The sequence below is a fragment of the Homo sapiens genome, chromosome Y (assembly GCF_000001405.40).
Source record: "Homo sapiens chromosome Y, GRCh38.p14 Primary Assembly".
In the NCBI taxonomy this organism is placed as follows: domain Eukaryota; kingdom Metazoa; phylum Chordata; class Mammalia; order Primates; family Hominidae; genus Homo; species Homo sapiens.
Genome location: NC_000024.10, coordinates 26,182,034 through 26,254,122, shown reverse-complemented (window position 1 = coordinate 26,254,122; position 72,089 = coordinate 26,182,034). Strand labels below are relative to the sequence as shown.

The 72,089-nt window shown below is 38.3% G+C and overlaps 1 non-coding gene and 1 pseudogene across 2 annotated transcripts; one reads left to right on the top strand and one right to left on the bottom strand.

The window, feature by feature from the left end:
• Window positions 1–6,601: 6,601 nt before the first annotated feature.
• On the bottom strand, window positions 6,602–6,739 carry LOC124900507 (small nucleolar RNA SNORA70). The gene has a single exon (XR_007068485.1). It is a non-coding gene; the product is annotated as a small nucleolar RNA SNORA70 (small nucleolar RNA).
• Window positions 6,740–18,748: 12,009 nt separating this feature from the next.
• Window positions 18,749–60,255, top strand: REREP2Y (arginine-glutamic acid dipeptide repeats pseudogene 2 Y-linked; annotated as a pseudogene). Its single transcript, XR_938673.3, has 3 exons — window positions 18,749–19,151; window positions 45,975–46,047; window positions 55,666–60,255. The product of XR_938673.3 is annotated as an arginine-glutamic acid dipeptide repeats pseudogene 2 Y-linked (transcript).
• Window positions 60,256–72,089: the final 11,834 nt, after the last annotated feature.

Here is a 72,089-nt window from a genome sequence, read left to right as displayed (position 1 = left end):
CTGTTATTTCAAAAGTGAAAGCTACTCTGGGACTTCTAGGTCAGGGTGGCAGAGTGAATACTCCTGAATCTTATTCCTCTCATTCAAAAACAGAGAAATTATGCATAAATATTTTTAAAGTTTTTTAAAAATACATAGTTATTCTTAAAAATAAGAAAGGAAAGTGTCTTTTGGCCAGTAATAGAAAAGCCACTGTGATGGTAGGGGATCGGGGGGTGCTATGAATGGATATGGGCAATTGGGACCAGGTTTTTTTGCAATGATCCTGTCTGTGCATGAACCCAGGACCCAAGAGCACAATACAAATAGGAGCTGGGTTAATCTAACTTATCCCAGCAGTGTCACAGCCAGGAATATGCTGCTTGTTCCTGAGCGGAAGTAAAGAATAATTGGCAGTCACAAGCAAGCGCAGGAAACCACTCAAGATAGAACTTGGACCCAAAATACTTTTGGGCTAAAAATTCAGAACTGGGCTACCTAGGAGGAAAGAAGGCCCAGAGCTACCAACTTAAGGTCTGGTTCAAGGTTGGCACATTATCAGATTTAAGCTGAGGCAACTTAAAACTGCCCTGTAGATACAGGTACTTACATTTTTTAGTTATCATAAAAATTGAGCCCCCAAAACATTACAAAGAACCCAGTAAAACCTAAGATCATGAAAAAGCAGTCAAGAGAACCCAACAAATTAGAGAATTTATACCTGAGAAAAGAAGAACAATCTGATGAGAGTTTAAAAATAAGTTAAAATTATCAATATATGTTCAGAAGAAATTACATTTTACAGAATGAAGAATAGATAATGAAACAAGAAGAGAAAGCTGTGAGAAAGAAGCATTTAGACATCTTGAAGTGAAAAATATTATATTGAAATGTAAAAATACAATATTGAAGTAAAAGAACAGTTAGACTGCACATACTTTCTATAGCTTAAGAGAAAATTAGAGAATTAGGAAAAAGAACTGAGAAAATCTTTCAGAATGCAGTTTAGAGAGAGTTAGAAGAAAATGAAAGAGAAAGATGGACATGAAAGATGACCTGAGGAGCTCCAACATACATCTGCTAGGAGTTACAAAGGAGAAAAAAGAATGAATAAAAAAGTGGCAATAATAATAACAATAACTGCAGCTAAGAATTTTTTCAGAAATGAAGCTGAGTCTTCAAAATAGAAAATGCTGCCACATGTAACACAGGATAGATAAATCCACAACTACATACATGATAATAAAATCATAGGAAATTAATGATAAAGAGAAAATCTGAAATTCTGAATACAAGTATAACAAAAAATTCTGAATAATGGAATGGTAGTCAAACTGGCAGTAGGCTTTGGCAACAGTAGATACCAGAAAACTGACTAGTATCTTCAAAGTGCTGTAGACAAATAACTGTGAGCTTACAGTTTCATACAGTGGTTTATATACAGAGTGGGAGCAAAATAAACGCATCTTCAGATACACAAAGCTAAGTTTTCAACTCACAAACTCTTGGTGACAAGAGAACTAAAGGATGTTCTTCAGCAAAGACAAAAATAAATGCAGAAAGAAGTGGAATACAAAAGCAAAGAGTGTTAAAATATGAGATAAAGCTAATATGCTTCAAAAGCTAGAACTAAATCTTAGCAATAATAATATGGTATTAAAGATGTAAATGTGTGCTGAAGTCCTTGTTTTGAGTAGAAAAGATACAGATTAATGTTATAGACTTTTAAAAAATATATATTTAAATAAGTATGTTAAATATAAGGGTATCCAGTACAGTAATAGAAATATAGAAATAGAAGGTACAAGTCCTTAATCAGTAGGGGAAAGAGAAAAGATAGGTAATATTTTAAATGCTATCACTCCATTCAATAGAGGGCAGGAAAGAAGATAAAAAGAAGCAAAGGAAAAACATGGAAATAGGAAATACAAAATAAAACATGTAAGTAATCATAATATAAATTAATCTACAAAGCCAGAGAGATAGATTATCCTTCCATATGCTGTTTTAAAAGTAACACTGAAAGATAAAAAAATACAAGTATAGGACAGGAAAAATTTTCTCTTGATTACCACCTAGTGAAAGGTGGCAGCATGAACATCATTTGAAACATGAACATGTTTTTGCCTAAAAACATCAAATGACAGAAATATATGTCTCGCTTATAAATAGGTAACAATCCACGAAGATGATATAAAATGACTCTAGATACTGAAAATATACTCTCAAAATATATAAAACAAAACCGACAGAATTATCAAGAAATAGCCTATCCACAGTCAGTGTTGCAGATTTTAACACACCTCTCTTAGAAACCAGTATATCAAACAGTCAAAAATACTCAAGAACATAAAGGATTTGAACAACATAATTAACCAGCTTAATCTAACAGATATATAGCACACATAGGGCATGTGTATTGTGACCATGCTAAATGAAAAATCAACATTCACTTATTCATTCAACAAATACGTATTTGTCCAATATTTGCCAGATATTGTTCGAGGCTCTTGGAATCCTTTAGTCAACAGTATAGACAATAATCCTGACCTGTTGAAGTGTACATTCTAGCAGGGAGTAAGACGAAAAGGCAGACAATAAACAACAAACATAATAAAGTATATAATATGTTAGACACTGATGCAGTTTGGAAAAAAAACTAAAAAGGAGAATTGAATAAAGAGGATTGGATGGAGAAAGTACAGGTTGTAATACAAACAGTGGGTCTGAGTATATCTTATTGACAGGTTGAGATTTAAAGAAGCAGAAGAAGTTAGCCACAAAGATATCTGAAGGAAGAACATTTCTTCAGATGTAGTGTAGTGAGGTCCTCTAGCAAGAGGTTACAGCTAGAGCAAAGGCCATATGGTGGGAAAGTACTGACACATGAAATAAATGACAGGTGAGAGTAGCAGGAAAGAGAATCAGATCATCTGAATGTAGAGCGTCATAGGCCTTTGTCATTTACTATGCACAAAATGAGGTGCCATTGCAGGATTTTGAGTAGAGGAGTGATGTGATCTGACTTAAGTTTTTTTTTTTTTTTTTTTTGAGATGGAGTCTTGCTCTGTTGCCCAGGATGGAGTGCATTGGCACCATCTCAGCTCACTGCAAGCTCCACCTCCCAGGTTCAAGCGATTCTCCTGCCTCAGCCTCCTGAGTAGCTAGGATTACAGGTGCAGGCCACCACGCCCAGCTAATTTTTGTATTTTTAGTAGAGACGGGGTTTCACCATGTTTGTCAGGCTGGTCTCAAACTCCTGACCTTGTGATCTGCCTGCCTCGGCCTCCCAAAGTGCTGGGGTTACAGATGTGAGCTACCATGCCCATCCGATCTGACTTAAGTTTTAAAAGAATCATTCAAGCTGCTGTGTTGAGATTAGACTTCAGACAAAGGTAGCAGCTGAGCAGCTATTTCAGTAATCCAGGCAAGAAATGATGATAGGGGCTTGGATCACATGGTAGCAATACAGTTGTTGAAAGTTGGTAAGATTCTGGATATATTTGAAGGTAGAGCCAACATTTCCTGGAAGGGCTTGTGGGGTGTGACAGAAAGAGGGAGGAATTGTAGATGATTCCAAGGTTTTTGACCTAAGCAACTGATAGGATAGAGTTTCCATCAACTGACATGGGGGAGGCTACAAATGAAGCAGGTTGGGGAAGAAAACTAGGAAGCCAATCTTATTTATTTATTTATTTAATTTTTTTTTCCATAGATTTTGGGGGAACAGGTAATCTGGTTATATGAATAAGTTCTTTACTGTGATTTCTGAGATTTTGGTGCTCCCATCATCCAAGCAGTGTACACTGTACCCAATGTGTAGTCTTTTATCCCTTACCACCCTCTCATACTTTCCCCTGAGTCCCCAAAGTCCACTGTGTCATTCTTACACCTTTTCATCCTGATAGCTTAGCTCCTTCTTATGAGTGAGAACATACAATGTTTGGTTTTCAGTTCCTGAGTTACTTCACTTAGAATAATGGTCTCCAATTCCATCCAAGTCACTGCAAATGCCATTATTTCATTCCTTTTTATGGCTGAGTAGTATTCCATGGTGTATATATATATACCACAATTTCTTTATCCACTCATTGACTGATGGGCATTTGGGCTTGTTCCAAATTTTTGCAATTGCAGATTGTGCTGCTGTAAACATGCACGTGGAAGTATTTTTTTCATATAATGACTTCTTAGGAATCCAATTTTTTTTTTTTTATTTTTTGGACAGGGTCTCGCTCTCTCACCCAGGTTGGAGTGCAGTGACTCGATCTTGGCTCACTGCAACCTCTGCCTCCTGGGTTCAAAGTGATTCTCCTGCCTCTGCCTCCTGAGTAACTGGGATTACAGGTGTCTGCCACCACACCCAGCTAATTTTTGTATTTTTAGTAGAGTTGGGGTTTCACCGTGTTACCCAGGCTGGTCTAGAACTCTCCTGACCTCAAGTGATCTGCCCACCTTGGCTTCCCAAAGTGCTGGGATTACAGGTGTGAGCCACCACACGTGGCCAGAATCCAGTTTTAGATATGTTGGTTTGAGATAACTGTTAGATTTCCAACTGGAAATTTTGGCAGTTTGGTTAAACAGATCTGCCAAAATGCTGTAGAGTATTTAGATGATATTTAGAGCTATAAGACTGTATCAGATAACAGAAAGAAAATACAGAAAAGGGAAGAGGGCCCAAGAAGTATCTTGTGTCCTTTCCAGTGTGAGTGAAAAAAAAAAAATGTATCAAGAAAGAGGTAGTTGTCAACAGTGTTAAATGTTGCTGTTAGGGTCATATAAGATGAAGACTAAGAACTGACCATTGATTTTGATAACATTAAGACCTTGATAAGAGTGGTTTTGTTAGAATAGTGGGACAGAAAGCCTGACTGAAGTAATTTTAAGCCACATTGAGAAGAGAGGAGTTGAAAACATTGAGAAAAGCTATTTTTTTTTTTTTTTTTAGAGATAAGTTTTTCAGGAATGGGGGTTAGCAAGGAAATGGAGTGGCAGCTTTTGGGGAGAGTCAAGAAAAGGATGTTTTTTGTTTTGAGATGGAGTCTTGCTCTGTTGCCCAGGCTGGAGTGGTGCAGTGGTGCAATCTTGGCTTACTGCAGCCTCCGCCTCCCAGGTTCAAGTGATTCTCCTGCCTCAGCCTCCCGAGTAGCTGGGATTACAGGTGCCCGCCACCATACCTGGCTAATATTTTGTAGTTTTAGTAGAGACAGGCTTCCGCCATGTTGACCAGGCTGGTCTCAAACTCCTGGCCTCAGGTGATCCGCCTCGGCCTCCAAGAGTGCTGGCATCACAGGCATGAGCTACCACACCCAGCCAGAAAAGGGTGTTTTTTAAGCTACATGTTTGCTTGTGAGAATGATACCAATGGAGAACAACAACAACAAAAAGATGATGTGGGAGGAAGAATGGAGAACTGCTGTAATGAGGTCCTTGAGTAGGGTCTAGAGTACAAGTTGAAGGATTTGACTTCAAATAGAAGCACGTTAGGTTCATCAATGGTAACAAGTGAGAAGATGGTAAAGGGTGGTTAAATGTGGTAATAGTTTGTGGAAGTTCTTTTCTGATTGCTTCAATTTTCTTAGTGAAGTAGAAAGCAAGACCAGCAGCCAAGAAAGAACACGAGGAAGGAAGTGTTGGGTGTTTGAGTTAAAAGGGAAAGGGGTAAAGTATTTATCTAGGAAAGTAAATGGACTAGGGAAGTATCTTTGTGTGCATTAGAGTCCACTAAAGGTTCAAAGTAATGAATTTAAATTGAGACCAATGAGCATGGTTGTATGTTTTTTTCCAGCCACATTTAGTTGCACAGGTGCAGGTGTGGAGTAGGCAGAAAATTGGATTTAAACAAGGTTGTAGTTTTGCCAAGCACTATAAAGGGAGAGAGGGGAGAGTGATGATAATAATGATAAATCATGGAATGTAATCTCGATAAAGAGGAGAGTGAAGGGACATCAAGAGCATGAGAGTCAGTGGAGATTCCATGAGGTTGAACAATGCACAGTAGTTCAGGATCACCCTAGTAGAAAGAATAAGCTGGAAAAATAGGATGTGGAGATACAGAATTGAGATTATGGAGGGGTTATAGTTTTTTTGTAATGGCAACAAAAAGTTAGCTGAAGAAGAAAAGAATACTTCTGATAAACTTCCTTGTAGATACTGCATGGGTAAGGAGGTAATTATAATGAGAATTACAAAATATTTAGAGCTGAACGACAATGAAATTACTCCACATTAGATCTTGTAAAGTAGCTAAAGAGAGAAAACTATAACCTTAAATACATGTTTAAGGTTAAAAAATTAGAAAAAGTGAAAATAAATGAGTTAATCTTTCAACTCAAGAAGTTGAAAACAGAGTAAGCCCAAAGTAAGTAGAAGGAATGAAATAAAATAAAGATAAAAGCAGAAATTAATGAACAGAAAACAGAATAGCAGTAGAAATAGTGTTAATACCAGGAGCTGATTCTTTGAAAAGATAGAAAATTCAATAAGCCTTTTTATTTTCCAACGTCCACCTTGACTGCAGTGTTCTAGGACTTCTCAAAGGCATCTTACATGCTAGTCTGGGGCCTGGGATGCAAACAAAAACAGATCAGAGGCAGTTATTTTGGCAACAATAGGGAGAGGGAAGAGTCTTCAAGGTCCCTTAAAGCAACATGTACAACAAATGAGCTGCATGCATAACCAGGGCATCTACTTTTTCCAGCTGCGCACACTGAGCCCCATCAGGGAGGGTAAAATGCAGTAAACCTTTGAAAAGCTGATCTAGAGAAAAACTATAGGTGTAAACAAATAGTATTAGGAAGAGAAATAGGGACAAAATTAAGATAAACATATTTAAAATATAAGATTATTTTGAGCAACTTTATGACAATAAGCTTGAAAACTTAGTTTAAGTGGACACTTCTGGGAAAATATAAAATATCACAATGACTTAGGAAGAAATGGCAAAACAAAGAAGTCCCATAACCTTTAAAGAAATTTAATCATACTTAACCACCACCTCCCCAACCTCCTGCCAAAAACACCAGGCCTAGAGTAATTTGGGGGATGAATTCTATCAAACTGTCAAGGAACAAGTATAATAATACTTGTCTTACATAAACTGTTTCAGAAAATAAAAAGAAGGAAACCAGAATCTACACTAGATTGTTTCGCCTCCAACTTGTTTAGTAACAACAAAAAGAGGCTAAGAACTGAGGCTAAGAAAAACCAAAATAAAGTCTGAATACTTCCTACAAACAGCACTAGAAAAAGACATCTGATTATACCTAGGTGGTATAGGTTTTAAGGACTGGACCTTTGACTTCGTGCTCATCCTTCTGTGTGGACCAGCTTTGATCTTTGATTCCAGTTATTTTAATTCCAGTTGTAATGATGGGTTTTGGACACTCTCAGTCTGTATTATGACCAACAGCATGTATCCGTAAGATAGCTAGGTCACTAATAGTCTGTGGCATGGAAAAAATTTTGTTTTGTTTTAATATGGTGCTAACTAAGCATATAGAGATTGACTCTGTAACTTTAACTCCAGTAACACACTGTTATCACCACCCAAACTGACCAGCCTAGTTAGTAACATCATATACAGTATCATACAAACTACGCAGAACCATGCCTGGGACACTCATCTGTTAGCTCTTACATGCCCTTTGTGCTCAAAGAGAACAATTTGTGGTTGTTGTATGCCAGTCAATTCAGTCATCATGGAGCTTAGTTGTTTACTGTATTGCATGCTAAGCAGTAGACTCTAGGAATCCAATAAATTTGATTCTCACATTGGTCCTGTTTGCCACAAACCTTGCCATGCCTCAAGAACCTCACAAGTTGTGTTTCTTAGAACAGTGCATATGTAGTTCTCATACTCTGCAACAGTGTTTGCCTCAGCATAATTGTGTTTATGTGGGATTGCATTGGCATTGCAATGTGAGAATGACAGAGTTGACAGGACCACTAACATCTGTACCCTGGGAATTGTTTCCCCCATCCCCATAGCTGGCTGAAGAAACTTTATTTCTGAGTTATTATGTAGGGACTGAAAGGTTTTCTTTTTCGTTTTGTTTTTTTTGTTTTTGTTTTTGTTTTTTACATATATGCACAGATTGTTTTTTACCTACAATGAGCAAAAATAATCTGGACAAAAAAATAATGCTCTCCCTGTTTTTTCTTTCAAATGTATACATATATTTGAAATCTTAGGCATAGGGAAAAGCTTTTATGTCATCTTCAGAGCTACTGCCATATTTTTTAGCTAGAACCAAATCTTAAATCTCTCCTGACAGAACCTTAATGAAGGGGACAAAGTGATCTCCAGTGGAAATGTGAAAGGCATAAAAAGGAAAAGTTAGATATCTGGAGGATTCAGATGACACAAAGAAAATAAGTTGAGGATAAAGGAAATGAGAGGGTAAACCTAGTAGTACAATGGCATCTTGCATCTTCAACTATTTTAAAGTATGTTTACCTGAGAACGTGAAGATAAACTGTATATAGATGGCACATAGACAACTAATAAATGAATAAACATTTACATTGCATATGTCAGAAGTATCTGCAAAGCAAAAAGGGTGCATGCCAGTTCATTGTTGACCAGAAAGAGTCTTTCATATACTCTTCCAGGATCTATGTTATTATTGAAAAAAAAAAAAAGAAGTTAGATGTTAAGTTTGGGAGTATTTTTAGTAAACCCAGATGAACAGAGCAGGCTTTATTTCTGGATCAACTGCAAATTCACAACTATGAAGACTAGTTGAAATATTTAAATTTCTAGATGAATCATGCATAGATCACTTTTCATAGGGCCTTTTCCTTAAAACTCTGCAGTTAACTAAAAGTGGGAAATAATTATTTTTCTTAACACCTGGTGGACCATTCAGCCTCATTTATAGGCTTTAAAGAAAACTAACAAAATATTTTTAAAAATCAAGTTGATGACAATTTAAAAACTTACATAGAATTTCTGAACCTTCTTTAAGTTATAGGTTACATTTTCAAGAAACTGATCGTTATCAAACTTGTGAGCTTAAATTTAAGTGTGTTGCTACCAGGCAGTAATACGTTTGGCCTGGCATACAGATTACAAGCACAACTTAACTATCACAGATATCTTTGAGAACTAAATGGATTTATTTATTTTAAAAGTTATTCTAAAATTAATTCTGTACCTTTCTCCTCCGTACCTTTCTCCTTAAGTTTTTGAAACACCTTTCTTGACATATAATTTCTGGACTACTGCACATATTTAAATTGTAATATCTGATGAATTTGAGGAAACTATCTCCCTAATTCTCCCTAACTCTTAACTGTACTAAATACTTATAGTCTTAACAAAAATTTCAGATAAATCATATGTTTTAAAGCTACTTATTCAGTGTTTAACTGACACTATATAGAGTCCTTTTGCTAATTTTAAGCTAATCAAAAGAGATATAATATACCCTGTTAGTGCTTCTGATCAGTTCAAGCATTTTTTTTTTCTCGTCAAGGTGCTATGAGCATTTGGCAGGGTAGTTCTTCACTATGTGGGTCTGTTTCCAGAATAGCAAGCATTCAGCATCCCTGAGCCTGGCATTTGAAATGCCAATAGCACCCTCCAATCATTGTGACAATCAGTGTCCCCACATATTTTCAAAAGCTCTTGTGGTAAGTGTTGCCCCTTCCCCTCCCCGTGACAAACCTGCCCCTTATACCTTTACTGATGTTTCTAGCCTGTGTGGCCTACAAAAAAAGTGTGAATGGGGAATTGTTCACATTAAAAAGAGATAGGTTTTCATTTCTGCTTTTTGTAAGCCATTGCTAAAGTTAAATTTAATTGCAAAATACTAAACTCTTGAACCAATTCTAGGACAGGTTTGCAGAATGATTTTCTTAAAGGACCTTTATAATATCTTACCCTTAAATGAATTTCTGAGACTTAACATTCGTAACACTAGGGCATGATTATTTAAATATATGGGAGCAAGATTGGGAACATTTTGTCAGCTAGTTAAGTTATTGTGAGCTCCATGCTGTGCAACTTGTATATCCTGTCTTGCTTTGCCTCTCTGCTGCTGCCTTGTACTCCAAAATAGCACCATCTCTTCTCCCTACTCCCAGCAACCCACTAGACTATGTATAAGCCATTAGTGGATATATTTTGTTGGTCTGATTTTTAGCTTTTTTGCTTGTTCACAAAGAACACATGTCAAAGGCCCTTTATTACACTGAAAGAATTGCGTGACTCTGTTCTGCATTTTCTTACATGTGGAATTAAGGCTGACTCTTTACTCTAAAATGATTCATTTTGTGGTAAAGTCCCTAATATGTCTCCCTCACTCAGGAGCATCTGTGCAGGAGTCAACATTAAATGTGAGTTATCATTATTGATCTTCTCCATCACCCCCAAAAAGGGAGGATTTTCACATCGCATAAATTAAAACAGGATTGAGATGGAAAAATCAAAAGAGAAGAAAAAGTGACAAAGAACCTCCTATTTCCTTTAGAACTTCTTATTTCCTGCCCCCAAGTAATATTTTTGGCCCTTCTAAGTACCCAGTAATAAAACGTCACTATAAAAGCATAGAATAGTAAATGAAGCTGTTATGAATTCTAGACTATCTTCCGACTTGGCTGTGTGCTGTTGATGGTCTCCTTTAAAAACAAATTGTTTGTTTAGTATGAGATCAAAAATTATTTACGTAAAATATATGGAAGAGTAGGGCTTGATATTAATTTTTTAACATTATGGAGATCTTTGTAGTGATACAAATTTTGAGATTTCCTATAATCTCTTTGAAGACACGAATCATGTCTTACAGTACTTTGTGTATCGCTATCCCTAATAGTACCTTGCACAGAATAAGAACTTAATAGTTGTTAGTTGATGGAAGAAAAGTATCAGTTGAAAATAAAAATTAAAATATTTTCTTTGGATCTTATATTCATAAATGGACTGAAAATGACTGCCCTGTTCCAAAAGGAGGAACAGAGATCTTCAACTGTACTTCTTAACTGGTAATACTTGACTCATCACCTTCTTACCTAAATCTGAACTAAAATACTGTATATTGTACCTACCCAGAAGTTTATAAATTAACCTACCAAGAAATTTATTTGAGGAAGAGACAGAGACATTTTTGAAAGACTAGGTAATGTCCACCTAACTGTTGATCTCCTTTGGGCCTTAAAGGACCTTGTGGTTTTGTTACCAGAAAAGGAGTCCAATCTGGACCCCAAGAAAGGGTTCTTAGATCTCACTCAAGAAAGAATTCAGGGCAAGTCCATAGAGTAAAGTGAAAGCAAGTTCATTTAGAAAGTGGAGGAATAAAAGAATGACTCCATAGACAGAGCAGCCCCAAGGGCTGCTGGTTTTATGGTTACTTCTTGATTATATGCTAAACAAGGGGTGGATTATTCACGAGTTTTCCAGGAAAGAGGTGGGCAATTTCCAGAACTGAGGGTTCCTCCCCATTTTAGACCATATAGGGCAACTTCCTGATGTTGCCATGACATTTGTAAACTGTCATGTCACTGGTGGGAGTGTCTCTTAGCATGCTGATATTTTATAATTAGTGTATAATGAGTCATGAGGACAACCAGAGGTCACTCTCATTGCCGTCTTGGTTTTGGTGGGTTTTGGCTGGCTTCTTTCTCGCAACCTGTTTTATCAGCAAGGTCTTTGTGACCTGTATCTTGTGCTGACCTCCTATCTCATCCTGTGACTGAGAATGCCTTAACCTCTTGGGAATGCAGCCCAGTAGGTCTCAGCCTTATTTACCCAGCCCCTATTCAAGATAGAGTTCCTCTGGTTCAAACACCTTTGACAAAAACATACCTATACCTTAGTCTACTATGTGTAATGCATTCCAACATTTGCTATTCTGTTTATTCACTTTTTATTGATCTGGTTGTGGCCACTAAATTGATTCATAACCTAATAATGAGTCTCATTGTACCTTCAGCCCAAGTGACTGCCTGTTTCCATTAGCAAACCCAATTCTTTGGTGAACATATAATCTTAGAGTCCTCTGTAAAGAGAGACTATCTTTCAAAGTTGTCAGGAATTAAAAAAGAAAGTCACTTCCTTGTGCCCTTTTCTCACTGTAGTGAGATGAAAAAACTCTATTTTTTTAAACACTATTAAACTTACAGAAATATTTCAAGAATAAAGAATTGCTGTATATCCTTTACCTATTTATCACATTCACTTTTTTTTTTTTTTTTTGAGCTGGAGTTTCACTCATGTTGCCCAGGCTAGAGTGCAATGGTGCGATCTCGGCTCACCCCAACCTCTGCTTCCCAGGTCCAAATGATTCTCCTGCCTCAGCCTCCTGAGTAGCTGGGATTACAGGCATGTGCCACCACGCCCGGCTAATTTTGTATTTTCAGTAGACATGGGGTTTCTCCATGTTGGTCAGGCTGGTCTCGAACTCCCGACCTCAGGTGATCTGCCCACCTCAGCCTCCCAAATTGCTGGGATTACAAGTATGACACATTCACATTTTTACCAGTTGTCCTAATAAAGTCCATGGCAGCAGAAAGATCCAATCCAGGATCACTATACCGAATTTTTGTGTATCTCTAGTTAGACTTCCCTTGACTTATATGACCTTGGTTTTTTGGGGGTGTTTTGTTTTGTTTTGTTTTGTTGTTGCCCAGGCTGAAGTGCAGTAGTGTGATCTTAGCTCACTGCATCCTCTGCCTCTTGTGCTCAGAGGATCCTCCCACCTCAGCATCTTGAGTAGCTGGGACTACAGGTGGGCGCCACCATGCCTTGCTAATTTTGTTTTTGTTTTGTTTTGTTTTGTTTTGTTTTGTTGGTAGAGACGCGGTTTGGTGACATTGCCGAGGCTAATCTTGAACCCCTGGGCTCAAAAGATTTGCTCTCCTTAGCCTCCCAAAGTGCTGAGATTATGGGCATGAGCCATCACGCCTGGCTGACCTTGATATTTTTGAAGATAGCAGGCCAGTCATATATGTCCCTCAGTTTAGGTTTATTCAGTGTTTTCTCATGATTAGACCCAGTTTATGCATTTTTGGCCACAATGTCATAGAAGTGATACTGTGCTCTTCTCATTTCATGCTGTCAGTTTGTCACGTTACTAGTGGTCTCGTCTTTGATGACTGGATTGAGATGACATCTGCCAGGTTTCTCCATGGTAAAGTTAGTTTTTCCTCCTTTGTGATTAATAAATGTTGTGAGATGTGGTCCTTTGAGATTATGTAAACTCCAGTTTCTCCTCTACTTTTACCCACTACTTTGAACATCCATTAATACTTCTTTCTTGGATTGATTTTACAGTCATGGTTGCCAAATGGTAATTTTTCTAACTTTATTACCCCTTCTACATTTATTAGTAGGCATTCTATTGTAAGCAAGAAGCTGTTCTCCTCTCATTTATTTTTTTCACTCATTTACTTATATCAATGTCTACTCATGGGTTCCTAGTCAGTGGGTTATAATTCATTGCTGTCATTATTTATTATGATGCTCTTATTATCACAGGTTTGGCTTTTTAAGCAGGCTTCTGTGTCCTTGCGTCATATCATTTAAGTATTGTTTGAGGACTTTCTCACCTTCTAGTGCAAGAGAACAGGCTCATTTTCTTTCCTTACCCCAGCTCTGGAATTAGCCATTTCTCCAGGGAGCCCTGTTCCTCTTAGTAGAAAGTGGCATTCAGAAACAATGATCTGGGCACTAGGTATGCTAAATGCTGCTCTAGTGTTGCTCTTCCCAGGCCCCTTTCAGTGGACAGAGCTAGGAAAGACATACATATGGATGCATTTGCTTACATATACACATACATTTACGTCTTTATTTCTTTATCTTTCTATATTGAAAATCATAAGTTCATACCAACATGGGGTTCTTTCTAGCTTTCCCTTTTTTTTTGTATTTATGTCTGCCTTCTCTAACAATGAGAAACCTAGTTGCCATTTTCAATATGTTTACTTATTTGCTCAATCCCTTGAGTAAAGGCAATCCCCTAATTAGAACCAAGTAGACCAGGCTACTACCTCACCACTATACCCTCCTCTTATTGTCAGGGCTCTTTGCCTTCTGAGAAATAAGGAAAGCTGGGAAGAGGGAAGGAGGAAAATAGGTAGAGATAAGTTTTTTCTTAAAGCATTTGAAAAGAAGATTCTGTCATCTTTTTCAGTAACCTTTTACATAATCACAAGGAAAATAAGTGCATAGAATATAAAAACTGATATTTAAGCTCTTTGCTTCAGATTTTCATTTAGATTCTTACATATATTTTATAAATGCACATGCATGTTAACCAAGTTTTTTTTGTGATAATGACCATGTATTGAGCATGACCACATGCTAGGCACTGTGATGGATGATTGTGTGTGTGTGTGTGTGTGTGTGTGTGTGTGTGTGTGTGTATCCTAAACCATATAACAACTCTGTAAATAAGCATCCTCATCACTATTTTGGGTGATGAACCAAATAAGATTCAATGAGGCTGAAGAACTTGATCATATCAGTCAGTTAAGCAGGGGTTAGAATTTCAACCCAGGATATCTGACCTCAAATACACAACCTTCCCAAACCATGTGTACAGCACCATGGTATATTGCTAGCATTGGAAATCATCACTGGGGAGCATTTTATCAAACATCACCCTTAAACCATGCCATTTGGGTTTTTTTAATTTAAAAAAATAAAAAGAGGAAAAAGTAGAAATTACTCAACTGGTTCATTAATTTATTCCTTTACTAACTTTTGGGAGAGTTGAGTCAATGACAGTCGATGATTAGTATTCACATCATGGAGACATTTTATTGGTTTATTCACACATTAGATATGTCCCATCTCAAAAACAAACTTATGCAGTTCCTCTATTTGATAGTTCTTATATTTGTTGGAAACTCTGTTGAGCTGACTACCTGGTGCTCTTAATTCCATTATAGCAACGCCCTAAAGTTTATAGACTTTTTTCTTCCCTCTTTTTTACCTACAAGAAATAAAATAGATGAACTCAGCATTCCTATCCTGCTTATCTGGAATGAGTTATTTTCTAAACAAGTGGCTGTTTGCAAAGCTCATCCTGTAGAAGTCTGTGGTCAAGAATATTTCCATTCAGTTCTTATTTTTACAGGGGAATTAATATCTTTACAGTCAGAAAGGAACAATAAATGCTTGTTGGCTGGGTTGAAAAAAATTAAATCTACAAAAAGACAAGTGAAGAAAGAAAGAGCTTACATTCAACTTTCTGGAGAATTTTTCTCTGTTTCTCTGTATATCTGATGTGTTCCTGCAAGTGTCTCAAATACCCAGGATTTTACTGAAGGATTTGAATTGGTAGATCTTTTCAGATCTGTTTTTACTTTACTTTAATCAACCAAAGTTTATTCTTCAGGCAGTTGTATTTTGTTCCCCTTTTACTGGCTGTGTGTCTTTGGCCAAGACACTTAACCTTTCAGAACTTCGCTTTCTTCATCTGTAAGATAGTAATATGGTCACGAGTCCCTTAACGACAGGGACACATTCTAAGAAATGAGTTGTTAGGCAATTTCGTCCCTGAGCAAACATCACAGAGTGAATTTAACACAAACCTAGATGGTACAGCCTACTACACACCTAGGCTATGTGGTATAGCCTATTACTCCTAGGATACAAACCTGTACAGCATGTTACTATTTTGAATATTGTAGAGCTGGAACATGATAAACATTTGTGTGTCTAAACATAGAAAAGGCATTGTAAAAATACTGAGTAAAAGAATAAAAATGATATACCTGTATAGGGCACTTACCATGAATGAATGCACCTTACAGGACTAGAAGTTGCTTTGGGTGAGTCAGTGAGCAAGTGGTGAGTGAAGGCCTAGGACATTACCGTACACTACTATAGACTATTAACACTGTGCACTTAGGCTACCCTAAAGTTATAAAAAAGTTTTTTCTTTCTTCAGTAATAAATAACCTTAGTTTACTATAATTTTTTTACTTTATACATTTTTAAAATTTAACGTTTTGACACTTTTGCAGTAATACTTAGCTTAAAACACAAACACATAACGCTGTACAAAAATATTTCTCTATATTCTTAATCTATAAGCTTTTATCTGTTTTTTTTTTTTTAACTTTAAAACTTTCTTATTAAAAACTAAGACACACACACATTAGCTTAGGCCTACACAGGGTCAGAATCATCAGTATCACTGTCTTTCACTTCCACATCTTATCCCATTGGAAGGTCTTCCTGCATGGAGCTGTCACTTCCTATCATAACAATGCCTTCTTCAGAATATCTCCTGAAGAACCTGCCTGAGGCAGTTTTACAGTTAACTTTTTTATATATAAGTAGAAGGAGAAGTACACTCTAAAATAATGATTAAAAATATAGTATAGTAAATACCAGGTTAGGCCGGGCATAGTGGCTCATGCGTGTAATCCCAGCACTTTGGGAGGCCAAGTCAGGCCAATCACAAGGTCAGAAGATCAAGACCATCCTGGCTAACATGGTGAAACCCTGTCTCTACTAAAAATACAAAAAAAGAAAATTAGCCGGGCATGGTGGCAGGCGCTTGTAGTCCCAGCTACTTGGGAGGCCGAGGCAGGAGAATGGCGTGAACCCAGGAGGCAGAGCTTTCAGTGAGCCAAGATCACGCCACTGCACTCCAGCCTGGGCGACAGACTGAGACTCTGTCTCAAAAAAAAAAAAAAAAAAAAAAGTAAATACCAGGTGATAAGAATTTTTCACTTCCATTATAGTCTTATGCGACCACCATTGTATGTGTGGTTTGTTGACAGAAACATCAGTTATGCAGGTCATGACTGTACAGTAGTATACATTTTCAGTGTGGTTGAGAGGATCAGGTGAGATAATATATGTTAAAACACTTTATAAAATATAAAAGAGTTTGTCATTGTTACTACTTCCTAGAAGTGGACATAAGATAGAAGTAAAAAGAGACAAAGAGGCCAGTTTGGAGTAAAAGAGGTTTACATTCCCTCTCTAATTGCCAGTGAGTGTGAAATCACTGTATGAATCTTACAGAAACAGGTCAGGAAACTGTGTCTGATCAAGTTGTTCTTGCCATGCCTTTAAGGAATAATATAAACTGGTGACTTTCATTCAACATATCAGAAAAGTGTCACTAACCTTTCCCTAGCCAGTCATGCTACCAAGCATGGGAATGTTAGTATTTAGGTTTACATCAGTATTTCTTTAAGTGAAAAGATCTAATGGAGACTCACCTTATCAGATGAGATTAGCTATATAAGCTATATCCATAATATATATCATATACGATCTGAATTCCCAATATAATTTGCTTTTTATTTTGTTTGTTTGTTTGTTTGTTTTTGAGACAGAGTTTTGTTCTTGTCGCCCAGGCTAGAGTGCAATGGCACGATCTCGGCTTACCACAACTTCTGCCTCACTGTTTCAAGTGATTCTCCTGCCTCAGCCTCCTGTGCAATAGCTGGGACTACAGGTGCCCCCCACAACACCTGACTAATTTTTTGTATTTTTAGTAGAGACAGGGTTTCACCATGTTGGTCAGGCTGGTCTTGAACTCCTGACCTTAGGTGATCTACCCACCTCGGCCTCCCAAAGTTCTGGGATTACAGGCGTGAGCCATCGCACCTGGCAACAGTTGGCCTTTGAGACACAGTGTATTCTAGTTTATGATAGAATTTATCAGTCTTCTTAAGGAAGACTGAGTAATTTCCAGGATCCCTAATAAAGGGGTTCTGATTCACTCTCAATCTAAAAGAATGAGTTTGTAAAACTCTTTTCAACCTATATTCCTCAGACCAACTTCCAAGTAGCTGATCACTTCCCTTGATTTAATTTCACAAAGTTAATCATAGGAGTAAAGAAGTTGTCAAGGCAATTAGAGGGAAAAGAATAGCATGTTGAGAAAGTTTGAAGTGAAAAGTATAAATTTCATGTGGAAAAAGGGAAAACAGGTTAGAGTTTCCAAGAGTCCAGAGAAAAGACGGTTGTTACTTTGGGGATAAACCCGTTGGCTTAGAAAACATTTGGCCTAGAAATTTTGGTTAGTGTAGTGGTAACAACAGAGTGCAAAAGATTAAATTTTAGATGTTTCTTCCAGGTCAAATCCAAAATCCTTTAACACGATGCAAATAAATTCCTCTCTTTTTAATTTCATTTTCCCTGTACTACTGAGTCTTGTAGCCTTGCAATTGCACTACTGTCTGTTTTCTCTCTTCATTTCTGGCCCTTCTTTCTTTTCCCTCACCTTTATACCACTTTCCACTGTCATTTTCCCGATTGTGGCATCTTAGGCAACTCTGGTAAGCTTTATACTTACAGATCCAGCCAGTAATGTCTTTAATGGACAGATAACTTTCTTTGCAGTGAGCCAGAGCTTCAATTTGCTTCCTCACGGTGCAACAGGAATGGCATCTCATTAAAATTGAACATTAAGGGCCTGAAGGTGCTTTGACTAATTTTTCTGTCTGGGCATTGTTACTTAAGAGATCTGGAAGTTGAAAAATCCCCCTTCTCATAGTAGTCAGAGCAATCAGCCTTAGAGACTGCTGCCTACTCTGAGGCAGGGGACACTGGAAGGTTGGTGAGGTTTGCCCCTGAGCATGCCCCCAAAGAGCCTCCCTTTATTCCTAGAAGCTGGCAGGCTTTCTTTTCCTCCTACAAGTGGCAACCCGAATTCTGAGTTGAAAGTGAATCTTTGCCCTTGGCTCCTCTCTAGCATTCTTCACTGAGTGAATAGGAGTTTGGAATGTCAGAAAATAGAAGAGGGGAGGGGAAAAGATGTGTGTATGACTGTGAGTGTTTATATGTAAAAGCAGCTTCATCTGGGAGGACTTAGGGAAACCTGACTTCCTCAGACTGCTTCCTTCTTATAAACTCTTGGTTCCTTATTTATCGTTTTTTTGTTTTTGATTTTTAAGTTGTCTGACCTGATTTTATCATAGTAGTTCCAAATGCCTTACAGCCCAGTGGAGTCAAGCTAAGGAAGGACAGCATGATTTCCACAGGATTTGTATTTCTTCCCTCTGGATAAAGTGATAGTAGATCCCAGACTCACTGCCAGCAGGATCCAAGGTGGTCTTTCCTCCAGTATTTAATCTGGTGTCATCAGGAACCTACACTCAGGTTTTATTGGAGAGCAAGCCTCAATAAGAAGTGTGCTTTGAGGAGAATCAAGGACTTAATCTAGGCATAAAAGGTGTTGCTCAGCACAATACCCTCTACGGTAAGCTACCAGTCCTGAGAACCTGTGGTCAAAACTGAATTGAAAATATTGATGGAACTCAGACTCTGTGTAACTGGGGACTGGTTCAGAGCTCAAGACTATAATTTACAGGGCAGCTTTTATCCTTTATTTAGTTCTATCCAAAGTCATCTTGCATCAAGTCAAAAGGAGAGATTCTGTGAGGGTAACCTAAAGGGGAAATTTCCCAGCTTTGTGTGAAGAATCCAGTGGTTGCGTGTCTATCTGCATCCTGAGGAACCATGTCCTCTTTATATACCCGAAGTAAAGAATTCACTAGGAATAGGAAACCTCAGTCTGATTCTCCCCCGGCATCTCCCTCCCTGACTGCCAAGATGCTCTGACTAAGCAGCATTTTTTATTTACATATGTTCATAGCTGTGTCAAAGGTAGAGAATGTGTGTATATATAACTTGGGGCATTAGGTTTAGAGCAAAGGGACTTCAGAGCATATGGGAATCAGTACAGGAAAAAAAATTGCAAGTAAAGACCCTGTAAGTTTCTCTGCAAGAGGTTATGGTTCATAATACTTAATGTAGTCTTAAGTAAAAGCAGACTTAAATATGTCGGGCTACAGTTTCTGCCTTTTAGCTTTTAACTATCAGTTGTAAACTGCTTAACAGTAAGATTTTACAGTCCTTATCACTTTATCTTACAAGGCTTTTCTTAATTTCTACAGCTATTTTAGTCACTGCCTTTCTTGTGTTTTATGGGTCAATACTATGTTTCAAGAGAAAAACCTCCTAAATGGCCACACAACTATATACATTAAACTTCAGTTTAGCAAGTTCTGTGTGTGTATTTGTGTGTGTATGTATGTGAGGTAGAGTATGCTTTTGCCTAGTTTGTATGTCTGTCTGTGAGAAAGACCAAAATGAGCAAGGAGCAAGGAGTTATGGCCACTTGGAATCTTACTCCTTAATCACCAAGTACCTTCAGGAAATTTCTTGCTTAAAAGCCAAAGAACTAACTCTTGGCCATTGACAACCAGCTGTATGGAGGTGTTTGCGATGTCCTAGGTAGAGCCATTTGGGACTTTTCTCCATTTTCTCTAATGAATGTCTCAGCGAAGAGATTTACATATAGGCATTTGCATCTGATTTAGTGTCTTCCTCTGTGGGAAGCTGACAAAAGCAACAACTGCTACCAATAGCAAGGGATGAGAAGCTCTGATGGGCATATTAGGTAGCAGGCAATGTAGCAGTTACTTTTTCAGGAACTAGATTGTGCTTTGCTGTATATACAGAGTAAGAAGAAGGACGGCCATAGCTTCCTTATTTAGGGAGCTATGGGGAGAAAATTTGCAAGAAGCCTGGATAGACTAGTGTGGGGTTTTTTTCCCCAATTATTTTGTATGCATTTTCAATGTCTTTCTTACCAGTATAAATTACCATGTAGTGGAATTTGGTATATGGCATGTTGGTCTAAGACCTCAGCTAGGGATGAGAATACCAAAAGAATATTGTTACGAAGTTATTTTATTCACAAGTTTTTGTGAGAGCACCAAGAGGGGCTCCAATATATATGTTACTGTCATCGAGTTCCAGGAGTGTCTCTTCAACACATAGACTGGTACCTCTTTTTCCCAAGGAGCCACAGAATGCTTTCACCCCACTAGCTGTTGGGTATTTTTTGGTGGCTACCAATTGAGGTCCGCAAAACTGAACACCTTACTTCAGTTAGTGTTTAACTTTGCTCCCTTCCCTCTTATACTGTGTAGTACCTTTAGTTGTAAAGAGCCCCTTATTAATGTCTCTTCACCACTATAACCATAGTTCCAGAGCAATGTGGTGAGCAGTCAACAATAACCTGTTAGGTGATCTTCCTCCATTTTCCCTTTCTGTTTCTCCTTTGCTTTCTTAGAGTTAGGTACTGCTTTCGTCTTGTCTCACTTCTAACAGCTGCCATCCAACCTCCCTACCCTCGTTTCACCACCCCTCATCCCTGCCTTTTAGACAGAGGTCACAGTGGGAGAAAATCTGAATTACAGGAAACTAAAACATAGACGGCTTAATAAGATACTGCTTCCCAATTTTAGTGGTCACTGGCTGTGGATTCCTACAATACCATCAACTTACTCTAACTAACTTCCAGTGTCCAAATGACTTGAGACTATAATAAAGAGAATGTTGATTTTCATATACCACTCATGTTCCATTATGTTGCTTATGTCTTTAATGTCAGAGAAAGATATGCAAGACTCATTTGGTGGCTGCTGACACTAAGGACTGGGTATAAAATGAAGATTTCATCTCGCAAGATCTCCCTTAACCTAGTTCATTTTCTCTCATGTCCAACTAATTAGGGTAGTCTTTAAAAACTGGTTTTGAGTGTATTTTAACAACTGGTTTTGTGATGGTGGTGTTGTGCTCATATGCCTTTTGATGCCTGGTTGCAACTGGCTGATCCTCAGCCACCCTGAAAGGTGGGTATTGGTATCCCTATTTTACATATGAGGAAACTGAGGTACATAGAAGAGAAATGGCTTGCCCAGCATTGCTCAACTAGTAAGCAGCAGAGCCTTGATTAAAGCACCAAGCTCTCTGACTCTAAAACCCCATATTCCCAGCAACATTGGAGTACGTCTCAAATATATTTGAAGGTCAAGTTTAAGAACATGCTAAAGGACAAAGATGACAGTTAAAAGCTTAAGTAGCTGTGGGAGTCCAAAATGTATCCTTGATGGAGACACAGGAAACTGAAATTGCAGGAAGGAGGGAAACTGTATTTATAGGCCAAGGGAGGGAATTGGCAGGCCATAACTGAATCTCCTATGCCTGGTTCTCAAATCCCAGTCATACTCTCTGGGACCATGGAGCCCACAGAATCTGAGAGCTTGTGGGCTTCAGGGTCTTTGTATTTCTCTAGAAAAGTGGAAATGCTTGAGTCTTTACAGTAAAGATACTGGGAAGTTTCTGTGTGCATTTCAGAGTTAAAGTCAGGACAGCTCTCTTACTGTCCTCTTCCAAACTTCTTTGACTTGTTTGTATACATACATACAGTTTCTTCTAGAGATGGCACAGAGTTACAGAGGGACAGCACCTGATCCAACATTCTTCAAAACGGAAGATTGAAATTTCAGCCAGCAGTTAAAAGTTTGATTGTTTTTTGAGTGTTGTTAACAGGGCTAAAGAGTAAATGCCCCCATATAAGGAAAATATCCTCAGAGAGAATTTTAAAATAATAGCTATTCACATGGAGAGAATATTTTGGACACTGTACCTTTCGTCAAATGTTCAAGCAGTAGTAAAGGCAAACTATAAACTGTAAGTCAAACAAGTTATTATTTTTAACTTGAGAAAACAAAAGGCAGGATGATTTTTCAGTGACTAGAAAACAAACCTTTATTATATATGTTTACTTTTAAACTCGTAACAGCAGCTGATATACTCCCTAATGAAAAATCACTCATGTAGAAGATAGTGCATGTCCTCACCAGCCAAAAAGATTTTTGTTTACCTTCTCTACTTTGTATTTTGAAAATAATAAATATTTTTAATTCTCTGAACACAAAATTATGCTATTAAACATGGTTTTTAAAAATATACACCCGGGCTGGGTGCAGTGGCTCACACCTGTAGTCCCAGCACTTTGGGAGGCTGAAGCCTCGTGGACCATGAGGTCAGGAGTTCGAGACCAGCCTGGCCAACATAGTGAAACCCCATCTCTACTAAAATTACAAAAACTTAGCTCGGCATGGTGGTGGGCACCTGTTATCCCAGCTTCTCGGAAGGCTGAAGCAGGAGAATCGCTTGAACCCGGAAGGCGGGGGTTGCAGCGAGCCAAGATTGCACCATTGCACTCCAGCCTGGGCAACAAGAGCGAAACTCCGTCTATAAGTAAACAAACAAACAAACACATCCCTCTTCCTCACTAGAGAAAATTTCATCCATCCTTTTGGCATGCCCTCACTCGCTCCTACTGACACTAAGAATGACTGTTATAAGTGGTATGCTCCTAATATTGCTGTTTTGGAGTCTGTTGATCCTAAATAATGAAATAATTTTTTTTACTGCTACTTTTGGCTTTCATATGAAGTTTCCATTAGTTCAGTATCTTTTTTGTGTCTAAAAGTTGAGAAGTTCCCTTAGTAACAGCTCTGATCATCTCTGATTTGTTACTCAGGAAAAGTGGAAAAACTTTCAGATTCACTTGCATTTCTAATGGGAACCACACCAGGTAGATATTGATGAGAATTTGAAAGCTCAGTCTCTTTTCTCATACCACAAAATAACCCTAATATAAGATGCTGGGTTCATACAATTAGTAGTAAAACTTTCTTTTGACAGTAATTTTCCAACATAAAAAAAATTATTTTTCTTTTGAGTCTTTGTAGTTAAAGAAAAAATTCTGAACTGCAAATACATTAGACACTTGTAGCTCTTGGTTTTTAATTACTATGTATATTATTGGGTCTAACGTTTATAAATTCTATAAATTAGGAACTACTCAATTTAGATGGTTTAGCATTTTTAAATTATCCTAAAAGTAAGAGCCAGGTAATCTTTGGTCAGTATTCTCAAATTTTTCTTATTTGCTAATTTAAAATTTTTTCAATGCAGGGTATATTTAAAGGAAACAAATACTAGAGGATGTCCAAATTGTAGTGCTTATCTGATATTTATTATATTGAATAAATCTTGAAGTAAGTGGGTCATCAGCTGAACCCTGGGAATCTTTTAATTAGGCACATTTTCATTGAACTGGTATTTGTTATAATAGGATTTGACCTGCATTTATAAAGCAAGATCAGTAGCATTTTCCCATTTAGTCTGGATTGCTATTCCTTCAGTTCTAACATCTCAATTTTAAAAAATGACAAAAACAAAAAATTACAGAGATTTTACATAATATTTTTCAGTCAGCCATTAATGTGCATAAAGGGAACATTTAATCAATAAGCTTTGTTTTATAACCAGTCCTACAAACTAATTAGGGTACATTTGATAAATAATTGGATGATAAAGGATTATTGCCTTCATCAGAGCTTGTCTACGTAACAACTTTGGTTAGCAAGCCAGAGACATTCTGCCCCTTTGCCTTCCAGACTGTCAGTGTTGATAATTACTTCTTGCGTGTGCTTTGTGCCTTCCTCTGACAAGTACCAAACAGTTCTTTAGCATATTATCATATCCTCTATACATCCAACACTACATCTGATGCACTACCAATCTGGAATCCATTTTTACTCCACTTTATAATCCGTTGTCATGGAATGAGAAACACTTGGATGAACAATGCTAATTAAGAGTGCAATCTGTTAACCATTTTTTTCTGCCTAATTAAAACCAGGAGTGTATTTGTTTTTGGGGTTTTTTATTTCACTCAAGGAAAATCAATAGCAGTAATTGTTAAGCCCAAGGAATCTTCCTAGAATAGTAAAACCTGTGGGAATAAAAGTAGCTTTCCCATTAGGACCCATTACATGAATTCTTTTTTTTTTTTTTATTATACTTTAAGTTTTAGGGTACATGTGCACATTGTGCAGGTTAGTTACATATGTATACATGTGCCATGCTGGTGCACTGCACCCACTAACTCATCATCTAGCATTCGGTATATCTCCCAATGCTATCCCTCCCCCCTCCCCCCACCCCACCACAGTCCCCAGAGTGTGATGTTCCCGTTCCTGTGTCCATGTGTTCTCGTTGTTCAATTCCCACCTATGAGTGAGAATATGTGGTGTTTGGTTTTTTGTTCTTGTGATAGTTTACTGAGAATGATGATTTCCAATTTCATCCATGTCCCTACAAAGGACATGAACTCATCATTTTTTATGGCTGCATAGTATTCCATGGTGTATATGTGCCACATTTTCTTAATCCAGTCTATCATTGTTGGACATTTGGGTTGGTTCCAAGTCTTTGCTATTGTGAATAATGCCGCAATAAACATACGTGTGCATGTGTCTTTATAGCAGCATGATTTATAGCCCTTTGGGTATATACCCAGTAATGGGATGGCTGGGTCAAATGGTATTTCTAGTTCTAGATCCCTGAGGAATCGCCACACCGACTTCCACAATGGTTAAACTAGTTTACAGTCCCACCAACAGTGTAAAAGTGTTCCTATTTCTCCACATCCTCTCCAGCACCTGTTGTTTCCTGACTTTTTAATGATTGCCATTCTAACTGGTGTGAGATGGTATCTCATTGTGGTTTTGATTTGCATTTCCCTGATGGCCAGTGATGATGAGCATTTTTTCATGTGTTTTTTGGCTGCATAAATGTCTTCTTTTGAGAAGTGTCTGTTCATGTCCTTTGCCCACTTTTTGATGGGGTTGTTTGTTTTTTTCTCGTAAATTTATTTGAGTTCATTGTAGATTCTGGATATTAGCCCTTTTTCACATGAGTAGGTTGCGAAAATTTTTTCCCATTTTGTAGGTTGCCTGTTCACTCTGATGGTAGTTTCTTTGGCTGTGCAGAAGCTCTTTAGTTTAATCAGATCCCATTTGTCAATTTTGTCTTTTGTTGCCATTGCTTTTGGTGTTTTAGACAAGAAGTCCTTGCCCATGCCTATGTCCTGAATGGTAATGCCTAGGTTTTCTTCTAGGGTTTTTATGGTTTTAGGTCTAACATTTAAGTCTTTAATCCATCTTGAATTGATTTTTGTATAAGGTATAAGGAAGGGATCCAGTTTCAGCTTCCTACATATGGCTAGCCAGTTTTCCCAGCACCATTTATTAAATAGGGAATCCTTTCCCCATTGCTTGTTTTTCTCAGGTTTGTCAAAGATCAGATAGTTGTAGATAAGCAGCGTTATTTCTGAGGGCTCTGTTCTGTTCCATTGATCTATATCTCTGTTTTGGTACCAGTACCATGCTGTTTTGGTTACTGTAGCCTTGTAGTATAGTTTGAAGTCAGGTAGTGTGATGCCTCCAGCTTTGTTCTTTTGACTTAGGATTGACTTGGCAGTGTGGGCTCTTTTTTGGTTCCATATGAACTTTAAAGTAGTTTTTTCCAATTCTGTGAAGAAAGTCATTGGTAGCTTGATGGGGATGGCACTGAATCTGTAAATTACCTTGGGCAGTATGGCCATTTTCACGATATTGATTTTTCCTACCCATGAGCATGGAATGTTCTTCCATTTGTTTGTATCCTCTTTTATTTCCTTGAGCAGTGATTTGTAGTTCTCCTTGAAGAGGTCCTTCACATCCCTTGTAAGTTGGATTCCTAGGTATTTTATTCTCTTTGAAGCAGTTGTGAATGGGAGTTCACTCATGATTTGGCTCTCTGTTTGTCTGTTGTTGGTGTATAAGAATGCTTGTGATTTTTGTACATTGATTTTGTATCCTGAGATTTTGCTGAAGTTGCTTATCAGCTTAAGGAGATTTTGGGCTGAGACAATGGGGTTTTCTAGATATACAATCATGTCATCTGCAAACAGGGACAATTTGACTTACTCTTTTCTTAACTGAATGCCCTTTATTTCCTTCTCCTGCCTAATTGCCCTGGCCAGAACTTCCAACACTATGTTGAATAGGAGTGGTGAGAGAGGGCATCCCTGTCTTGTGCCAGTTTTCAAAGGGAATGCTTCCAGTTTTTGCCCATTTAGTATGATATTGGCTGTGGGTTTGTCATAGATAGTTCTATTATTTTGAAATACGTCCCATCAATACCTAATTTATTGAGAGTTTTTAGCACCATTACATGAATTCTTAGTAGAGACTGGCCTAGTTAACTCATGTCCTACATAGAGCTGGGGGAGATGGCATCTGAAGTCTTGGTTTGTTGACCAGAGAGACTGGGAGCTTCGAAGACATCAGCTCCCTTTCCTGCAAGCGGTGTCCTGCCCTTCTACTCTAATTTTTAGTTCCATGATAAATGTGTATCAAAGCCACCTGCCCTATTGTGAATCCTCCCACAACATTTTATGAGCATCTGCTTTGTAGTAGGCTTTATATTGGACACCAGAATTCATAAATGAAAGATACAGTTCCTGCCCTCAAAGAATTGGCAGTCTAATTGGGGAGATAAAGAAAATCAAGAATTAGAATACCAGGGAGGTGAATTTTCTAATAAAGACATAAGTTCAGGGTGTTTTAGATCAGTCATGTGGTTAATACATTAGCCTGAAGTTTGGAGAACAATAGAAGGTAGATGGACAAAGAAGAAAACAGTACATTACAAAGGTAGAAAAAGAATATGAGAACATAATGGCATTATTCTGAGAGCTGCATGTCGGTGTGGCTAGAACAAAAGATATATTTAGAAATGTAATAAGAAATGAGGCAGGAGGCTTAGCAAACCCAGGTCATGTGAGGCTTTGTATATAATTTTGAGCATTTGGGGAGTTATCCTGTGGATAAAGAATAAAGGAATGAAGATTTGAAGTAAAGTTGCTGTGCTCAGAATTGCATATTAGAGAAATAACTTTGACAGCTGTGGAAGCTGGACTGGGAGGAGGGTCAGGACATGATCAGGTCACTGGCCTTTGACTGCAGTATTCCGGGTAAGAAATGTTAAGGGCCTAGTCAGAGATATTTTTTCTGGGAAGTATAGAGAAGCATTCAGTTGTTTAGAAGGTAGAATTGATAAGATATGGATTGATAGAATGGGGATAAGGATGAGCCTGAGAGAGGGCAGAGTCAGGAGTGACTACCAGGTCTCTGGTTTAGGTGACTGGGTAGAAAATGGTATGATAAGTATCAGGTGCAGGGCTCACACCTGTAATTCCAGCATTTTGGGAGGCAGAGATGGGAGGATTGCTTGAGTCCAGGAGTTTGAGACCAGTCTGGTCAATGGAGTAAGAACTGTTTCTTCAAAAAATTGTTAAACTAGCCAGGTATTGTGGCACATGCCTATACTCTTAGCTACTTGGGAGGCTGAAGTGGGAGAATAGCTTGAGCTCAGGAGGTCGAGGTTTCAGTGAGCCATGATTGTACCACTGCACTCCAGCCTGGGCAACAGAATGAGACCGTCTCAAAAAGAAAAAAAAATAGTGTGACAAAATTGAGTTGGCAAACACAGGAGGCTAAACGCTGTCAAGTGGGGAAATGGTTTCACTTTTGGAATGTCGAATTAGAGGTACTTTGGGACATTCAGATAGTGATTTCCAGAAAGTAATTGGTCTGACACTTGGGAGAAAATTATGGGCTAAAAATACTGATATTTATTGTTGAAGCCATAAGAGTGGTGAGCTTATCTAAGGAGTAGATGTAACATAAGGAGGGGCTGAGAGTAAACCTCAAGAGGAGTAACCACAAGCAGATAAGAGATATGTTTCTTTTTCTAATGGTGCTTTCCTATTCCATCACCAGTGGAATCACATGCAGGAAGACAGCAGGTCTTGTATCTGGTTTCTTTGTTCAGAGGTATTGTGGTCAAACTTATGTTACGGTGATGAGTTTCAGTTCTCAAAGGATTCAGAAATTTAGTTAAGGGTCAATTGGTTATGAGTTTTGTGTTGCATTCTAGTTTTGTCTTCAGTACCTAACCAGTTGTGTGACAAGGGATTATTTTTTAAAGTTTGGAAAAGTTCCCAGACTATTCAGCATTGGTTTTTAATTTCTTTTCTTAATCTGTTAATATTTGGGTGAGCTGGCAATTTATTACTATAAGAAGACCAAAGGGAAACAATCAGAGTTGGCTTTCATCAGCTTTTTATTTCTTTTAAGCCTCCTTTTTATTCCATTCTTGACCTGGTTATCATGCAGTGAGTGACGGTTATCCACAACTGGAATGTTAGTTCTCATAACAGTTCCAAAATCCAACAGCCTTCTTTGGTTACACAGCATGGAAAGAGTTCTACCAGTGACATGATTAGATAAAGATACTGAAAGTGTGTCTGGACTTTAACCTCTCATAGTTCATTATGAAAGCAACATTTTCATATAGGAGTTGTACATAAAATTGCAAGTGGCTATTTTAAAAGTTGTATGAAAAGTTAAATATTCTAGATTTAAATAAAGTTATAAAATAGATGAGAGTATATTATAGCATTTTAAAAAATGTTTTGCATTGATTTCCAAAATCAACTTTACATAGTTGGTTGTCTGAAAGTACATATATCCATCCAGACAGTAAAATAATGACCTTAAATGTGTGTAGATTAGAAAGGGAAGTAGGAATTAGCCTGGTTAATCAAAATCTACAAATAATCAAAACCCTTTACTTGAGTGCTGAGGAATTTATTTGAGCTTATTCCTCTTGCAGCCAACAAACATTGGGAGAACCAAAAGACCAAAGAGGGACGAGAGAGAATAAAAAAAAGTATGGAGGACTGTAGTAATATCAATAGCTAAAATTTATTGAACATTTACTCTTTGTCAGTGCTGTACCAAGCACTTACATTTATTGTCTCATTTAATACGTTTGATAACCATAAACACCAAGTTAACTATCTCATTTTAATGACAAGGACACTGAACAGAGAAGTTAAGTAATCATGTAAGATCACATAACTTAGTAAATGCTGGAGCCAGCTATCTGGATCAAGAGCCTCAGCCTTAACCAGTAAGGCATGTAACTGTTCTAGTGAAACTACTGTCTCTTCTTTAAATAGCTCCTAGATTATTACCAGTATCCCTGACTACTGAATCTGACTTGGAAAGAGAGATGATGACAACAAAAGCTATCTTAAGGAAAAATGTAACAGAATAACAGGAACAAACAAACCTAGATTAGTAAAAAGTCAGAATTTTTTTTTTTTTTGAGACAGGATCTCGCTCTGTCACCCAGGCTGGAGTACAGTAGCACCATCATGGCTCACTGCAGTCTCAAACTCCTGGCCTCAAGCAATTCTCTTGCCTCAGCCTCCCTAATAGCTGGGACTATAGGTGTGCTGGGGCCTCACTAACTTGTTGACCAAGCTGGTCTCAAACTCCCAACCTCAAGTGATCCTCCTGCCTCAGCGTCCCAAGGTGCTGCGCTTACAGGTGTGAGCCACTGTGCCCAGCCAAAGTCAGAATTTTACATCATTTTAAAATAGGTGTGGTGGTGCATGCATGTAGTCCCAGATACTCAGAAGGCTGAGGCAGAAGGATCACTTTGAGCCCAGGAAATAGAGGTAGCAGTGAGCGATGATCATGCCAGTACACTCTGACAACGCAAGACTCTCTCTCTCTCTCTCTCTCTCTCTCTCTCTATATATATATATATATATATATATATATATATAAAATTTTAGTATTTACAAGTGTCTATGATAAAACTCAGGACCTGTTAAATTGTAACAAGTTCTGAATTAGCAGGGCCTGAATTACTGAGATTTTTCTCATCTGAGGAGACCCTTCCCTGCCAAAACCAAGAAAATAAACTACAAAAGCATCCCCTGTCCCAAAAGTCTACATTTTAAAATACCTATTCTGCTCTGGGAGGTGGTTTAGCCCCCTAAATAAGAAACTTGTGCATTTGAAGACTCAAGTTCCCTACTAGGGGTACGAAAGTGGAAGAATCAAAGAAAGCTTCAGTTCTTTATCCTTCTAAATTTCATCTTTCAAGGCAGAGTAGCACTTTGGGATGACTGTGGCCCTTTCAAGGCCCCAACTTATGTAAGATCACTTACAAGTCACACATAATAGTGTCATTTTTCATGACCATCCAGTTTCAGACTTCAAGCTGATGTATCCACTAAGTTTGTTCCTTCCATTATCGCCTTGCCCAGAATATCTAGTCAGTATTGGTCTCTCCCTTTCCTAACTACCCCTTTTTATTTACTGTATGTACTAGATGGTCTAACATTTGATTGCATTTAATCAATTGCTTTTTTTTTTTTTTTTTTGAGACGGAGTCTTGCTCTGTTGCCCAGGCTGGAGTGCAGTGGCATGATCTCTGCTCACTGCAAGCTCTGCCTTCCAGATTCATGCCATTCTCCTGCCTCAGCCTCCCGAGTAGCTGGGACTACAGGTGCCCACCACCACACTCGGCTAATTTTTGTATTTTTAGTAGAGACGGGGTTTCACTGTGTTAGCCAGGGTGGTCTCAATCTCCTGACCTCATGATCCACCCGCCTCAGCCTCCCAGTGCTGGGATTACAGGCATGAGCCACCACGCCCAGCCAACTTTCTTGAATTACATTCTATTTGTTTTATGAGTGTGCATATTTTACCTCCTCAAAGAAGAGCTCTTTGAGATCAGAGAGCCATGTCTTAGATTCTGTAATTGTCGATTTTATTCCTGTAAGTACTACTCACAAGGCTGGGCACATACAGGTGCTTAATGTAAATGCAGGGAATGAATGCTGCTGCTTGAGATTTGATCTCTCCGCTCCTATCCCATTTAGCCGTCTGGAAAGGAGTCAGAGGCCACACACACTTGAGAATCTTATTTCTAACATGAAGGCTAACCATAGGTCTTCCCAAGTCAATTCAGATTCCTGTTTATTGCAATTTGCTAGTATATCGGTCACTCCAAAATATATGAGTTAATATTTTGGTTTTTGTGGGAATCAAAAGAGAAAAAGCCTGTGGAATCTACTCAGAAATAAAAAGTTCTACCCTATGTTACTTAGGTCCCAAGTATTAATATTTATCTCCTCATGAAATGTGAGGTCTGGAGAGCCTCACTAATTCCTTTGTAAAAGTTTTGATTCACAGCCTAGTCCAAATAAAATTAAAGTTACTGCTACCCAAACAGGCTGCTGGACTGTGACATTTACCATATGAAAATACCCATCTCTTCCCAGGCTTCAAGGAAAGCTTACTTCCTAAAGAAGTATAATGGTGGTCAGTAACATCATGACAGGCTAGTGGGGAGAGACCTGGAATCTCAATTAGAGAAATGGAGTGAAACTCAAACAGTAGGATTTAAGGCCTAAATAAGGACTTTTAAAATTTACGATATACTCTATGCTGTATTCTAACAATATTTTGGAGGGACTGATCAGGCTTCTTTTCTCAGGTGTTCACTGAGGCTGTGTTTTTTTTAAATCATCTGAATGTATTTCATAGTTTCAGATGCCCATACACATCTGTGTGAACCTAAAACTCCAAGCTATGGGGAAAGTAAACATAGATATTAAATGTGAGAAACGTGACCCATGTGCTAGAGCCACACAAGTTTTAGAGCTCCTCATTCCCCTGTTGGTCATTTTCATCCTATATAGTACACAGCATGTGAAAGGCTAGAGGGAAAATATGCCGGAGGCTGCAAATGCATTTATGAATCACAAGAGTTTTCAATTATACATATAAAATGGCTTGCCTTAGGTATCTTATGGAGGCCTTAATATATCCATATATTTCCTTCTACAATGAGTGCATTTTGTGAGTTTCCAAAAGATCCAGAAATTCTTCAGAAGCTGGGAATATTCACAAAAGGGAGGTGCAGGTCTGCATAGATGCTAAGAGCTTTAAAATTCTAATAATATTAGGTAGCACAATAGAGACAACAAAAGATGAGTCTATTTCTATCATTTAATGAACTTAATGGTTTTTCTTTTAAAATATAGTGACATATGCTGCAATATATGAGATGATGTTACATGATACCATTTTTACATGCCTTAACATTTTACATGCCTTAAATTGATAGGGTAGTCACAATCTGGCATATGAGATTTTTCAGAAATATTTATAATATGAACTGAATGTAAATACTGTATTTGACTATGTTTAACTTTTTGTTCTATATGTATTAAGTAGTCGGTAAAGACAAATCAAGACATATAATATGATGAAGACATATGTGATTTAATACTTGCTTTTAAAAGTTAATTTTTCCTTGGAAGTATACTCTCTTACACATATGTATACCAGGTCACATGGACGCCTGTTTTTTTCCCTGCATAAGACAGCACTTTTGGTATTGCCCTGATTCTGAATGTATGTAATCACCTAGTGCAGCTGAGAGGCCATGTGCTATGGATGTTTCTTTTAGGATGTTACAGATAAATTAGACCATTTTTTATAAGGGAGATCCTTGTGATAGTTGGAATTTCTAAAATGCCTCCCCAAAAGGTCCTCGCCTAATCTCTAGAACCCATGTATATGACAAGATAGCTCTCGCATGATTGTTCTGTTACATACCACAGTTGACCTAAGTTAGGGAGGTTTTCCTGGGTGGGCCTGAGCTAATCACATAAGCCTGTGAAGGCAGAGAGCCTTCTCAGCAGATGATGGACAGGAAGCCAGAGAAATGTGAAGTGCGAAAAGAACTCAATGCTTCATTGCTGGTTTGAAAATCAGAAGGGCCATGTGAAAAGGAATGTAGGAGCTTCTGCAAGCAGTAAGCAGCCACTACCCTGCAAGGCTGTGGGTACCTGAAACCTCACAGGGCTGGATTCCTGCCAACAACCTGGATGAGCTTGAAGCAGATTCTTCCCCAGATGCTCCTGATAAAAGCCAATAGCAGACTCCTTGATTTCAGACCATTGAGTACTTGAGGAGGGAACCCAGCAGAACTGTGCAGACTTCTGACCTACAAAACTGTGTGATAATAAATGGGTTTTTAAGCCACTAAATTTTGTTTTGGCAGCAATAGAAAACTAATGAAATTGAAAATTTGATGATATTAATTTTTTTGATATAAAAAACAGCATAGGCCTCATTATCATTGCCCTCTACTGTCACATCTTTGCATAAACCTTGGAAGTTCTTGTTCCACCCTCACATTTATTTCTAGATTATGCAGGATCCCCAGATAAATTACTAGAACAATGAAGGCTTCACTTCAAAGTTAGAGACTGGTAGATTCTCCTTATTTCAAGTTTCCTAAGAATCTTGTCTGTTTGAATTATGAAGAAATCTTTTTCCTTAAGATAGAAGGATGGAAAACTTTTGTCTCTCTTGGACTTACATATGAAACCAGAATGATTCTTAAACTCAAAAGTTACAAAATTATACTATTTCGCAATTAACTCAGACCATGATTAGGTTTGCAGTACCTCTGAAAATTTGAAGGGTCCTTGCTGCAGCCACACTCACATCATTGGCTTGTTCATCAACAGTCAATATTCTGAGAACACTGAAGGGAAAGAAGATGGTTCTCTGTAGACCACCCCAGAATAGCTCAAATTTTTTCCTCTGGCTCAGCTAGTACACAAGAACATAATATAAAATGTTCCTTCTGCTTATTCCCTCTTCGGGAGAAAATGTAAATAGAAGTTTTTTCCCATCACTGTGGGGTCAAGCCATAACTCCAAAAGGAAAATGAGTTAAACCAGTTTCAGCCTTGGTAGCAGACATGTGACTTGGTCTCATTCCTTTCCCTTGGGCCCAGCTTTCCTGAGCCACAGTTTTATTTTAAACTTGGTAGAAGGAGTTTGCTTTTAATTATGTGCCTTCCTGAACTCCTGATAACTTTCAAGTTGAAAGCTTTTGTGGGGATTTTTCTAAGCCAGTCTCTGGTGTTTTGAGGGCCCTACACATTTCACAAATCAAAACCAGTCTGATTTCTGTCCCTTTCTAGGATTGCCATCTGAATTAATGGTGATCTTCATTCTGTTCTTTTATGAGAAACAGGCCCAAGCAATGAGATTATTATGGGAGAATTTCAAGAGGTATGAAAGAAAGAAGTCTGCTTCTTATTTTGGGACATTTTTAAAACTATGGTCTATCCAGCTAATCATTCTTTTTACCTCTACTCTCTGTATTCATATTGGTTTCTGAGCAGCTTTTAGTCTCTTCTTCTCTAGAGTCTCATTCACATTATCTGTTGTCCCCAGTTGGGCCATAAAAGCTGTGAAAGTAATTCCTTCTTTGAACAGTTTCTATCTAGTTCAGACACACTAGAGAGTCTCATTTTAGTGGCCATCATTTGTCTTCAATAGAAGGTAGAGCAAAACAGTCTTTGACAAAAACACTTAGAGAAGTTCTAAGACTTCCAGATTAGAGCATACAGCATAATAGATTTGTGAATTAACCTACCAATTGGAGAAAAGATTCATGCCTTTTCTAAAATATATGATATCATCATGTGCAGATAAGCTATTCAGACTCTACTTACAGAGTAGACTAACTTGTGTTTTTGAGAAGAGAGAGGGAGTATACAGAGGAGGAGGATGGAAGGATGGGACCATTGCCAGAGCATAGATAAGATGAGTCCACATTCCTAGCCTCTAAAGGATCATCGATTCGGCTGAAGTCCCTAAGCCTTATGTTCTAGGACTTCGCCTTATTTCCTGCCCACTCAGCTGACCTCTTAGAATCCTCTTCTCTGGGAGAAGCTTCAGTGTTCATTTCCCTACTCTGTGTTCTGCTTACCTCTTCTGATGTCACTTCCTGGCTTACTGTTCCCCTGAGATTACTTAGGCAAACTCCCACTCTGTCTTATCTCCTCTAGATTTACTTAGTAGTCACCCTGCAGGGTTGGCAGTCAGCTTTCTTGAATGAAGTCGAGTTAGTCTAACAGTTGATGTGATCTGTAATTAGTTTGAATGACAGGAGGATGAAGAGGAAAAATTCAAGTTAAGTCTTCTGAGTCAATCCAGCCACTCTGCTTCTTTACCCAAGAAACCCCATCTTCTCTCTCCCTAAATCCAACTAGTGTTTTTTTCATCAAACCCCGGATTATCTAGGGTATCAAGAAGCCAAGCAAAACAATAGTTTCTAGAGGTATTCCACCAATGAAAATTAGTTAGGAAGTATGATCTAAAAACCTAAGCCATTTTATCAGAATTAGGGGAATTAAACATTAAACCCTATATACTTTTAAGCTATCTTGCCTTACTCTTTTTAGGCTAAAAACCTGAAAGGAAACCATTTCTATTACAGTGAGAATAATTCACCCTTAGAAGTCCAGTTTTCTTCCTTTTTTGAAATAATATTGTTTGTATTAAGTTAACTGTGTTATCCCTACTGCATCCAAAGCTCACTAATCTCTGAGGTTTTAGGAGATTTATCTACTCTCCTCTAATTGGTAGGGTTGACTTTCCCAGGACATTGCTAAGGCTAGCCCCTGACGGCAATAATATTTTAAAAAAATAAAAAATAAAGGATTCCACATAGCTCCAAAAGTCAGGTAAAAGCTGGAGGGAATTAGAGATAGCAAGGAAAGATCAAGGATTAACTTGCAAGCTCTGTTTTCTCTAATATCTGCATCTAGGTAAATTGTCTACTGCCTTGTCTGCTGGATCACTCATTACTTACACATTTTATAAAAGGTTACCCAAAAAGAAATTGTTAACAAGGAATGTTAACAAGCCTTTAAAAGCTAATAAACAACAGACTGTGGTGTTTGCTTTCAGTTACTCCTGGCAAGCAGAAGTAAGAGTGTAGGTCATCAACTTCCTAGGTGGCTGTAGGGAACACCTCCTACAGTAAGCCTATAGGGACAAAAACTGGTATGGGAATCACAAGTGTGAGCACCATTATCATTACCTTCCTCCACGTGCTCTCATTTGTGGAAAAATTAATCTAGGCCTCTTGAAAATCCTGTGGAATCTGCCTTTTCATATCCAGGAACCCTGGGGGCTTTTTCTGATTGCTGCTTGATAGTGCTAACCTATTTTTTGTGTGTTTCAATTTTTAAGTGTTTGTATTTTATGTCAACCTCCTCAGTGAAGGTCATACAGTTCACACAGCCATACTATACAGCCATATATCTGAAAACTTTCTTGGCTTAATTGTGCTTCCAGAACATTCTAAATGAAAAGGGTTAATGTCATTTAAAAAGTAAAGCAATGGAAATTATTAGCATGCTTTGATTTATAGATAATGGCTAAGATTGATGCCTGGTAAAATCCTAATCTCCCTGTTTTAATGAAAAAAAAAAAAAAAAAAAGCTTGTTTTGTCACCATAGAGGCAGCTGCCAGAGTCTACACAGCAGAATTTAAAACTAAAGATATAGTAAAATCTTACCCAACAAATAGGATATTTAAAAGAAGAAACTAAAAAAAAAAAAAATTCAAGTGAGGTTTCACATTTCAAGAAAAAGTCAGCAAAAAAGCATGATTTAATTGTCAGAAAGTTAGGCCTCAGTCTGCACACCATGGAGAAATGAGCTCCTAGTTCAATAGGAGGAAGAAAAGGCCCAAGGGACCAGTTTGATTGTAAACAGGTCATTTTTCCATACCTAAGACGATGTGGAAAGTACATCTTTGGAAAGAGTGTCAACAATGCTACCCCCATATGAAGGGTATAGTTTGAAGGCTGTTCTAGTCAGAAGCACTGAGAGAAAATAAATGGTCTTCTAAATTATTGTTTCATTTGGTTACATGTGAACTCAATTCCCTGAACCAAAGGTATGAAGTTTTAAGTTGGTACTCTAACCAGCATCAGTAGCCAATATAATATTCTTTTTTTTTATTTTTTGACAGTGTCTCACTCTGTCTCCCAGGCTGCAGTGCAGTGACGCTATCTCAGCTCACTGCAACCTCTACCTCCTGGGCTTAAGCAATTCTCCTGCCTAAGCTTCCCAAGTAGCTGGGAGTACAAGCTTGTGCCACCACACCCAGCTAATTTTTGTAGTTTTAGTGGAGATGGGGTTTTGCCATGTTGGCCAGGCTGGTCTCGAACTCCTGACCTCAAGTGATCCACCTGCCTCAGCCTCCCAAACTGCTGGTATTACAGGCGTGAACCACTGCACCTGACCTAATAAAATATTCTTACAATTTAAAAAATGAAAGCAGAGGAATGGTGGCGGGGAAGCTGACATTTTAAGAGTTCACTTCCTTGTAGTTATCACAGTTAATTCTTACTGTTAGAATAAGTGGTAACTTGCCAAGGTCACATTGCTAGATGTCAGAGCAGAAATTAGAAATCAGGTCTAGCCAAGGCCATCACACTTCTCAGAGCATTAACAATTCAGTTCAGTTAGTGTTTATTGAACACCTATTGTGTTCTGGCCCTGTAGGTACTAAAAATATAATTAGGAATAAGATGGAATTTTAGGGAAATGTTCCCTCCATAACAATATGTTTTTTAAAAGAATGTATGTATCTCTTCTGGATCTTTGTTATCAGGAAAAAAATATGTGTTTGTATGTGTTTCTCTAATATGATCTTCCCAAAACTCCTATCTTTTAGGAGGTTTTCTTAGCTGAAGCCAATGGGTTACCACTGTTATCTCCATAGCACATATTCTCATGTTTTCCCTACATTGCTTCAGGCGAACTTGTTAATTATGTTCACAGTGCTCTCCTGGTTCTGTCGTGCAACTTATTCTGCTTCTTCCTCAGTGCCTCCTCTACAGGGCTCTGCACACAGTGGGCTCTTAAATACAACAGATGTTTTGCATTTGCTGGTATGGAGTTCAGGCTGAATTATTCACAAGTATTTGACATGTCACAATAAATAGTTTTCCTGGACCATGAATTTTAATCCACCCAGATGCTAGGTCTTCTCACAAAGCTAATGAGTGACATAACCCATAGCCCAGGATCTCAGCTTCACTTGCATACTTTTTTTTGTTTGTTTTGTTTTGAGACAAGGCGTCACTCTGTCACCCAGGCTCAAGTGCAGTGGCATGAACACAGCTCACTGCAGCCTCGACCTCTCATGTTCAAGTGATCCTCCTGCCTTGGCTTTCCATGTAGCATGGATCACAGGTGCACACCACTATGCCCAGCTAACTTCTTAAAAATTATTTTGTAGAGATGGGGTCCCGCCATGTTGCCCAGACTGGTCTTGAACTCCTGGGCTCAAGTGATCCTCCTGCCTCCAGAGTGCTGGTATTACAGGTGTGAGCCACTGCACCCAGCCCTGTATATGTGTTAGTTCTTGAGAGGTGATTAAAATTTAGTTTCTTTTTTGAAAAAAAAGATATCAAGAAAAAAAAACTTCAGGTAAGTTGAGAAAGTAGGCAATGAAAGTGTGGGGTATACATGTAAGTGCCACTGGAGATTAGATATATAAATGTGGGACAGGAAAAATGCCTGGAATTGTCCTGAATTTTAGATTTCCAACTTTCAGGATTCTCACCTCAATGTATGAGAATATACCATATACTTTTCTTAATGAGTCCTAATGATTCCCCCACCTCAAATGGGGGCATGTCTCCATGTTCAAAAAACCTTCATTTAGTCCAGCGGTATTTAACCAGGGCTGTACAGCAGAATCACCTGGGTTACTTTTTAAAAATACATATAGGAAAGCTGCATTCTAGACCTACTGAAACAGAATCTCCAGTACTGAGGTTAGGACATGTACATTTTGCAAAAGTGTGCAGGATTATTCTGATGAGTATAACCCTTGATTTAAAGAGAGATTCCATGAGGAAATGTCATGTTTATCAAGGTGACTCTTTTCAGTCCTCTTTAGTCATATGTGCTGTCACTGTATACCTCTCCTGGACAGCTGTAGGGTGTGGTGTGTTGGGTTGTCCTGCTATGTTGTTTGACAAACCAGTGGCTTCCAGGGACTGTTTAGTGCAAAGCAGTGTCATTGAGTGACTTCTCAGAAGTTCAAGGATTCATTATCCATTTTGTAGATTATTGGACCTTTGGTTCTCTTCCTCCTCTTGTCTGTCTTGAAGATTTTGTGGTTCTTTAACCCTTCAGAAAGGGAAATAATTAAGTACATTTAAATCAATTGAATTTTTATTTGCCAGAGTTCTTAAAAAAAAAAAAAAAAGAAGGGATAGGAGGGTAAAGGTCATCTACAGTAAAAAGTAAATGTCAAACACAGACATAAGCACTTTTTGTTGTTTGATTTGTTTACAATGACCAAGCTTACTGGTTGTATCTATAAAACTCCTTTTGAGACCTCAGAGTACCTACTTTTTTTTTTTTTAACCAGCATCCTAGGGACTAGGATGGGACTTTCTCCCATCTCCCTTACTCTTCTACTTTCACTAGCAACCTAGGAGAAACTGAGGAAGTCTCCTGAGTTTTAATATTTGTAGTTGCAGCATTCACTCAGGGCAAGGTTGGGAGTTTGTGAACGAAGGAAATTAATAGAATGAATGTTGAGATCCAGAGAGGCCAAATGTCACATAGAAAGTCTGTGATAGTCACTCCTAGAACACAAGCTTGGCTAGTTAGTTGGGCGGGGAGTTGGGGGCAGTTTTTGATCATTTTACATTTTGCTAACTTCTAGTTTAAAAAGATGCTATCCCTAATGCCTCAAATCTAGTGAGTCATGGCATACAAAGAAGTGTGAACTAGGGCTAAGTCACCTTTGTGTAGTCAATTTGATTGCTTTTCTTAAATGGCACCCCCACCTCCAGCTGTGAAGTTCAGCCATCTGATTTCAAAAGTGCATTTATAGATGGAAATAATACAAATCAGTCTCTTGCTAATGCTGTTTTCTTTTCTTTTTTCTTTTTTTGTTTTTGTTTTTGTCTCCTTTCTCTAGCATGAAAGACTTTCTAAGTAAGAACTCTCCCTGTTATATATGCATGCTTAATACTTGTAAGTGAATGCATGTCTAATTAAACTTAGCTTTATATAATAATTCAGTAATGTTTCTCACATCCTTTCCGTCATTTTCATTTCCACTGCCACCACAATAATTCAGACTTTTATTACCTCCTGCCCAAAACAGTGGAACAAGCTTTTCAATTTACCTTCCTGTTTCCAGATTCTCCTCTTTCCAGTTCACCTTGTAGACTTCCACTAGATTAATTTTTTTAAAGCACCAGTGTACCAGGCACCATGCTCGGTATTAGGGAAACAACATGAATAAGACAGTATCCTTACCTTCAATTAGCTAACAAGCCACTAGAGAGACAGATCATTTCAGCAGAACATAATAAGTGCCCATCAGAAGTACAGACAGGTATTCTGAGCACAGAGAAGAGCAATTAATCTAATCTGATGGTTCAGATTGAGGTTAGATACTGTTATTTAATAGTGGATCCAACAAAATACCTTATACCTAGATGATGCTCCTTAGTAGTTTGTTGAATGAACAAACTAAAGACCTGTTTTGCAATTGCTGAAAAATTAAAGAAGGACATCAAAATTGGGGGAATGACCCTCTGCAGTTTTTCACCTCGTATCTAAGGGTACAAAACTGATCTTCTGAAAGAAGAAACTAAATAAAAAATAATAGACTATAGAGCCAAAAGTTGGAATCTTTCTTTTTCTACTGTTACTCTGATGAAATTAAGAGATTTTCTACTGTTACTCTGATGAAATTAAGAAATTAAGAGATTGGGAGAAGACATAGTTATGGGACTATAGGCCAAATGAGTTTCCTTATAATTTGTTTAGTATTGAGCTGGTTCTGCCTTATTAATATATTCTAAATTTTACATATGTTCTTCCTCTGCTTGCCCTCTCACCAGGCAGCAGCTGAGGACAAATCATTTACTTCTAACCTAGCAGAAAATTACTTAGTTTTGCAAAATTGTTGGAGAGTGGTATTTTGCCATAATCTTTTGTGAACTCTCTTGTATTATAATAGCCATTTGTGAAAGGAAACTTTTTCCCACAGACTTCAAAATATGCTGTGAAACTGTACCAATTAAAAGAGTGAAGCACTAGCTCAAGAATAAACAAAGAGGCCTATGGAACACAATCCATAGCCCCTCCAAAAAATCACATGTATAAGGTGACTTCATCTCAGTGAGGAAATAATTATTCAATAAGTGATCATTAGGACAGTTGATTATCTGTTTGAGCAATTATATCCTTCCCTTCAGCCATACCAAAAACAAATGGATTTCAGTTGGATTACAATTTGTAAGAGAAAAGTGTTTTACCATAAAAGTTAGCAGAAGAGAATATTTTGTAATCTTTATATAGGAAAAGCCTTTCCAAGTGTGATACCGTTAGTAGAAAGGGGTCCTGATTCAGACCCCAAGAGAGGGTTCTTGGATCTCATGCAATAAAGAGTTCAGGGAGAGTCCATAAAGTGAAAGCAAGTTTATTAAGAAAGTAAAGGAATAAAAGAATAGCTACTCCATAGACAAAGAAGCTGGTTGCCCATTTTTTTTGGTTATTTCTTGTTTATATGCTAAACAAGAGGTGGATTATTCATGCCTGCCCTTTTTAGACCATATGTTGTAACTTCCTGACTTTGCCATGGCGTTTGTAAACTGTTATGGTGTTGGTGGGAGTGTAGCAGTGAGGATGAGCAGAGGACACTCTCACGGCCATCTTGGTTTTGTGGGTTTTAGCCAGCTTCTTCACTGCAACCTGCTTTATCAGCAAGGTCTTTATGACCTGTATCTTGTGCCAACCTCCTATCTCATTCAGTGACTTAAAATGCCTTAATCGTCTGGGAATGCAGCCCAGTAGGTCTCAGCCTCATTTTACCCAGCCCCTATTCAAGATGAAGTTTCTCTGGTTCAAATGTCTCTGACAATACCATAAAGATAAAAATCATCAAATTTAATTATATAAAATTTAAAATCTCTAAGTAAAAGACACTATAAACAGAGACAGAAAGTGAAGTGGGAAAAAATATTTGCTGCCTATATTAGTTTTAAAAGCCCTACTCTATAGGAGGTTCCCCTACTACAATAAGAAAAAGATGATTACCCTACTGAACAAAGGCTATTAATTGGCAATTCAGAAACAAAGAAAAGAAAAATAACCAAAGATATTGATTGTTCATAATGATTTTAAAATATTAAAATTAATGACAGATATCATATTTCTGTCAGAAATATTTCATAAGAAGGTAACTGGACAAAGGCACTAAGGTTTATAGATAAGTCTGCTCATTTTAACATTGTTTAGCTTCAATCATAAATGAGACTGTGGTGACCCTGCAGAATTGACTGTTTGGTGGAGACAAGTAAACCTTAAGATTCTTAGAAACAGGAAATTTTACCTTGGGACAGGATCGACCAGACTCTAGAGAGGTACTTTTTAAAAATGGCCTTTAGGCCAGGCATGGTGGCTCACGCCTGCAATTCTAGCACTTTGGGGGGCTGAGGCGGGTGGATGACCTGAGGTCAGGAGTTCGAGACCAGCCTGACCAACATGATGAAATGCTGTCTCTACTAAAAATACAAAAATTAGCTGGGCTCGGTGGTGTGCACCTCTAATCCCAGCTACTCGGGAGGCTGAGACAGGAGAATTGCTTGAACCCAGGAGGTGGAGGTTGCAGTGAGCCGAGGTCACGCCACTGCACTCCAGCCTGGGCGACAGAGCGAGTCTCTGTCTCAAAAAAAAAAAAAAAGGCCTGAAGATCAGAGATTTATTGCTCCTGCTAACTTCCTTTTCCAAAAATTTGAGCTTCAGGCTCTCTAATCAACGATAATAGAAGAAGTCATCTAACCTGCTTGGTGTTTCCAAAAATGTATTATGGTCATGCCAGTATATTGTGGCTTATAGCATTGCTCAAAAAAAGACAGACTCAACTTTTAGATGAGATCAGGGAAACAAGTGAGTCAAAACCTGTTGAACACTAGCAAAGCCTTTCCTTTTCATTTGATGTATTGTGTGTATTAAGACACCTTTTTTAGGCTGGGCACAGTGTAATCCCAGCACTTTGGGAGGCGGAGACAGAAGGATTGCTTGAGCCCAGGAGTTCAAGACCAGCCTGGGCAACATAGTGAGACCTCATCTCTACAAAAAATTTTTACAAATTAGCTGGGCCTGGTGGCATACACCTGTAGCCCCAGCTACTCAGGAGGCTGAGGCAGGAGCATCACTTGAGTCTGGGAGGTTGAGGCTGTAGTGAGCCATGATTGCACCACTGCATTCTAGCCTGGGCAACAGAGTAAGTCCCAGCCACTCAGGAGGCTGAGGCAGGAGCATCACTTGAGTCTGGGAGGTCGAGGCTGTAGTGAGCCATGATTGCACCACTGCATTCTAGCCTGGGCAACAGAGTAAGACCCTGTCTCAAAAAAAAAAAAAAAAAACACGATATTTTCTTACAGAAGACAGTAAAACCTAGGTGAAATCATTTTGTTTAAGTTACTTTTACTGTGAAGAGTGACATGAATTTCGTATGAGATGTAATTAGCAGATTAACATTTTTATGTTTTTCTGAGAAAGAGATGAAAATACTTCACTGTGTTATGTCCGTAATCTGGAACAATCATTTTACTGAGGAATGCTGTTACTGTTCTGAACTTCACATCAAGTTCCAGATTTTCATTCTCCCACATAGGAGTTTTTTAAATTTCAAAAGATGGCAGTGGGGCTGAGCGCAGTGGCTCATGACTGTAATCCCAGCACTTTGAGAGGCTGAGGCAGCGGGAGGATTGCTTGAGCAATGTGGAGACCCACCTGGGTAACATAGTGAGACTGTGTCTCTACAAAACAGTAAAAAATTAGCTGGGAGTGTGATGAGACCGTAGTCCCAGCTACTCAGGAGGCTGAGGTAGAAGAATCCCTAGAGCTCAGGAGGGCAAGCCTGCAGTAAGCCCTTTCACATCATAGCACTCCAGCCTGTGCAGCAGAGCAAAATCCTATCTCCACCCCTCCCCCGCCACAAAAAAAAGTCAGTGCTAGAACTTAATACAGACAAATTTGCATTCACAACTACAATTTCTTGGTTGAAGATTAACTGAGAAGGTATTTGTGTGATATAAATTGATCAGAATGGAGGTTTTAGAGCAGTTAGAAATCTGCTGTAAGGATTAAATGATGTGTGTAGGTTACAGTACTGTCTGTATTTATCTTTGATTTAGACTCAGCTATTGGGCAGTAAGAATTTCTTAGCAACTGAGGAATCTCTCAGAGTTACCACAGATTGCTTGTTTAGGGTGTACGCACATCTAAATCATGGGAAAGGAACAAAATATGTTAACTCTTTTTTTTACTATTATTATTATACTTTAAGTTTTAGGGTACATGTGCACATTGTGCAGGTTTGTTACATATGTATCCATGTGCCATGTTGGTATGCTGCACCCATTAACTCGTCATTTAGCATTAGGTAGATCAGCACTTTGGGAGGCCAAGGCAGGGGGATAGCTTGAGCCCAAGAGTTTGAGACTAGCCTGGGCAACATAGTGAGGCCCTTTCTATGCAAAATGAATGAATGAATGAGGCATTATGGTCACCGTTACTAGATTTGATTGACTGTGCCTTTACTTTTCAGTAAATAATACATAGACTTTCCTGACCTAAGCTTTATGATGATCTCAGGTTGTGATATGGGGGTAGGAGGAGGTTAACTCTCTCTATAGCCACTGCTTTCCTTAAAATCATTGCTTTTTATTAAAGTGTCTTAACATGGCATTTTAAAAAGCAACCTTGGCCAAGCATGGTGGCTCATGCCTGTAATCCTGACACTTTGGGTGGCTGAGGTGGGAGGATTGCTTGAGCCCAGGAGTTGGAGACCAGCCAAAAAAAAAAGCAATGCTTTACACTCCAGTCATTGAGAGCATCAAAAATTATTTTCCAACCACTGCCATGTCAAATGTAATTTAAGAAAGCACCCCTCTTCCCTGAAGAAAATGCAATTTGGTTTACTTTATTCCATCTCTGATTAGTGGCATTGGTTTTGTTTACAATTAGAAAATAAAATGTGTTTAGGGTACAATGTAATGGCAAATTGTCTGTAAGAGGTTAGTTTTCTTTCTCTTTTTGATGAGCTGAAAAGGTCATTGTAGTAGCATATTCAAGCTAGTCATCTTTGCGTATTTCATTTATTTCCTCACAAAATATTTATTACAAATATAGTAGCACGTTTCTCTTTTTTGAAGACATGTGAGCATCTATCTGAATAAGATACTCAATATTTCATCTTGATGTGTGATCTCGAGCAAGCGGTTTCTTTTATCTAAATGTCTTCATCTGAATATGGATAATCCCTTGGAATCCTCCCTTCTTCTTCAGGGACTCTGAAGAAAATAATTTAGGCTTCATCAGATTCTTTAAATTATTAGAAAAATAATCAGAAAGAACCAAAGGGCTGTTTTCCTTTAGCCTAAAGATATTTGCAATTTAATATCATCTTTTGGAAAAAAATTTACGATAAAAGATATATGTTTTGTCACTTATTTATGCAGTGGCTTTATGGGCCTTGTCTTTGTTCCTTAAAGGTAAATGCCATTGTTTTAAAATTTCTTTTTCTTTTAGAGACTGTGTGTATATCGCGAGTCGGAGGCCAAACACACCGTATTTCATCTGTAGCATTCAAGACTTCAAACTGGTAAGCATTTTTAACGTGCTGTTCGCTCTGCTCTGTATTCTCTCTTTTTCCAGTTCCATTGGCTATCTCTTATTGTTACTCCATTGCTGTTGACGTGGTTACCAGTTCACCTTTTGAGTGCTAACTGTCTCGTGGCAGTAGCACTGAAACGAGGGTTACTAGTTCCATCTTTTCAGCTTTGTAACACTTACTCTCATAATGCTTATATTGTAAACAATATTTCTGAAGTTTTTATCCCTTTAGTAACTGTTTTGACAATTTCAGATAGTCCCTTGAATTTCTGAAGTAGGTTGTTTCTTCTTAGCCATTGTTAAGAGCCTAAAGTAAAGTAAATTCAGTAAATTGATGAGTAGGGGAAATAATATAAATGGGTCAGAGAATAGTTTCCAGTGGAAATCTGTCACTTCCTTCAATATTTCGGTAGGTGTGGAGTATATGTTGAAATTGTTGTGGGGGTTTCCCGGGGTAGCGGTTGAAAGAAGTCTGGCTTGGGCATGGTAAAGCTGTTGTACTTTCTTTCCAGTTTTAGTGCATGTGTTGCAGAACTGAGGACATAGCTGCTGTACTTTCTCGTTAAAAATTCTTCCTGAATATATAAGTGTTGATGTTCCTCATTATGAAATCGCTTTTTTAGGGCCAGTGGTTCTCATATTTTAGGCTTTGGATCCCTGGATGTCTGCAGAGATTTGGCAGAGGTCTGCAAATAAACATGCTAAGCTTGATGTAAATGAATTGATCTCACATGTCTGGACAATGATTTTTCAGCCTGTTTTCAGTATGCTTTTATGATTTTTAAAAATTTCACTTATTTAAAAGCAATACACAGTTAAGAACCACTATTTGTTGTTGTTGTTGTTGTTTGAGACAGAGTCTTGCTCTGTCACCCAGGCTGGAGTGCAGTGGTGCAGTCTTGGCTCACCGCAGCCTCTGCCTCCCGGAAACAAGTGATTCTCCTGCCTCAGCCTCCCGAGTAACTGGGATTACAGGTGCATGCCAGTACAACCAGCTGTTATTTTTATATTTTGTATTTTTAGCAGAGAACAGGGTTTGTATTTTTAGCAGAGAACAGGGTTTCACCATGTTGGCCAGGCTCGTCTCCAACTTCTGACCTCAAGTGATTTGCCTGCTTTGGCCTCCCAAAGTGCTGGGATTACAAACGTGAGCTACCATGCCTGGCAGGAACCACTGTTTGTTTGTTATTTTCCTCAAACAATTGGTATTTGAAATACTACTGAAGTAGTATCATTTGGGAGTCTTTTGAAACATTTTGATCTTACAAGGGACCCTAGTACTTTGAAGATTGTGAACCACTGTCTGTACTCTTAAGGGTAGAGAATTCCTAATTCCTTAGCTTTGTAGAGATGTGTATCACTATCTGTGAATGCTCTTATTTCCAACACCCTTTGTAATTTGACAATATTTGTTTTGACTATGTTGTATGTGATATTTCAGTCTAAAGAAATGTAGTTTGAAAAGATCTTTCTCTGCATCTCCTTTGTTTTTTATCATTTTTAATGGCCCAAGTACCAAATTAGTATATTCAGTAAAAAAAAAAAAGTCACATTATTTTTCTTTGTTAAAAAGTTATTGCTTAAGTTATTGCATGCCTACTGTTTTAAGATGAAGTCAAATGTGCTATTTACTTATAAGATGGATCTATTCTTGATAGGTGACTTTTAACTTTCCTGGTTGCATTGCAAGGCGGCCTTGCAGTTTAATCTTGTAAATCAAATGCTTTCTATCCAATTTTTATGTCTATATGAATTTTTTAAAACCATTTTTAGAGGTCTTTGCTACTTATTATATCTTTCCTTCCAAAGTGTTTTTTTTTTTTTTTTTAACAGATACAGCACTGACACCTGAAATACGGGTATAGCCTTATTCCTGAAGAGTTTTGTTTTGGTAGTGGCTGCTGCTACTGCCCTTTTCCTGCCCATTGTCTTTGTGTGTGATTTTCACAAAACCAAACATCAGTGCACCATGAAAAATATATAGCTGTGAAATAAAATTGTAAATATTTTTATTTTACCTATTAGATCTTGAGCCCCCTTTGTACAGTTTTTGCACATTAACAGGTGCCTTCCTGTTTGAACAGCATCTCTTATGAAATGCTGATTACAATGTGATAGTTGCTGTTCTGGGCAGAGGTTCCTGCTGAGTTACGGTAATTGCTCAGGGTGTTAACAGCAATAGAAGCTGAAGCTTCTGTTGTCAGTATTGGTCTAATACAACACATTAAAGCTATCTACAAAAATATGTGGGAAGTAGGGTGCAGTATGTTTAGATACCTTTTTCTAAATCACACACTGCTGTTTCTCATGTTTTTGTTTGAGGTTCTGTATTCAGCACATCCTCATAGTTGTTGTGTAAGAACAACAGATGATGAAATATTTGCTCTGGGAATAAATATAGTTATTTCCACTGTCTTATTTTCTTACTTCTCTGTACTTATTAAAAGATAATCAAATAGATGAGAATGATCAAGATTTTTTTCTCCTTCAGTTTACTGAAGCTGTAAGGGAAAAAGATGAGCAGAAGGAAATAAGCTTTGTTTCTCTGTGAGATTTTAAAAAGAAGAAGAAATTGAATTTGATTTTGCTCACAGCAAATAACATGACTAGTGGAGCAATGAAAGAAAAAAAAACCCGATAGCTTTGAAATGTTGAGTAATTAGGTATTTTATCTTTTTAATAATCACAAAATAAAAAGTTGGTTTGGGGTTATAATTGAGAGACGTGTTTCATTGTTTATACTATAAATGAGAATCCCTTTGCCGTGGTGAAATTTTGTGTATAAAGTATGTTTGGGCACTGTAAAAATAACTGGGTGAATGCCCTTTATGATACACATTAGTAGGTATGATTACGATGTTAAAGACAACAAAAGCTAATGAGGTGAGGCGTGGGGAGGAGGAGACATGTACCGCCAGTCACTGAGACTAGAATAATGGCAGCTTATTGAACCGAGGGCCTTAGGTCACATTTCATGAAATAGCTCTATATGAGATAAGGAGAAGGGTCTTTGTGTTTTATGTGGGGACCTGGGTTGTCTTCTCAACTCTGCTGCTGCATTCCCTTAGAATCGAGTCTGTGGTATAGAACACAGCTGCCTCTATGTCCTGATCCCTGTCTGTTGTCCTGCCAGACTATTAAACAGCCTCCCCTTTCACTCTCAAAAATGTCTGAGTGTGGATGATAGGTTGTGAGGTTGTGTGGTTATCTTGCCTACGGGGATAGGGTCCATGGCTTCTGCTTTATTAATATTCAACCATCAAAACACACAGGGACACCACCATCCTACACTAGTAGGTGTATTTTGAGCCCGTACTTCCACAGGGTACGTGGAGGCTATGATAGTATCAAGCAACTAAGTTCCTAACTGAGCTGAGGTTTTAAAGGTAGGAATTATGTATTCTATTAGGAAGCTTTCATTCTCTTAGGAAGTATTCATTTGATTGGGCTTATTTACAAACGGAGATGTCTGATTTTGTTTAAATGCGCTGACCAAAGTATTTATGGAACAACTAGTCAAAAGCAGGAGCTCAGGTGAGCAGAAGAGGCTGGGTAGAATTATGGACAGTGCATACTTAGAAGCAGGAGAAAGAAGTATTGTTGATTAAAAAGGTCGCTTTGCACCGTAGATTTCTGAACTATATAGTAAAATAGCTGGCAAAGTCTTTATTTAGCTTTTTGAAGGACTAATAATTTGGAATGGCAGTCTGTGATCCTTGTGGCCTGGCATGAAAAGATTAATTGAGCCAAATTTCATTTTTAGAATTTAGAGTTGAGAAACTGAGAGACTGAGGCAGTTAGTAGAGGGGAAAGGTGAATGGATAATTCAAGAATTACCCCTAATATATCTGTAAAAATTAAAAATAAAAAAAGAATTACCTGAATGACAAGAGCAAGGTTAGGGCTGACATAGGCAAGCTCACTTGCTAGGGTAGGAAACTGGGAAAAGCAGAGGACAGGGAAGCTGTGGGAAGGGCAGCAGACTGCCAAGGGAAGTGTGTGCACAGCCGTCTCTTCCTTGACTCCCCTGGGTCCCACTGCACTGATGTTCTTCCCACAGGATTCTTAGATTATCCTGTTCGCTCTGAGTAGAGAGCTCTCATCTGGGCTAGCTTGAGTGGATCTTCATCAATTGCAATGGAAAGAGCCTAGGTTAACATCTCCAACCCTTCTGCTGCCCTCCCATAGCTTTTATAGGTCACCATGTGACTTAGTTACTTTGAGGGTTTTGTTCTGAATAAGTCAATATCATTGAGGAGCATTATATCACAGAGTGCAAATAGGAATGTTTTGGGCTATAATCAGGGGCATTTACTGAATACCTACTTTGTGTTCTTTATGGAACTCAGCACCTAAAGGGAGACTGAAGAAGTATAAAATATTGTTCATTCTCTCAGTGATCTTAGATTCTAAGTGACAGACAACTTGTGGCATTATTGGATGTCAGTCTTCTTTGGAGAACATTCTGAATAGGATTGACAAGAAGGGCATTCACTTTTAGTTCTAAAAGAAATGATTTCTTTTGTGTGTTTATGAAAAACAATAAAATCATATTTTTATAGAAACCCAGGCATTAAGAAGTATAATACAAATAATTTGCCATCTGGAAATAATCATGGAGTCTGAGAATGCTAACAAGGTCATGGAGACAGTAATTTTCATTCAGTATAACACTGAGGAGTTCCTTGTATAGTAAGTGGTTCCTTGTAGCAGTTAGTACCTTTCTTTATTCACAGATAAGTAAGCAAACTCACTCCTGTAATATTCTCCATGGAAATTCAGTGTGTATTCTTGCATTGCCGTCATTCATACAGTAGAGGAAAACGTGCTTTTGGTTTCCTAAAGTTACATAGGTGTTTCAGCTGTTACTTATACCAAATGAGTTTCTAGGTAGTATATGTAGCTATAAGTACTATTTTGGGTTAATAACATTGATTCATTTTGGTTCCTCAGCTGTTTTATTAAAACTTGGAAAATTGTCCTTAAAGTTAAGCCAGATAACAGAGATTCCTTAGAGTTGGGGGTGATAGGGATGTTAAAGTGTTTCAGGTGATGGTTAGCTGGGCTCGACATATTGTTATGGCTCCACATAGATGATAATGTCGCTGTATCATTTGTGTCCCTAACAGCCTACTTTCTAAGTGCTAGTTCTGAATGTGGAATAGCTAAGGATGCATACTACTAGTTACCTTGGAGAATGCACAATTCCATTATTGCTGTGAATGTGGGGGCCAAGTTATTTATCGTTTAATACCATATCCCTCTCATTGTTTCATTGTCAAATGTGACCAGCTGGAGGAAAAACACCTGGAATTTCTCTCTGATTCCTGGTCTGTACTCATAAGTTGTTTGCTACTCACTACCCTTTATTCATGCCTTCCCCGACAGTACAGCAGCAGAAGGGCTGAAGAGAAATTAACTTCATCTTAGGTTCCACTTGCCATTGAGATTGCCCACCCTCCACCAAATTTATTTTCCTAAAAATGGATTAAAAGTAACAAGAAGCTATTTCTCCTCCTTTTTAATAAAAACTTACTGAGGATGAGTAATTATGTCTTCTTTTCTTATTAGAACCATAGATGATGCTGGGAGATATCAGATAGCGACTTAATTACCCATACCTTTTGTGCACACATTCAAGTGTACACACAGTGACTTAATTATCAGACTTACACATTATCTACCGCATTTCTTTAATCCCAGCGTGGCTGTTACCACTTAACACAGAAGGCGTACTGTATGGACATTCATGGAATGGGCATTCGTTTAAAAGGAGGTAAATCTTGCATTGGAGCCCTTTTTTGGTTGCGGGGGGTGGGCAGGAAGGTCCACATAATTTGAACATGGCTAATTCAGAATTTAGGATCTGTTATTCTGGGATTGAGATGAGGGATGGTAGATTGCCCAGGTTCAGAGCTCGGACTTCGACATCAGGTTGTCTGAGTTCACGTACTCCGTCCATCAGTTGCCATCTTTCCTGACCTTGGGAAATACACTTAACCCTCTTAACTTTCTTTAGTTACCTGTGAAGTTGGGATATAAAGTACCTACCTTGCCAAGTAGATTGTTTTTAGATTAAAAGGTCAAACTTACAAAGTGTCCAGTGCCCCATAGAGTGACACTGATTGTGATGTTGTTGTTTAGTTGGTACCTTAGGTTTATGCTTTTTATTCACTGATGTATATATTGTGTGCTTATCACATTGGCTGGCTGTATTGTCCACAGTAAGTATTTAGTGAATACTGAATGAAGTAACATTTAAGTGGAATAAATTCACTGGATAAGTATTTTTAAAAAACTTTAGTAATAGTTGTTTGATACAGTGCATCAACAACAAATTAACATTCTCTTAAACAAGCCAAAGAAGTCTACTCAATTACCTTTGGTTAGCCTGCAGTGCGTAATGTATAGAACTAATAAAACTTTATTTCTTTTAAAATACTTGAGGAAAATTCAGTTTCTTCTTTTCTTCACGAATTTGAATGAATGTAGCCTAAGTCATAATATTTTTTAGGCATCATTATATTGTTTTGGGTTTTCCATAGGACTGACTTTCAGCAAAGATAAATGAGGGCCTAGTATATGTGTGAACCTCCCAGAAAAGGCCAACTGTTATGAAAAATGCCTTACGCTATGATGATTTGTTTCTGTTTTTGTTTTTGACAGTCCTTCAAGGTAGGCCTGCAAAACTGAGTATTTCTTTCTATAACTCCTTCTTCTCTTTACTTTCTTGGCTTGTACCATACAAAAAGGTCAGTATCACCCAGTTACGCCTTTGTGACTTGTTGTGTAGTGTCGGACAATGAAGTAAAAACTTTACATTGAAGTTCATTATCAAGTATTTTCAGCTATTATATCCAAGGACCAAGTGGCCTTTTCACATATAAATTTGCGATTTCTAATTTTGTTTAATTCTTTAACGAGGCAAGAGGCGGGATGGAATTCTTTTTTGGAGACAGAGTTTCCCTCTTGTCACCCAGGCTGGAGTTCAGTGGCGTGATCTCAGCTCTTTCCAACCTCCGCCTCCGGGTTCAAGCGATTCTCCTGCCTCAGCCTCCCAAGTAGCTGGAATTACGGACACCTGCCACCACCCCCAGCTATGTTTTTGTATTCTTAGTAGAGACGGGGTTTCACTATGTTGGCCAGGCTGGTCTTGAACTCCTGACCTCGTGATCCACCCACCTCGACCTCCCAAAGTGTCAGGATTACAGGCATGAGCCACTGCATCAAGCAAGATGGAATTCTTTAGCCCTGAGTTTGGTGGACTGAGTCAGAGGAGGTTGTATATCTATACTCCCCTCCCGCCACAATTGTAGAGTAATGACATTGAAAGTTTTTTGAACCACCACATCCTTTTTGCATGATACTGATGTCAACCTCTAAATGGACAGGGTGGTATTAACATAAGTGGAAATCAAAATGAGGGCTTGGGAATAAATAATTCCAGCATTTTATTGGCCACATTTTCTGAGCTTCCCAGCAATTTGTCTTCACTTGTGGCTGCCAGTCAGGGTAGGGCACTTGGGATTTTAAGTTTTAGTGTTTAACTACTATTGTGAGGTTGAATAATTCATTTTCTTCTAATTTACTTGGGTCAAGGGACTCTAAGAAACTATTGAAAAAATTTCGTTTAATTATATGTATTTCCATAAAATATATTTCTGAAAATGTTATTTACTAAAACTGTTAACTATACGTGAAATTGTTTTCAATGCAGAAAACTCTATTCTAATTTTAAAGGAGCTTAAGAAAGGTTGAGACAATCTGATATTTGCAGCCATCTACTATGCAAGAATATTGGTAAAGTCTTGTTCAAACTTAATTCTTTTCAATTGGAAATTTGTAATTTGTATGTATATATGGATGCTTGCATTAAGAACCAACTCAGTAGTCCAAGAAAAACCTATTAGAAGTACTAAAAAAACTTAGGGAAACAGATACTGTCAACATTTTCTCATTTGTATGTGAGAACAATGACTTGTTTTGAAAAAAAATGCCTTTTTAAAATGCATAAAATGTTTTAATAATTACTTGAACTATTTGCATGTTTAAGATAATGCCAAAGTGTTTGGAAATGCTTTACCAGGTGTTTTTGATTTAAAACCTTAATTTGAATGTAAGGATTTAGGTGGTTTGGGCAGTCATATTCCTAGTGGAAGAGATTATCCAGAAGTCCATTTTTATTTTGATGCTTCTGGCAAAAAATACTGAATATGCTGTACATTCAAGTGCACAATTGAATCTTTAATTTGGAGTTTGCAGTGTTGGTGATGACGGGGAGAAGGTGTGTGGTGAGAAGGTTGTGGCTACTGACACTCTGTCAGCTATACCATCACTGAGGCCATGAGAATCAGAGACTGACTGCACACAAATTTTAATGTAGATCCTAGGATGTACTCTAGATGGTCATCTTTAGTAAAAGAAAAGAAAATGATCACGATAAAACATTCTGAACATTAGCTTATTCTCCTGGTATTTGTTTTGTGTGTGTGTGTGTGTGTGTGTGTGTGTGTGTGTGTGTATGTGTAGGGAGCTTAAGAGACTTACAAAAATAGTGAATGAAATATATTAAAATCTTTGTTTACAGAAAGTTGTTAATTACTCTTGCTTTTCAAAGGGAATTATATGTAACAGGACACCCTAGTAATGATTTAATATTAAAAGGTTGCTCACCTGTAATTTTTAGACAACCGTAAGACAGGTTCTTATATAAGTATTGGGATTTTATGGATTTTTTTAGTTCATTTGAAACCACATGAAATTGGTTTAAAAAATGTTATGTGCTCTCTAAAATATTTGAAAAGGAACATACGCAAACTGTTATCTGAGGTATACTGTGCTAGCTTTCAGAAGTTGCTCTATAGTCTTTTTCTTCCTGGTTTTTAAATGTTTTCAAAGTTAATTTTAAAAAAGACGTGATACATACTAAACTAGTTTTGCCTATAAAAATAAGTAATGTCTTTCTGGAACTTTATGGTCTGTGCCTGTTCATTATACTCACCTTGTGGGCGTTTGGAGAAAATTACAACTCATGTGAATGTTGTCTTTTTCCCTCTGTTTTGGGGCCTTTGTCTATTTACTTTGCCTTCAGCTTTATGCAGTTAAACTTGAACTTTCAGAAAATGGCAGGGCCTTTCACCACCCAAATGCCCTATTTCCTTATTAAGTACATGTCTTATGTCTCTAGCTTCTGTCATTAGAAACTCTTCTGAAAGCTCAGTTTGTCCACTTGTGATTCATTTTACGGTTGTGTTTATCTGACGTCATAGCATTTCTGTTTTTATTATAAGCATAGCATGTTGCTGTTAACTGTGCTTTGGCACTATCTCACATCTTAACTTGGTTATTTTGAGGGGCACACACCATACTGCTTTATGATAGGACCTGGATTAAAGTGTGGAGCCAGAAGGGTCATACGTTTGTTCACACTGAAATAAGGTAACAGCTTTGATTAATGCAAAAAGGTTAACTTAGTGGTAGAACAAATTATCTGAGGTTTCAGAGGTCATCTGCTAAAGAGTTTTTGCAGATACCGACTTGTGTGCTGCGTGCCCCAGGGCATGATGGGGCATTGGGCACGTTAACTTAAAACTGTTTTCTTTTTTAGGTCCACAACTCCCAAGCCTGTTGCAGATCTCCAACTCCTGCTTTGTGTGACCCCCGCAGCATGCTCTCTGCCGGTGGCATCACAGTCACCACAGCATCTTTCTGAAGCTAGGAGAGGGCCTGTAGGGGTAAGGAGAATCCCGTTTTTAAAAGCTATCAGTATTTTATATCCCATAGGGTATAAAATAGGAATATTATGTCCCTCCCCAGAGCCCCTTTTTAAAATGTGCTGTATTATATGTGTTTTTAAAGGAGTAACAAGTACATGCACAGAGGAAGCAAAATACGGGACTTGCCTTACCCCTCTAGGACAGTTCCAGAAGTTAGCGGGGTTTGGTGGAAGGGTATTTTGGCACCAGCAGAGAGCATGCTGGGCTGCTGCAAGGAGCAGGAGCTGGCAATCAACAGCGAGTTTGGATGTTGGCAACTGAAATGGGGAGAAAAGGGGGTAAGTTTGAGTTCAAGTGTGGAATGTGAATTTCCCCAGGCTCATTGGGACTCATGACCCACAAATCTAAACTATTTTGGGTGTTGTCCTCTCGGGTGACATTTTGTAGGGTGTTGCTCAGAAATAGCGAGGCTTTTCTCCAGTGCTAGATGCAGAATACGCACTTCAAGAGGCTTGGGTCGGGCTGTAGCTATACTTCTTAAGAGCTATCCCTTGGTTATTCCTCTGTTACTAGTGGTGGTCCTGAGGGATGTGTAAGAGGCAGCAGGATGAAGTATCTGTAGTGCTTTATCCCTTAAAGCACAGGAACCCATGTGGGTGATCATAGGGGTTATTATTGTGTAGTGCATCTCCCTTTTTAGGAAAGTTCACACTTGTCTTCCTTTTTTTTCCTGTAATCGTAGGACTTAATGGAGGACTTAATGGTAATGTTTTCTGAAAGTCGAGTATTTATTATTCCGAATGACTACTGGGTTAACATGAAAGAAGTGTAGTTTTAGTTAAGCATTGAAGTCAGTGTGAAGAAGTGACTGTGGCTCCCCAGTTCATACTGAATTAGCAAATAATACAAGAGGATAGCAAGCTCTCTCACACTTAGACACACACAATGCAGCATACTGTCAATATACAGTGAATTGTTCAGTTGCAGTGCAGAATATTAATATCTTGGGGTGAAGAAAAGAAAGTGCTCCAGATGGGATGTGGCACTTGGGGAAGTTCTGTGAAGGTGGGTAGGTTTTGAGGAGCTGGGTATGTTTTTCACACATCAATAAGAAGTGGATAGGCAGAGTATAGGAGCCTTGCAGGTGTACCTGGCAGCCTGTCCTTATAAGCAACACAGGCAGTGAGGCTGACGAGTCTGGGAGTTGTGAGAAGATGACCCGCAGGACGTCACTGAAGAGCATGGGTTAGTGGATTTTGGGAGGCAGATGTGGAGATATAAAATGGGGCTAGATTATAGAGAATCTTCAAAGTTAGCAAAGTTAAGATTTTGTGTAATAGGCAGTAGAGAGCTTGTGTAAGCTTTTTTATTCGAGATGAGCCATCTTGCAGACCACTGCTTAAGAAGACTGACTGTGGCAGTTTGCAGTGTGGAAGGGGGAAAGATGGTGAAAGCTCCAAGTAGGAGGCTAGGGCTGCCATTCGTGGGTAAGATGAAGAGGACCAAGACAGTAGAGATGATATATAGATAATTGTAACCAAATCAGGAGTAATTGTTGGAACAGCATAACACATTTACATATTTGCTGATGTAATTACTCAAGGGTCATATCATAAAAAGGGGTGGGGGTTTCACATTATGGAAACCTTGGAATTCTCTGTCTTACGGTGGAAGACAGAACCCAGTGTAGTGTAGACAAAAGTCTAATTTTAATTCCCAGAGAAAGACTGATATCTTATGGGACAAATTAGTATATTCCCATTCCTAATAATGGTGTACCTAGCTGGTGGGTAATTGCAGGCTTTCAACCTCCAGTTCATCTTCATGAGATCAATGTTGATTCAGAACAATAAGTGTCAGGTCTATGACACCTTTAAAGTTATGCTTAAATGTGAGTCTGTGACCACTAATGAATGACTACAGTTGTTTCATGACTTGCTAAACATACCTGGTTTTTCACAAGCAATAGATTTTTGAAGGAGAGGTATTCACAGTGGGTGCTAGGAAGATACACACATTAATTCTGTAGAATTTAGCTAAAATGTGTTCAGCCTAAGGGATGACATTAACAGAGACTTGTGATCCTGCTTTGCATCTCATGAGTGCTGAGCAGTTGGTAGAGATGGATGGTATTTTCCATATATCAGCATCTGCTGTATGCTCAGGCTTTGCTCCTGTTAAGGGAACTAGGGCTCTCTAGCCTTTTCAGAGATTCTGTGAGATTATGTACTTTATTATTATTATTTTGTCTAATCTAATCAGACTAGATTCTTGTATTTCGAACTAAGAACTCAGAATATATCCATGACCTTTGGTTAAAAAGCTTAAAGGGAAAGTAAACTTCATTTATTCGTTGAACAATTTATTTAGTATTTCTTATTTATTAGTGTTCTGTCTCCTGAATAAATAACTCATTTTAAGTGTTTATTGAGCACCAATTGCACATAAACTATTGTATTAGTTTTGTGGGAGAAAAAAATAAATAAACTAAATATCCCTCCCTCAAGGAATGTTTGTAAAGTTGATTAACTATGCTAGAAAATAGAAAGTGAATGGTGCTATGAGATACAGAGGTATAGTAGTAGTATGAAGGTTGAATGGAGAAAGAGATTAAATACAGCAGAAGACAATTATTTCTATCAGAGAAGAGATGACATAGGAGATGAAGAAGAAAGATTTAAAATGATTTTTACAGAAAGATGAAGAGATACATAACTCTTGAGTAGAGAAGGCAAGAAGAAGAGAAACTGTATGGACAGTATGAGCTAAATGTGAAAACAGAATTTTTTTTGGCTGGGTGCGGTGGCTCATGCCTGTAATCCTAGCACTTTGGGAGGCCGAGGCAGGTGGATCACCTGAGGTCAGGAGTTTGAGAAAAGCATGGCCAAAATGGGGAAACCCCATCTCTACTACAAATAGAAAAATTAGCCGGGTGTGGTGGCACATGCCTGTAATCCCAACTACTCGGGAGGCTGAGGCAGGAGAGTTGCTTGAACCTGGGAGGTGGAGGTTGTGGTGAGCCGAGATTGTACCAGTGCACTCCAGCCTGCACCATGGGATCGAAACTCCATTTAAAAAAAAAAATCTGTGCACAAAGAAATGGGCAATGCATTGACTCGGTGCAAAATATCATAGATGAGGTAGTGAACATGTTTAGGAATATATTCACATTTTCAAGAAGACAGCTAGTTTCCCTATTGAAATCCCTGGCATACAGGAGCAAACAGCATGAAATAAAGAAAAGTTCTATGTTTTTAGAAATAGGTATCCAACTAATACACATAAAAATTGTCTTTATGGAGTAAAATGCATATTTAATCAATCTAATCAAACACAACCTCAGCTAAATTCTTCTCTAAGATATAGACACACCTGCTAAGCAAAAGGGATAAGATATCTTGTCTCTAGGAAACAACAGAAGTTAATTAGCTTCAAAAATACTTTATATTTGCAATTAAAAATAATTTTAAATCCACAGTAGCTATGGTTCTCATTAGAACATAGAATATTGTGATGCCTTGGACTATTTTATTAAAAATGGCTATATTTGGTCCTTATCTCAAACTTTGTGTTCAGGTATATAGCTGATTAATAATGTAGTTTATTAAGAAATATTTTTTGCATATTACTGTGAAATCATAGTGTATGAAATGGACTAATAAAGCCTATAATGACCAGGAAAATATTACTTACTGCAAAGATAATATAAAGTTCAGTTCTTTTATCTATAGTTTTATTGTTAAGTTACATATATAGATAAATGATAGACAGACATCAACACACACATGACTGTTTACAAATTACGGAGGTTACAAATCTAAAACACGTGATTTTTATCTCAAAATAATAAAGATTAAAATGTTAGCAATGTTCATCCATTGGTCAAAACTTTGCATTCTTGTCTTGGATTCTTGCTTATATTCATCAATTTTAATCTGGATCTAAACACTTAAATAAATGAAAATAACATATTAAATAAATTTGTTTATGCACTGCACTTCATTTCTAACGATTTCTCATGAGATAGTGGAATGCATGATGACATATAATTTATGATATTGTTCTAGTGTTTCCATGCCCAAATTAAAGTCAATAAAATTTTATAATAGAAATACCCAAAATGAAGAATGATGATGAATTGAGCACTGATATTAAAAAGATTAAAAATGGTGCAACTTTTTATAAGCAAATTAGATCTATGTTTTAAGAACTTTATATGAAGTCTTACATGTATCTGCATTATACTCAGAGGTATAAATAAATCGTTAACTTCTTTATTATGTCTTCAAGTTACCTGATGTTCCTCCTGAGCATCTCGAACCTCAAGATAGGGAAAAATTGTATTCAATAAATCAAGTAAATACATAACAATGACTGTGTATTAACAAAAAATTAAAAATAAAAAAGAAATCAAGTTGTCTTAGTTCAATGCAATAACAAAAATAGTCACTTAAGCACAACACTCAAATGCTGAGTTTTCTCATTTCACTTCTTTCTTTTCTTATCCAAGATGGTATCTCATGTATGAGATGAACTTTACTAATAATACAGGCAAATGGGGAGATGTTGGTTGAGAGTGTATTGAATCTATAGGTAAATTTAGGAAAATTTTAAATCTTAAAAATATTGCTTTTAATCTGTGAACATGTTATATTTCTCCTATTATTAAATAATTTTTAATTTATCTCAATCATGTAGTTTTGGTAAAACATCTTGTAATTACATTTAAATCTATATATTACACAATTTGCATAAGAATATAAATTCCATATTTTTAGAAATTTATTTTTGAAATTTTCTTTACTGTTATAGAGAAATGAAATGGGGGATGACCTCCACTTTTCCCATTTTACTGTAAGTCTTTGAGTAAAGGAGTGACTCCTCAACCTTATTGTATCCACAACACTAAACAGGATATGTAAGCCAAATAAAATTTTGTTGAACAAAAGACATAACACTTTATGGGTCCACATATACATATGCATCCAGAAAACTCACTTCTGCATTTTGTGTCTGCTCCTTCTTGTGACTTTAAACAGTAAGTCCTCAGCAACAGCGTCTTCTCATCCTAAAATGGATATGATATGTCCCAAATGCATAATGCTAAATTATTTGATCATAAATTGGGAGTCTCCACTCTCAATCCTAAAGACAAGCATTATCTCCAATACCAAACACTTGAAAAAAGTGTAATGAGATTACATTTAGATATTATTCAGAAGCCAAAACCACAAATAAGGCAACAATTCTCAAAGTTTAATTTTCTCAAAAAGGTTCTTTTTAAAAAATTATTATTATACTTTAAGTTCTGGGGCACATGTGCAAAACATGCAGGTTTGTTACATAGGTATACACCTGTCATGATGGCTTGCTGCACCCATCATCCCATCATCTACATTAGGCATTTTTCCTAATGCTATCCCTCCCCTATACCCTGCCACCAACAGGCCCCAGTATGTAATGTTCCCCTCCCTGTATCCGTATGTTCTCATTGTTCAACTCCCACTTATGAGTGAGAACATGTGGTGTTTGGTTTTCTGTTCTTGTGTTATTTTGCTGAGAATGTTGGTTTCCAGCTTCATCCATGTCCCTGCAAAGGACATAAACTCATCATTTTTATGACTGCACAGTATTCCATGGTGTATATATGCCATATTTTCTTCATCCAGTCTAAAATTGATGGGCATTTTTGTTGGTTGCAAGTCTTTGCTATTGTGAACAGTGCCATAATAAAATACATGTGCATGTGTCTTTATAATAGAATGATTTATAATCCTTTGGGTATCTACCCAGTAATGGGATTGCTGGGTCAAATGGTATTTCTACTTCTACATCATTGAGGAATTGACACACTGTCTTCCACAATGGTTGAACTAATTTACACTCCTATCAACAGTGAAAAAGCATTCCTATTTCTCCACATCCTTTCCAGCATCTGTTGTTTCCTGACTTTTTAGTGATCACCATTCTAACTGGCATGAGATGGTATCTCATTGTGGTTTTGATTTGCATTACTCTAATGATCAGTGATGATTAGCTTTTCTTCCCATGATTGTTGGCTGCATAAGTGTCTTCTTTTGACTAGCGTCTGTTCATATCCTTCCCTCACTTTTTGATGAGTTTTTTTTTTTTCTCACAAATTTGTTTAAGTTTTTTGTAGATCCTGGGTATTAGTTCTTTGTCAGATGGATATATTGCAAAAATGTTCTCCCATTCTGCAGGTTGCCTGTTCAATCTGATGATAGTTGCTTTTGCTGTGCAGAAGATCTTTTATTTAATTAGATCTCATTTGTCAAATTTGTCTTTTGTTGCCATTGCTTTTGGTGATCTAGTAATAAAGTTTTTGCCCATGCCTGTGTCCTGAATGGTATTGCCTTGATTTTCTTCGGGGGTTTTTATGGTTTTAGGTCTTATGTTTAAGTCTAATCCATCTTGAGTTAATTTTTGTATAAGGTGTAAGGAAGGGGTTGTTACAATTTTCTGCATATGACTAGCCAGTTTTCCCACATTTATTAAATAGGGAATCCTCTCCACATTGATTTGTTTCATCAGGTTTGTCGAAGATCAGATATTTGTAGATATTAGATATTTGTGGTGTTATTTCCGAGGTCTCTGATCTGTTGCATTGGTATATATGTATATGTTTGGTACGAGTACCATGCTGTTTTGGTTACTGCAGCCTTGTAGTATAGTTTAAATTGAGTTACCATGATGCCTCCAGCTTTGTTCTTTTTGCTTAGGATTGTCATGGCTATGTGGGCTCTTTTTTGGTTCCATGGGAAATTTAAAGTAGTTTTTCTAATTCTGTGAAGAAAGCCAACAGTAGCTTGATGGGGATAGCTTTGAATCTATAAATTACTATGGCAGTATGGACATTTTGACAATATTGATTCTTCCTATCCATGAGCATGGAATGTTTTTCCATGTGTGTGTGTTCTCTCTTATTTCTTGGAGTGGTGGTTTGTAGTCCTTCTTGAAGAGGTCCTTCACATCCCTTGTAAGTTGTATTTGTAGGGATTTTCTTCTCTTGGTGGCAATTGTGAATGGGAGTTCACTCACCATTTGGCCCTCTATTATTTGGGTATAGGAATGTTTGTGATTTTTGCACATTGATTTTGTACTCTGAGAGTTTGTTGACGTTGCTTCTCAGCTTAAGGAGATTGTGGGCTTAGACGATGGGGTTTTCTAAATATGCAATCATGTTATCTGCAAACAGAGATAATTTGACTTCCTCTCTTACTGTTAGAATGCGCTTTATTTCTTTCCTCTGATTGCCCTCACCAGAACTTCCAATACTATGTTGAATAAGAGTGGTGAGAGGGGGCTTCCTTTTCTTTTGCAGGTTGTAAAATGGAATGCTTCCAGTATTTGCCTATTCAGTATGATATTGGCTGTGGGTTTGTGATAAATAGCTCTTACTATTTGGAGATACTTTCCATCAAGACCTAGTTTACTGAGAATTTTTAGCATGAAGACGTGTTGAGTCTATTGACATATTTATGTGGTTTTTGTCATTGCTTCTGTTGATTTGATGAATTATGTTTATTCATTTGCCTATATTGAACCAGCCTTGCATCCCAGGGATGAAGCTGACTTGATTGTGGTGGATAAGCTTTTTGATGTGCTGCTGGATTCGTTTTGTCAGTATTTTATTGAGAATTTTTGCATCGATATTCATCTGGGATATTGGCCTGAACTTTTCTTTTTTCTTGTGTCTCTGCCAGGTTTTGGTATCAGGGTGGTGCTGACCTCATGAAGTAAATTAGGGAGGAGTCCCTCTTTTTCTATTGTTTGGATTTTTTTTTTTTTTTTTTTTTTTTTTTTTTTGAGATTGAGTTTCACTCTGTTGCCCAGTCTGGACTGCAGGGGCATGATTTTGGCTCACTACAACCACTGCCTCCCAGGTTCAAGTGATTCTCCTCCCTCAGCCTCCAGAGCAACTAGAAATCCAGGTTCATGCCACCACATTCAGCTAATTTTTGTATTTTTGGTAGAGATGGTTTTTTGCCACGTTGGCCACGAGGGGGCTGGAACTCCTTACCTCAGGTGATCCACACACCTTGACCTCCCAAATTTCTGAGATTACAGGCATAAGCCATCGCGCCAGGCCGGTACTCTTGTTTCAACTGAAAGAAAGAAATGTGCTGTCATACTTTACTCCTGTGAGAAAGTCCAACAGAGAAGGAATCTAATAACATCCCAATTTCCAACTGATTTCAATAAACATTTTACATAATCTAAGAAATAGAAAGTGCGAACAAATTTGTCATGAGCATTAAAGTGAGCCAGCCTCCCAGCTACTCAGGAGGCTGAGGCAGGAGAGTGGCATGAACCCGGGAGGTGGAGCTTGCAGTGAGCCCAGATTGTGCCAATACCCTCCAGCCTGGGTAACAGAGCGAGAATCCGTCTTAAAAAAAAAAAAAAAAAAAAAAAAAAAGTGAGCTAGTTTCTATGTGCTAATTCAAATCAAAGATTTGGCCTCACTGGCCTAACTCCTTGGAATGAAGTATCTGCCAACTGTCAAAAGTCAGGCTACATGAGCTTCAGAGGCCTGCAGAGACCTCTGAATGACTTTGCCATGGAGAAGAGTCACACTCTCCAGGGCCTCCTCTCTGCTAAGAGCTGAACACTCAACTGGAAAGCCTGCCTACAGAGAGGAGCAAACCGTTCCTTTGAACTGTACTAACACTGAACAAAATGTTTCTTCTTGTTCAACATTCACTTCTCTGCTACCTCATTCTACCTCATTCTTCCTGACACTGGACAAGATCTTGGACAAAGGAGTCACAGCCACAGACGTTTCTGGCTAGAAAAAAAAAAACAACAACCAACACTCTAGAGATCGGTAACAATAAAACAGAATTTCTAGTTCTCAAATTAAAAAAAATGAAGTTAAGATAATAGATAATACATTCATTAGTTTACAAAAATAAAAACTAATAGTAGCATCCACTGTTGATGAAATTGTAGGTTCTAGAAGGAATGTGATTACTACAAGGTTTTCGGAAAGTAATTTGGTATTTAAATAGTTATAATTTTATTTAATATTACATAAATTTAGTATTTAAATAATTTCAATACATGGTACTTACAGCACTTGGCCCAGTTTTCACATTTTGTACCACTTATTAAATACAAATAAAATTACCAGGATTAAAAGATAAATATGCCATCATGTTTATTGTATCATTGTTATTAATACTAAAGATTTGGAATTATAGAATTTTTCTCAAAATTAGAAAGATTAAATGGTACATCCATTGAAACCTTGGTATAAATATAATATTGATTATTATGTAACTATTAATGCAAATAAGATTGATATATGTGTTCCTTTGGAAGAAAATCTAAAATATATATTTTAGCAAAAGCGAATTATACAATATGCATGTATTGTGTGTGTACATGGATGTATGTATAGCAGTTTCACTTTCATAAACATGAACATAATCTTTGCAAATGTTTTATATGCAAAATTAACTTCGTGAAAATTATTGCCAAACTGCTGTTGGTGCTTATATTTGAAATTGGAAGAAGAAAAGAAGTTTATTAATTTATTTTCCACACATCTACTTATTTTCAAATGTTACAATGATTAATTTTTTGTAAGAGCACTGAGAAACCAACAAGCACTTCTAGTTTTTAATTTTACAGTAAAAAGTAATTTCATTGGTATGCTTACAACAATATTGTGAGTATTAATATATGTTTTTACTTATAAAAAATTGAGTTTCATAAAGGTTAAATGACATATATAATGACACATATCAGAAAGTGCTAGTGCCACGACTCAAAAACTATTCTATTTGTGGTTCCAATTCATATACTTTCCAATTTATCTCATTATTTCTTGACTGTGTGTATGTAAATGTGTGTGTAAATGTTGAATTTTTCAGATGAATAAATTTGTGTAACAAATTGGATATAGATTAATTCAGTTCATGTTTTTTGATGTGCAGACCAAGGAATTGAGTAAAAGCCATATATCTCAGAGAATCACAAAGGTGAGAAAAATCGTACCAGTTTCACAACTTTTTTTTTTTTTTTTTTTTTTTTTTTGTAGAGAAAACCTGGGACCAAGTAGGGATGATTTTTCAGCTTACTGTAGTAAAAAACAAGAGCTTTGCATTCAGGCAGTAGCAGCATCTGTTTCCAACTGAGTCTTTTACTAATAGTGGCATGCACTGCTAAATATCCAAACGCCACTATCAACCACTCAAGACAAAACACCAAAGATTTATCCTCAATTTCTTCCTTCCTTAAAACTTTACATCAAATCCATAATTAAGTCTGCTAAACTTAGTTTCAGAATATTCCCAGTCAGACTATATTCTGCTCTCAATATCCACTGTAAATCCAAGCCACCATTATATTTTGCTTCATCTACTGCAATAGCTTCCCTAAAATTAACACTTTCTTACTTTTGCCTTCTTATATTTATTCTCTGTAATATTCCCTTTTAAAAATATATATCTTATATTAAGTCATTCTTCTTAAGGGATGTTTGTGGAGGATATGTCGCAGAAAGAAACTACTCGCTTTACCAGCATCCAAGATGAGGCTCATGTCCAGTGCTCTAGCCTCATATCTCAGGCCCACCCCTTATTCCAGAGTAAATAGTATTTTATTCAAGTTGCCCATATTTTCAAGTTCTGTCTTGGTTCAGAGCTTTCTCCCTTTGCTTTTTCCCATACTGTTTTCTGTTAGTCTTCTCAGAGCTGACACTTTCTTCTTTTCAGGTCTTAGATTACGCTTTATTTTCTCACAGCTCTGGACATCAGAATTGTGAAATGGGTTCAGCAAACTATAATCAAAGTGTAGGCATGGCTGCATTTCTTCTAGAGTCTCTACGAGAGAGTCCATTCCCTTTTTTTTTTTTCTAGCATCTAGAAGTCATACTGCCCACCACATTCTTGAACACTGACCTTATTGCCTTCTCCAAGTCTTACTAAAAACATCTACTTTTGAAATTTCTCAGATATTGAATTATCTCTGCTGATACAGCCTTTTTATCTTTTCTTTTAAGTCCTTGAACACAATTTTAAGAAATGTTTTAAGGCCCTTGTGTGTGAATTCCAACATTTGGGTCATGCAAGAGTCTGATTTCTTATTTATCTCTCCTATGTCAATATGCTCCTGTTTCTTTATACATGTAATAACATTTTTCTGTGAACTGCAGTTGCATGTTTAGATAAGGGATTTGTTTTCTTTCTCTGAAGAAGGTTGGCATTTGCTCTATCAGAAATTGTTGGCTAGTGATATTGATGTTGTAGAACCTTTGTCTTATTCTTTACTGGGATGAGACTGTTTGGATTTTATCCTTATTCTCATTGTGAACTCTTTATTCTTAGCATCCAGATTTTCTTCCTAAAGTGTATCCTTTCTGCAATTTCAATAGGAAGCCAAAGGTTTTTGTCTACTCTCTCTATCTTAGTAGGACTCAAACTCCACTACCCTGACTAGAACTACCAGTAGTTTGAGTTTTCTAACAGGTGTTGCCTCTCACAAGAGGGCATTAGCTGTGGGCGTCTGCCTGCAGACCCTGGCCCAAACAACAGATGAATAAAATGTACACTGACACACAGGTATTCTGTTTTGCTAGTCCTGCTGTGTCTGACTGCCTGCACACCAAGACAGGTTTGTCACTGCAGCAGACCCTGAGCAGCTAGCACTCCAGGCATTTATTTAGTATACAATTACCAACAGAAGCTTTGAGTAATTACACTTGAGGATAATGAACTTGGTTAAGACAGTAGTTCTATGAATGATTAAAGCTCAGGTACTGTAGTCTAAGTGAATACCATTAGGGGACAATATCCTTGGTCCACCTCCCCCTGAGAGGGCCATTTGGTACAAAGGTTAGTTAATGGAGGTAGGATAAACAGACTTAACTGGGGAAGCCTCAATTGTCCCTTGTATTTACCCTATGACATAATGTTCCAAGGTAAGAACTAGCTGCCTTCAATCTGTTCAATTATTACAAGCTGGGTAACCTTTTGGCCTTACGAAAGGTTTGTGACTATTCCCTAGAACTTCCCCTAATATTTCCCTTTACTATTTCTGCCACCATCCTGAGTGAATCCCAACATTTCCCCATTTTTGTTTTCTTTATTAGGGTTTTTTGATTGCAGAGCACAGATATGTGCAGCCACAGGATTTTCAGATGAGGCAGTCACTGCTCTTATTTAGACTTTGCATCCTAGGATTAGCAAATAACATAAGACAAACATGAGCATAATTAGCAAAAATCTTTTCCAGTCAAAGAGTATCCCCCAGGAGTTAGGGTCCAAGTAGGAGAGATGATCTTGTACTCCCTTCCACATGGCTGTTGGGTGTGCAGATCTGTGGTGTGAACAGATTTTAAAATTTTAGTTTTAACTTGCTTCATGTCTGCAGTTAAACTGTTATAAAAGGTTCCCCAGAGGTGTTGTTTCACCTCACCCTAGCTATACATTAATTGGTTCCATGGTAGAGAAGTGACACAGGTATGTTTATGTTGCCATTCACATTTTCACTGTTGACAGAATGCTAGTGCATCTTGTGGCTCTCCCGCATACTCTTTCCTTACTGTAGGAGAAGTTCATCACATATATTTTTGGCCAGATTATCTACAAAAGCAGTTGTTTGTACTGATTCAGTAATAGATACAACAGCAATGCTAACAGTTGCCATAATGACTATGGCTGAGCCTGTAAAGACCATAAGTGTAAATGTGAATCTTTTGTGTCTGACCTGGGACAGGGCACTTTCTAAGGTGGCAAGGGCAGAAGAATCTTGCCAATTGCATGTCAAATTGGCTGGTAGAAGTGCCTCAGATTGTCTCCTTAATACCACGACACTGGAAGTTTTTAAACTAGACATATCATGACCAGTGATACATGAGGCAAACCAAGCCTGTCCCTGCACCCGGGTCACAAATGTGGCATTTCCAGGTGTAATGGAAATGTTAGTTCCTGTAAGGAAAACATATGGATGGGTAGTGCAAACCAGGCACTGATCAGTGTGAGTATGAATAAAGGCTATAGTGTAGTTGAGCCTGGAATTATGATATCTCCCATAGCAGGTGTTAAGAGAGGTGCTAAGATGTCCCAGGTGCCATAAGGTGCCTTGGGTTGGTATGGGGTTTACTCAGGGTCTGGGGATATCCCATCCCTCCATCGGCCCAAATTACAGGGGAACGAGACATGGCTATAAAATATTGTGGTTAATGCTACGATGCAGAAAGACATTTGTAAGCGTGCCCTGCAGTTGGCCATGGAGACTCCACTCTAAGATGTTTTAATTGCCCAACCAGAGACTATGAGACTTCCCAGCTAAAGTGAAATCCATTATTTTCTTGGCTCTGTTCTTTAGTACGGAAAGGAATATTTGGGAAAGCAGCATGGATTGCATTGCCCAGTTTGAGGTTATCTGTAGCTAAAACTGTTAAGGCACTTTTTTTGCCATGATGTACCCATACTTGTCTTGGAGCAGTTACACAGTAAGGGTTAGAGCCTTTATAACTTAGAAGCGGTGAGAGGATAGTGTAGTGCTATATAGTGTTATCTGGCACCTTAGGGAAATGTGTGTTATTATTGAGGGACCCTACTTGGTGTAAATCTATCCGTCCTAGCCAAGCAGTCATGTTGTTACAGAGTGGGAAGGGAGTTATCTGCCCAGGTGACAGGGTGAAAGAAAAGTGGGCCATTTTAGGCTCATATTTAGGGCTCATATTTTAATGAGCCCAATAGAGTGTAGCAGGTACAGTTTGCAGGCAAAGCGAGAGTATAAAAATGATCAATACCCTATGTGAGTCGCATTGTACAATAGATAGCATAGAAAGAAACAAAATAACTGGAGTAAATGGTGCCTGTGTCTGGAGCAGGATTTGTTCAGCCTCCTCTGGAACTGTGGGTCTTACTGGGTTAACTCTTTCAATTCCGGTACTAGATTGGACCCTAGCCATGCCATGTTATGGTTTGATGCCTCGTGCTGGAATCCAAAGAGGACTTGAGGGGGTGTAAACACAAGCCTACCCTCTCCCCCATGTTAATAATTCATTAAGACCACACTGTGTCCAGAATTGGTGGGTTCTTGGTCTCACTGACTTCAAGAATGAAGCCACGGACCCTCGCGGTGAGTGTTGCAGCTCTTAAGGTGGCGCGTCTGGAGTCTGTCCCTTCTGATGTTCAGATGTGTTCGGAGTTTCTTCCTTCTGGTGGGTTCGTGATCTTGCTGGATCAGGCGTGAAGCTGCAGACCTTCACGGTGAGTGTTACAGCTCTTAAGGTAGCGCGTCTGGAGTTGTTGGTTCCTCCCGGTGGGCTCGTGGTCTTGCCAGGCTCAGGAGTGAAGCTGTAGATCTTCGCAGTGAGTGTTACAGCTCATAAAAGCAGCGTGGACACAAAGAGTGAGCAGTAACAAGATTTATTGCAAAGAGCGAAAGAACAAAGCTTCCACAGTGTGGAAGGGGACCCGAGCAGGTTGCCAATGCTGGCTCCGGAGGCAGCCTGCTTTTATTCTCTTATCTGGCCCCACCCACATCCTGCTGATTGGTAGAGCCGAGTGGCCTGTTTTGTCAGGGTGCTGATTGGTGCCTTTACAATCCCTGAGCTAGATACAAAGGTTCTCCACGTCCCCATCAGATTAGTTAGATACAGAGTTTTGTCACACAGGTTCTCCAAGGCCCCACCAGAGCAGCTAGATACAGAGTGTTGACTGGTGCACTCACAAACCTTGAGCTAAACACAGGGTGCTGACTGGTGTATTTACAATCCTAGAGCTAGATACAGAGTGCCGATTGGTGTATTTACAATCCCTGAGCTAGACATAAAGGTTCTCCACGTCCTCACCAGAGCAGCTAGATACAGAGTGTTGATTGGTGCACTCACAAACCTTGAGCTAAACACAGGGTGCTGATTGGTGTATTTACAATCCCTGAGCTAGATATAAAGGCTCTCCATGTCCCCACCAGACTCAGGAGCCCAGCTGGCTTCACCTAGTGGATCCCACACCGGGGCTGCAGGTGGAGCTGCCTGCCAGTCCTGCGCCGTGCGCTCACATTCCTCAGCCCTTGGGTGGTCGATGGGACTGGGTGCCGTGGAGCAGGGGGTGGTGCTCATCGGGGAGGCTCGGGCCGCACAGGAGCCCATGGAGTGGGTGGGAGGCTCAGGCATGGCGGGCTGCAGGTCCCGAGCCCTGCCCCATGGGAAGGCAGGTAAGGCCCGGCGAGAAATCAAGCGCAGTGCCGGTGAGCCAGCCCGGCTGGGGCACTCAGTACACCCTCCGCAGCCACTGGCTCGGGTGCTAAGTCCCCCATTGCCTGGGGCCAGCAGGGCTGGCCGGCTGCTCCGAGTGTGGGGCCCACCAAGCCCACGCCCACCCGGAACCCCAGCTGGCCCGCAAGCACGGCACACAGCCCCGGTTCCCGCTCGTGCGTCTCCCTCCACACCTCCCTGCAAGCTGAGGTAGTGGGCTCCGGCCTTGGCCAGCCTGGAAAGGGACTCCCACAGTGAAGTGGGGGACTGAAGGGCTCCTCAAATGCCACCAAAGTGGGAGCCCAGGCAGGGGAGGTGCCGAGAGCAAGCGAGGGCTCTGAGGACTGCCAGCACGCTCTCACCTCTCAACACCATTCATTACTGTTTACATCTTTCCATAAAACTGCAGGTTTTATGCCTTGAGAGGTTTTAGCAAAGTGCTTTTCTACAACTGATTGAAATTTGTCATCTGAATTTAAAACATTAAGGGTAAATAAGGCCTGTGCCAGTAGTGTTGCAGCGTGCTTACTTATATTACCCTGTCTCTGTTATTAGTGCACATTTTTAAGGGTGAAGTGTCTGTGTTCTACTATTGCCTATCCTTGGGGGTTATATGGGATGCCTGTGGAATGTTGGAGTTTCCACCTGTGACAAAATTGTTGAAATCGTGAGCTGGTATAAGCTGGACCATTAAAAGTGTTCATTTTTGTGGGTCATCCCATAAATGCAAAAGTTAAAAGAAGATGTTTAATGACATATTGAGTAGGCTCTCCAGGCAAAGCATGTGCACTGATTAAATGACTGTTGGTATCAATGGATATATGCACATATCTTAGTTTCCCAAATTCAGGGATGTCTGTAACATCTGTTTGCCACAACTGATTAGGTTCGAATCCTGTAGGGTTCACACCTGTAGAAGGAGGGGGCGTGCCTGTGCGCTGGAAATCTGGGCATTGTAGGATAATTTGTTTAGCTAGCCTCTGGGTAAGTTGAAAATGGTTTAGATAAATTTCTCCAATTTTGGTGGAAAAATTGATGTGATTGGGTGGCTTGGTCTAGCAGTGATGTCATAACCTGAAG